The sequence below is a fragment of the Camellia sinensis genome, chromosome 10 (genome assembly GCF_055761805.1).
Source record: "Camellia sinensis isolate YWXY chromosome 10, ASM5576180v1, whole genome shotgun sequence".
Taxonomy (NCBI): domain Eukaryota; kingdom Viridiplantae; phylum Streptophyta; class Magnoliopsida; order Ericales; family Theaceae; genus Camellia; species Camellia sinensis.
Window position 1 is genome coordinate 86,781,994 of NC_138970.1, and position 72,089 is coordinate 86,854,082.

General features: G+C 43.5%; 1 protein-coding gene across 1 annotated transcript; it reads left to right on the forward strand.

Annotated features, from left to right (window-relative positions):
- The first annotated feature begins 15,736 nt into the window (after positions 1 to 15,736).
- Positions 15,737 to 16,420, forward strand: LOC145800528 (uncharacterized). Its single transcript, XM_082890216.1, has one exon. The coding sequence runs from the start codon at positions 15,737 to 15,739 to the stop codon at positions 16,418 to 16,420; it is 684 nt and encodes a 227-aa protein (XP_082746342.1).
- Positions 16,421 to 72,089: the final 55,669 nt, after the last annotated feature.

Genomic DNA, 72,089 nt, shown 5'->3' on the forward strand with positions numbered 1-72,089 from the left:
GTTTTAGGCCTTATTAGAGCTGCCTAATTCATGTATAAGACCATCTTAGCATTAGTTTGCATTGCCATATGTATGCTTGTATGCTTGCATAAGTGCCTTGCCATGCCATGTTGCATTCTTAGCTTGTATGCCTAGGTTGCATTGCATCTTGCATGCATGCCTTGTCCCTTGACTTGAGTGATAGGGATTGGGAGTTTTGTTTGATTGGTTTGCATTGCATTTGAAACCAAAGCTGCATACTTGGTTCTTTGGGCCATCATGCATGGGAATGCGTGATTGGTGGTACGAGAATCGAAGCACATGCCCCTTTGAGTCATTACAATGATAAGGGACATGGTTGATGCATACATGCCTTGAATTGTGCTGCCATGCTTTGCCTTGCCCTCTGTTGCTGTGAATTGCAGGTTCTGCAGAAATACTCTGCCGGCCGGCAGTGTAATGTGCCGACCGGCAACAACTTCTATGCCGACAGATTCAATTTTGTGCCGATGGCCATACCACACTGCCGGTGGCAATTTCAATCAGCCGGTGGTGACCCCCTCTGTCCAAGGGAGCAGCCCTGAGGTTTTGACAACCTCCAGCGGAGTGAAGGAAAGAAAACAGAGGCAACCCATGCATGGTGGCGCGCTTCCCGAGGCGTTTTCCTGTTTTAATTAATTTATTTAATTTGTTAATTAAATTAGTTAATTTGTAATATTAATTAGCTTGCGTAGTTAATTAATTTGTAATATTTATTTGGTCCCTCCGAGTGAGGGCGAATCTGTAATAAGTGTGTGTGGGTGGTGTGTATGTCTTCCAACCTCACTTCTTTCTTCCTTTTTACTTACCCGCTTTAATGGTTAGTATTAGGGCACGTTTAATTTAGCATACCTCATGCTATGCATGTGTGCATCCATGCATTTGTATTGCATGCATTAGGCTCGGTACATCACGCTAATTGCATCAATACTTCAATTCCCAAACTGAATACGTGATAATTGTGCATTTTCACATGACATGTTTAGGATAGCCGAGCCTATTCTAGCAACATTTTGTATGCGATGCATTAGGCACTTAACATGGACTTGGATCATGCATGTTTGCTAACAAGTTCTTTGTTTTGGCATGGAGTACTATGTAAGTATTTCCGCTTTAGCATATCGCATGAGTGTGAATATTGCCATGACAGCATGCTTAACATGTGGCTAGATGCTTATGTGTTAAACTGTTTGAATGCCTATGGGTGAAGGTTGGATTGTTTGAGTTGGAAAAACTCGTTGAAATCCGTATTTTAGCCTACTTGCGAGTAGCAAATTCCAAAGCATTTTCAAACCGAACGGATATGTAATGTTTATTTCCAAATTAGGCAATCTAGTCTATACTTGTTTGCTGCGCGCATAACATAGTAATTCTAGGCTAATAATAATTGGTTTAAGAACACATAAAGTTTTCAAAATCAGATATCACGGTTAGTAGAGGCCGGTCTTCGGACTGGGCGAAAGGGGGTGCTCACAGCTGACCTTCCCCGATCGTACCCAAACTCCCGAGCCGAGACAACTCCGGTGATGACGGACATGTGGCCTTCGGCACCGAGTCAAGGTTTCCTAAATTTCCCCATTTTTAAAATATTTAGGTGGCGACTCTGTATCTGGCAAAGCAGTCCATGTTTGGCACTACTTTTTCAAAAATCTGTTTCTCAAAACGATTTGCCAGATTTGGACTCTTTGGTTCAGATTAAGAACCGTGACACAAGTCGAGTCCGAACTGTAGTACCCCAAAATGAACAGAACGGGACTCATCCTCCCGGGGCGTTCGGGGACGTTTACACCATCAGAGAAGCCGCTAGCTTGAGAGCCTGCCCGGTGTACTCTATGGATGCCTGTGAATGTGTTGAGATGATCAACAGTCTACAAAGCATTACTGAAATGAATGGAATGTGCAAAACGTAAAGCATAGTACATACTGGGGTCGGGCCTCGAACTCAGACAAGCTCATGATCAGCTGGTGCAGGCTCCATGGGAATCTGGTAAGCCTCCCCTGTGGGTCGCAAATAAGTCAGCATAGTAGGCAGCTCTGGCCATCCTACTCTCTGCCTCGTCTGAGGACCTCTCCTGTCATGATCCCGGGGCACCCTGGATCCTCCCGCTCTCCCTCTTGCACCTGGAGCCCTAGCTCTCTCACCTCTACGAGCGCTAGTCAGGGGTGACATGAGGTATGTCTTGATGAAGGTAGTGTAATCGCCCTCAAGCCTGAAGAAGTCAGTATCCCAGCCTCTGGTGAAATCGATCATCTCTTATAGCCTCGGTTCTTAGAAGTCAGAAGCCGAGGCTCTGGCGCAGTAATCGCTCTTCTAAGAACCACGCCCGACAGATCGGGCCCTCGAGCAAGATCTGGAATCGAGAAGCCTCCCGAGCACCGGCAAACAGATCTCGGACCCCGTCAGGCATCACTGCCCAGGGCTGCCAGGTGATCTGCAGATAGTGAATATACAAACTGTTAGTTGTCATTGTATATGCAATATGAAGCAAAGCTAAAATAACTGAAAGGTTTAGGTTACCTTTGCTGCAGTCACGGTGTCGAAGTATCGATGGAAAAATGAGAATGACTGTCAAGGCCTTCGCTAGCATCTGCCGTCGTACTTGTGCGAGTACGACACCATAGGTGGTATCTCCACCTCGGGCTCTGGGGCGAGCCTCGAAAAATAGGCGTACACCCATAGCTGCGGAAGGTGGAAGGATAATAGTGAGTATAAATCAGATGAACACAGAGAATGTAAAGTAGAAAACGTGCAGTGTGTAGTGTACAAAGAATGTAAAGTAGAAAGAAGACAGTGCGTGCAATGTACAGATAAAGCAGAAAGCGTACAGTGTGCGTTCTACAGATAATGTAAAGCAGAAAGCAGACAGTGTGTGTAGTATACAGGAAATGAGAATTATGGCTGAGTGTCAGATAACAGAGGTGGATTGGCAACAAAACAGATTTGAAGAATTGATGTTGTTTGACGAAAGGAGGTTGAAGGCGTTGTATCACATCCAAGGCTATCAACGCAAAATTGCCAGGGCCTTCAACAAGAAAGTCAAATCCAGAAACCTCAAAGAAGGAGATATGGTGCTCAAAGACAACTGAGCTCCTATCCATGACCCTAGAGGCAAGTTCAGACCCAACTGAACTGGTCCTTACATCATCCAATCTATCGGGTCTGGTCAGGAAAAGCAATCATCCTTATGGATTTGGACGGCTTGGAGTTCTCACAACCAATCAACACGAACAAGTTGAAGAAATACTACCTTGAGAGGCTCACTTGGCTGAAAACCTAGAAGGGCGACCTAGGCAAAAGTTAGAGCATGGAAAACTATAAATAAAGAAAAATGGAGCTCACAAGGATGAAAACCTGAAAGGGTGGCTTTAGCCAAAGTTCGAGCGCAAAAGGAAAGAGTTAATACTTTAGTGAACCCTAACTGAACTACGTAAGGCCTGATTCCCATCTTTGGGATATGTAGGCAACTTCATCCCAAAGTTCGGCCATAACCATTTTCAACTTAACTATCCTGTCCATTTGTTTGATCGGTCCATCTTTTTCCGTCATCTGTTAGCTTGGTTGTGTTACCTCCATTTGGTAGAAGGGCTACTTGCAAGATAGAGCAGTGGCAAAGGTGAATGTAATTGTGGGCAATTATGATCTTCTTGATTCGGAGCTGTACATCTTAAGGATTGATTCTATGTGTGTCAAGTAATGACCGTTTGCGAAAATTATTTTGAAGGGTTTTAATGAAGTTTATTTTCTCAAAACTTCATTTTTTTTGCAACACAGACCATTCTTTGGACCAAAAAGGATAAATTTTTAGTACTCACAACTTTAATTACATGATTTCAACACAAGTACATCCTCCAAATCTCGAGTTAAATCAAAGTTGTTTTTACATCATAAAAACTTGAAAGGAAAAGTCAAAACAATAAACTAGCGGCATAGATAAGTTACGTGATAGTCCTTTGTCTTCTGCCCGTACTCTCGGAAGTCTCTACAGTCAAGGGTGACCCAACCTATGCCTCATCCTCAAGCCAAGCCAACCACTCACTAGAAAGGGCATAACTAGAATTAGCAGCAACGGCCAGAAGCTCTCTCGTCCTCCAAGCGGCGAGGTACTGAGCCAAGTACGAAGCATGAATTGGAAATAGAGCAGGATATTCAACCCCCTCATCTGGACGAGTCTGATCACCTCCAAACTGGCGTCAGAATTGGAAAATGAATTAGAAGACACAATGTGTGAGGCTAATCAATTGAATACCTAGCTGGCGAGACATGCTATAGCTCATCTCGGTCAAATTAAGCCAGGGGCAATGCCAAGCGATATCAGCCATAGATCTGCTACACATCTAGTTGCACCGTAATCCCTCTGTGGGAAAGTCCACTAGCCGTAGGCGAAAGAAGTAGGATCTGGTTAAATACTTGGGGCAAGGATCCACAACCTTCAGCTTATCCATCAAACACACCTGGGAAGAGATAAAAAAACAAGAGAGATTAAATAGTAAAGAGATGTATGTTGAGAGAAAAGTAAGGCAAGGGCTTTGAGAGAACATAGAGAGTGAGTGCCAAAGTGATGTGAGAAATCATAAATAAGAGAGGGTGGGTGTAGACACCCCATTTTTTATGGCCCTTAAGACTTGGGCGCCACTGATTGATCACTCAATGATGAATGTGTACGCTTGTCAAATGCTCAATTGCCTCAGCAGGAAACCTCAATTTACAAACCTTGTGCCTTGTTTTGGACCAAAATAGTGGTTTTTCGGGCCTGAGCATCTAGGGACCTGCAGACCCACTAGTGTGGCCTGCCGCCGACTATTTGTGGTTGACCACCCACTATTGGTGGCCTGCCGACCACTAATGCAAAACCCAAATATTTTTCTGCCAGCTGTCTCCATAGATGCATATACCATTCCAGCTGTGTTTGTATAGATATTTCCGAGGGTCTCTCATATATTTCTATATATAGATGACCCTCCTTTATGTTTTGGGGTTAGAAAAAATTTTGATCTTAGAAAATTTTGGAGAGAAAAATTTTGGAAAATTTCTCTCTCTACAGTTCTCTCTCTCTCTCTCTCTCTTTCTCTCTCGCAAATTACATAACCTTTGCCTAAACGCTCTAAACAAAACCTAGAGAGTTCCTTGTTGGGGTGATTTGTGCTTTCATTTTGGCTTATGAAGCTCTTGAGAGTATGAAATAGTGGTTTGGGAATTCAAGGGATCATTCATCTTCAAGAGGTATGCATTCTAGTTCTTTTGTACCATCTCTTTCTCATCTTTTCTTGCTATTTTTGAGTTGTTTTTTCACCTGTATTTTTGAGCTGAAACTTGCGATATATGGCCATTAAAGGTATAGGGGTTGACAAACCTTCTTTGAACCTTGCTTCTAAGGCCTTTGCCCTTGTGTTTCCCATTTTCTCATCAATTATTTTTGAGATTTTGTATCCCTGAATTTCATAGTTTTTCAGAGGCTAAAATCATGTCTTAAAGTCCCAAAAGTCGAGGGGTTAGCCTCTCCTCCTTGTGCTTGTGTGCTAGTTTTAATCCCTTAATATTTAAGCTTGTTGTTCTAGTTGTTTTTGTCTTAATGCTAGCATTTTTTTTTTTGGGACTGTTTTAGTGTTGTTTTAGGACAATTTTTATGAGTTAACTTCATTCATGCTTTGTATAGTATGCTTGCAGTGTAATAGTCCTCACAGGCTTGGTGGTTTAGGTGTTAGCTATCAACCTATTTGAATTGATAGCATTTATTTCTTACTTTCCATACTTGTGTTCACCTCTAACCATCGCTGCAATCTCCCTCATTTCTTGGCTTTTTCTCTTTGTTTTGAGAGTTTCTCTAAATAAAGTGTTGTTTAAGCTTGAAGGGGTGATATTATGCTTAATGGTTTAATCCCTTTGGGGGTTCATTACCAACAGCATGATCTCCCTTTCGTGCCAAAAACAACATTTGGTTTGGTACTTCTCTCCATTCGTGGACTTATACTCCCTGCCTAACTGCCCTCCACCTTGTAACCGAGGGTAATGAAAAGAACACTACTTGTCCGTCAATTAGATCCTCAGATCGATAAAGTCTTCGACCTCTGGTACAAAGTGCCTGGGGGATATCTGCCTGGTTGGAAGCAATGATGCTATACTACCTTGCAAAAAGATAAATAAACCATAATAAGGAAACAACAAGCAGGAAAACGGACAACATTTCAGCTTAAAAATAAAGACAACACACAGTTGTCATTGGTAAGCTGAACACACTGTTCTCAACACTGATCACTGCCCCCAAATCACTGCATCAAATCTGATACCCCCAAATACTGATGTCCTCAGACTGATACTCAAACTTGTAACTGATCCATACAACCTGTAGAGACACACTCTGACAGCACATATCAAGCAAGTAAGAGCCAAAACACCCCTATGTTGGGATAGGGTTTCCCTGTCCTATTTTGTCAGGAGCTAGGGTTTCGCTACGCACGCAGCGGTTTTCAAACAACCTACAATCGAGTAAGCAACCTGTTCTAGTTTGGAATGGTCTTTACGGCTTCCGGTATGCACTAGGTCGAATGGTCAAAAAGGGTGCCTCGGTAAAAACCAAGGTTGTGCTCCCATCGTGGTAGAGCCCGTAGCCGGTCAACCTTATGGCATGCTTTTCCAAGCAAGCCTCCGGCAAACCTTTCAGGAATAGCAGATGGCAAACACTATGACTTAGGCACACCAATGCAAATGCAATGTAAAGAAACACATAAGTATAAACAAAACAACAAATCATGACGTTCGAGTCAAGTTCTCTAAATCCCCAACAAAGTGACCAGAAACTGTAGATCGCCCGAACTCACTTCGCGCGCCTCCCTTTGGGAGAGGGCGCGAATTGTGTTCTAGCTACTACAGTTCGGACTCCTATCACGGTTCTAAATCTAATCTTACAAAGTGCAATGCAAGACTGATAAATTATCAAAGAGTCCAAATCCGACAAATTGTTTTGAAAAACCAATTTTAATCAAAAGGTGTCAAACATAGACTGCTTTGCCAGATTTCAGAGTCGCCATCTAAATATTTTAATTTGGAAAATTTAGGAAACCCTGACTCGTGCCTAAGGCCACGTGTCCGTCATCACCAAAGTTACCTCGGCTCAGGAACTTGCGTACGAGAGGGGAAGGTCCTGGAATAAGCACCCCTGCTCGCCCGATCAAAGATCGGCCTCTACTAGCATGATATGTTGTTTTTATAAACATATGTGTTCTTATTTCGGTTATTAATCTAGAATTACTATGTGATGCGCACAGCATACAAGTATAGACTAAATCACTCAATTTGGAGCAAAACATCTCATGTTTGTTTTTCAAAAATGGTTTGAAGTTGCTACGCTCAAGTAGGCTAAAATGTGGGTTTGCCAGCCTCAAGTGGGCTTAAAACATGATTTACCACAAACAAGTGTGCTTAAAATGCACATTTTGATGAATTGTTCCAATTCAAGCAATGAAGCCTTTATCCACAGGCATTCATGTAGTTAATCACTTAAGCACATAGCCTTATAGCAAGCATGCTAAACATGGCAATCACTTACACTCATGCAAGTATGGTAAAGCATAAACACTTACAGTGTACTCCGAGCTAAAACAGAAAACTAGTTAGAAATCGATACATGATCCTAGCTATGCTATATGCCGAACGCAACACATGCAAAAATGCAACTAAATAGGCTCGGCTATCTATGATGGCATATGATTGCAACACTTGATACATGTATTCAAATAGGAATTGAAATACAATGCAATTTGAATGATGCGCCGAGCCCGGTGCGTGCAACACAGATGAACGATGCACGCATGCAAGCATAAGGTATGCTAATCGAAATGTGCCCTAATCTAACCACTGAAAGCGGGTAAATAAAATGGAGAAAGACGTGGGGTTGGAAGGCATGCACACACACACGCAACCTTATTACAACATTGTGCCCTCTCGATGGAGGGTCCGAATAAAAGCTAAGCTAATCTAAGCTAAGCTAAGCACCTAATCTAATAATCTAATTATACTAATTATTACACAACCAAATTGAATAATAAGCAATCTACTTACTAATTATTACATCACTTCAACTAATTAACAAATTAGCTAATTAAATTACGAATTGAGGCTAACTAACAAGTAAGCATTAAACCAAGCTGCTCTAGCTTTGCTCGAAGAAGTAGAAGATGCATGCTTGGTTTCCGCCCCGAAAAGCTCTCCAATTTGCTCTCTTGAGGCTCTGTTTGCAGGGTGTCTTTAAGGACTTGCTGTTGAACCTTGCCAAATCAAGGCTGGGAAGTGCACCAGTGGCCTGCCAGCCATGAATGGTGGCTGCCGGCCACCTGCCGGCCAAGAGTGGGCCTCTGCCGGCCAAGGATGGAAGGGTGTCGGCCATCAATGCGCCACTGTCAGCCACTGGTGTGCTGTGACACCATTCTGCAACATAACACAAAAACAGAGGGAAGTGAGGGTCTCCCTAGGGCATGTATGTACTGTGCCACCCTATATCACCTCAAAACATCAAGGGAGAGGCATCATTGGATCCAAGACCATTAATCAAGCATGCAATGCTTGATGGCCAAAGATCCAATCTTGTACACATCCAATGAATGCAATGCGAACAAGACTCTAAGACCATGGCCTTGTCATGAGAGGTCAAAGGCAACGGAGACAAAGGGGATTGGCTCACTTTCATCACTTTGAGTATGAGGTGGACCAATCCACCTCGTGTTCAACATAACGTTCGGTTGAACACGATGCAATGCATGCAACCAACATTCTATGCAAACAACATGTTAATCTTGGCATGAAACGCAAGACTCTAACACACAAACAACGCATGCACAACATGTTAAGAGACTTAAGCGTCAAAACTAGCGAAGGATACAGCACTAGGACCATGCAATACAATGCTTAATGGACTGAACCAGCCCCAAACAGTCCTCATGCATACCAAAACAGTCGCTGAAATGTGACGAAACTTAAGCACAAGAAGCAAGAAAAGCATGCTGAAGTTATGGCTCGCAAACAAGGCACAAAACTCAACTCTCAAACACAATTAAAGAGTGATATACATGAGAGTATGGCAAGGTTATATGCTCTGAAATAACATGTTAAATGATGCCATATCACATAAACATCGCAAATAAGGCATGCTAGAGGGCTTAAAGCATAAGGCTAGCAAAGGGCACTACACAAGAGGCATGCAATACATAGCACAAATGACCAAACCAACTATGGACAGACCTCAACCATGCCAAAACAAAGACCAAAACATGCTGAAATAGTAGTCCACAAACTTAGACAATCATGGATACGTATTGGCTCACAAACAAGGCATAAGGCACATCCCTCAAACGCATTGAAAGAGTGGAACATGTGAGAGTGTGACCATGCTATAAACACTGAAATCATGTGAGAAAGGAGGTTAAGGCATGCAATCATCATATGCAAAGCATGTTAGGGACCTCAAACACAAAGCTAGTGAAGCCCAACTACACTATAGCTATACAAAGCTAAGCATATATGGCCAAGACCACTTAAAATAGACCTCAAGCATGTCAAATGAGTGGCAAAAATGTGCTAAAGCAAAGCTAACACATGCTAGAATGATGAACTAAAGCATGAAGCATGTTAGGCCAACAAACATGATTGCACTACAAGTACCAAAAGCAAACAAGAGGTGACCCAAACACCCAAAAAAAGAGTGAAAGCATGGCAAATCAGTGGCAAAAACATGCTTAAACGAGGCTTCAAAAGGGTAGAAAAGCATGCTCATTTAATAGGCCAACAACACAAGCAAGTAAGACAAGAGGAGAGGGGACCACCCCTTCCCATTTTGGACCTCAAAACCACCTTTCCACCACTGAAATTCCTCTAAGTTTCAGTGGTAGAAAGGTCATGCAAAGGGTATTACAAAAGCTTCAAAGGATGGCCTAAGAGCTTAGCCAATAAGGCATTCAAGGGGGTGAAACACTCCCAAATTCCATAAGGCCTCAAACAACCGATTTTAGCATTCAAAAATAGAGTTTTTTTGTAGTTGACAACTAAGCCAAAATAAGCATGCAAAGGTGGCCTAAACTAGTACAAAAACAAAGTTTAAAAGGGGTAGATCCTCACCCTTGAAGAGCAGCAGCAAAATAGGTCTTTCTCTGAGCCAAAACCAACTTTTGAGCTCTAAGCAATCCTCTAAGAACCTCAGCAACAAAGGTGAAGGTGTTTGACTAGTTGTCTTAGTGCAAAAGCATAAAGAAAACTCACTTTTAAACTCAATATCACACAATTTATATATATATATATATAGAGAGAGAGAATTCTAGAGAGAGAGGGAGGAAATATCTCAGCTCAAACTTTTGTAACCCTTTGCATGCATATAGAAGCCCTCTATACATAGGAGATACAAGGATAATTCAAGCAAATCCAGCAGTCCACGTGCAAGCAGATGGTTTATCCTGCAAACAGCTGGCTCAAAAATATCTAAAATATATCTGTTGAAATAATGGTGGCCGGCTGGCCATCAGTGGTGACCGGCAGTGCCTCATTGATGGCCGGCAGGCCTCAGCAATGGCCGGCAGGGCTTAGACCATAGCCGGCAGCCCTTCATCATGGTCGGCAGTGCACTAAAACAAGCAATAGGGAGGGACCAAAGCATGGTCCAAAGATGGGGGCCGAAATGAAACAGAGTTTGGAAAGCTCACACCTGTGACGTTCCACTGCGAAGTTCGAATGCTCGGCAAACAACCAAACTTGTTGCTGGATGTACCTGCAAGCACAACCAAGTCTTGAGGACGGTCAAAAATGGGGTGTCTACTGCAGCCCATCTTTGACAGAACTCGAAAGTCACAAAGTGAAGGGAGTGAATGTGAAAGCCCAGAGATGACCCATTTTTGATAAGACCGAAGATTCAGGCAAACGGACTGAAGATCACAATATAGATGCGCCTGCAGGCTGGGGAAAAATGTAAATGACATTCACGATGCAAGAGCATAACTTATGATTATGCAAAGAGGGTTGTAATGAAACATATAGATGCAAATGTTATACAAAGAAATGCTACAACGAACTCGCACACAAGCAAGTAAACATGAACCAAACCATATCTCATCCAGAAATGATGTAAGAAAATTATGAAATCTTAGTAAAGGTGTGATAGATACACAAAGCGAACGTGTGATAGGCACACAAAGTGAACGTGTGATAGATACACAAAGGGAGCATGTGTGATACATACACAAAGTGAAGAGAGTGTGATAGATACACAAAGTGAGCATGTGAGATAGATACACAAAGTGAGCATGTGTGATAGATACACAAAGTGAAGAAAGTGTGATAGACACACTAAGTGAAGAGAGTGTGATAGATACACTAAATGAACAAAGCGTGATAAATACACTAAGTGAAGAGAGTGTGATAGATATACTTAATGAACAAAGTGTGATAGATACACTAAGTGAAGAGAGTGTGATAGATACAAAAAATGAACAAAGTGTGGTAGATACACTAAGTGAGCATGTGTGATGGATACACAAAGCGAGCATGTGTGATAGATACACAAAGTGAAGAAACTGTGATAGATACACTAAATGAACAAAGTCTGATAGATACACTAAGTGAAGAGAGTGTGATGGATACACTAAATGAACAAAGTGTGATAGATACACTAAGTGAAGAGAGTGTGATAGATACACTAAATGAACAAAACTTATACTCGATTTCTCTAAATGAACCGCACATCCAATATCACCTGGTTACGCCAGATTCAAATGAACCATACATACAATATCATGCATGTATGAGAAAGAAACTAGATTGGTGCAATGAACCGTACATACAATATCATCCAAAATGTATACATGGCTGTCATCCCATGTTTTTCCAATTTTGTTGGTTGTCACCCCATTCCGTGTAATCCCCGTGTTTAGAGATGTATTCCAACACAGAATGGGGTCAATTCCCGTTGCGCTCCAATAAACTTGCGCCAATGTTTCAAAAATTATTGGGCCACATCATCGATTATGTTGTAGAAAGCATCGTCCTTGTGGTCCCTCAGGTCGATGTGGCCAGAATAATAATTATGTGGTCCCAAAGACCGGGCCCAACATGTTTTCCCAATTCTAGATGGGCCTTCAATTATAATGCCCTTGGGCCTGTGCGGTCTTTGGGCTTCGTCTCTTATATTGTCTCCAACCCATTGCTGTATGGCTGTTGGAACGATCCATACTGTGTCTGTAAATGGATGAACATACGGCAATGGTGGATTAACTGAAATCCGGTCATAATTGGATGACAACTTGTCATAATTTAACCATAAACATTTTGGATCGTCATTTCGTACCAGTGCTAGTGCTTCATCCTTGGTGCCGGCGGCAAGTGCATCGCGATATATATTTTCTTTGTTACTTTGGTTAGCGCAGCAGCACCTCTCATGGAATTCACCCCATTCCGTGTAATCCCCGTGTTTGGAGATGTATTCCAGCACATTTTGTTAGTTGTAGGCCCCTTGTACATTCAGATGGAAATGGCGACTAGCTCGATCATGAGTAACGTCGAAGAACCGTTCATTCTGCGTCTAAAAACGGTATGGAAATTGGACAAGGGCATGGAGATGTGGTTGCCCGTCCTCGTGTAATTCATGTGCAACCCTCACATAATTTGGCAGCCTGGTTGTGAACAACGCTCTAATTTTCTCTAATAATCTCTCTTCAGGTATGGAACATTGGGCATACGTGAGGAAGATGTTCTTGTTTTGGACTCTAAAATGACGTCGCATTGATGCCATAACTCACTCTCAAATGACGTCACTTATTCTCTTGGATGACGCAAATCACTCTCTGAAAAACTTTACTGGTGGAAGAGAGTTAGGGAGTGAGTTATATAGGTGCCTAGGAGCGTCCCACTAATATTACCTGGGACGTTCCCCTCCGCGCCACGTGTCATCCCTCGAGTGGTGCTCCCTTCCGCAATTCGTGGCGTGTTGTCGTCTAGGGGCTCCGCTCCGTGCTGAGATCTGCGGTTAGGATTAAAAATCTAGAAAGGCAAGCGCATGCCAGAATTTATTATATTAGCAAAAATAATGGGGGAGTTTGAATTATTTTGGAAATGGATCGCGGAGATCTAGGCCAATTTAGGCGGTTGATTTTAAAATACGAGCCGGATCTATTGTTGGTGCACTGGTCCTTGTTGGTCATCGGTGAAAACAACGGCGAAAAGTTAATCCGACTCATCAACGCCTATCAGCGGCAACAAGATGCTCTATTCGCCGGTATGAAAGCGGTTTCCGAACTAGAAACCCAAGCGACGTCAAACACATATTCCGTTGCTGATTATTATTACGTCACGGCGCCTGAACCAGATGTGCCTGTGTGGTCTAGAACTGGATTTGAGTGTAATAAAAAAAAATTGTAAATTATTATTTTTTTTCATAATTTCTGTTGCTTTGGAATATGTAATCAAAATATTTTATAAACGGTATTTCATTACTGGGCCGCGCCTCAATTAATGATGGGCCTGCGTCTAATGGGCCTCTAGTATCCACTTCTTTCGTAGTTTAATGGGCCTATTCCAACTGTTCATGTTAAACATTATATGGGCTTCTGATTGTAATTGGTCCGTTGGTCTATCTACCAATTACAGCTCATTAAACATTAAACCTGCTCAGAAATCAAATTTATGAAGACAATATAAATTCCACAAACTTGCATTTTATTTAATCATAAAAATGTACATAAATATTTTCTCATCGCCAGTCGTTTACATAATATGAAATTTCGTCGAGTACAATGGTCAGTGCGAGACAATAATTAACTACACTAATAATCCCAAAGCTGGATAATTTGTTCGTCATCCTGCGTGCAATAAGCTAGGTAAATACAGTCTCCGTGAGGCTTCTGCGACCATGGGATGTCAGCCATGTATACATTGTCGCTGTAAACGTCCGGATTCCCAATGCTTTCCGGAGGTTGTAGTTGAACAGGCATTTTATCTTGTATACCCCTTGATTGCCCAGTCTGGAGAGGTCTACTGCTTTGAACCACATCTCCATGCCCTTGGCGTGAGTTTATTGGAGCGCAACGGGAATTTTTTTCAGATTGTAAATATGCCCGCCCAAAGAAAATAAAGGGCAGGATTCCAAGTATTATATTATGCAACCCCGGAGCCGATTCTAGTTACAAAGAGTTTTTAGAAAAAAATGAACGCGCCAGGCTCAAAGCGTGGATGATCAGAAACGCAGAATTCTATACAGTCGTTCAGCCCCTGTTCGCCAGAACCAATCAAGAAGAGGCATCGTAATGCAAAGAAGAAGGCCCAACGTAGGAAGATATTCCACTTCCAATGCGGCTGTTCAATATTCCATACGAACGGCTATGTCGAACCACATACATTGGAGAGAGAGGACGATGTCAGGGGTCTTTTACGATACTTTGAAGAACCCGATGCGGTTCAAAGCAGTAGACCTCTCCAGACCGGGCAATCAGGGAGTGTACAAGATAGAATGCCTGTTCAACTACAACCTTCGGAAAGCATTGGGAATCCGGACGTTTACAGCGGCAATGTATACATGGCTGACATCCCATGGTCGCTGAAGCCTCACGGAGACTGTATTTACCCAGCTTATTGCACGCAAGATGACGAACAAATTATCCAGCTTTAGGATTATTAGTGTAGTTAATTATTGTCTCGCACTGACCATTGTACTCGACGAAATTTCATATTATGTAAACAACTGGCGATGGGAAAATATTTACGTACATTTTTATGATTAAATAAAATGCAAGTTTATGGAATTTATATTGTCTTCATAAATTCGATTTCTGAGCAGGTTTAATGTTTAATGGGCTTTAATTGGTAGATAGACCAACGGACCAATTGCAATAATAAGCCCATATAATGTTTAACATGAACGGTTGGAATAGGCCCATTAAACTATGAAAGAAGTGGATACTAGAGGCCCATTAGACATAGGCCCATCATTAATTGAGGCGCGACCCAGAGACCCATTACACATAGGCCCATCATTAATTAAGGCACGACCCAGTAATGAAATACCATTTATAAAATATTTTGATTACATATTCCAAAGTAACGCAAATTATGAAAAAAAATAATAATTTACAATTTTTTTTATTACACCCAAATCCAGTTCTAGACCACACAGGCACATCTGGTTCAGGCGCCATGACGTAATAATAATCAGCGACGGCATATGTGTCTGACGTCGCTTGGGTTTCTAGTTCGGAAACCGTTTTCATACCGGCGAATAGAGCATCTTGTTGCCGTTGACAGGCGTTGATGAGTCGGATTAACTTTTTGGCGTTGTTTTCGCCGATGACCAACAAGGACCAGTGCACCAGCAATAGATCCGGCTCGTATTTTAAATCAACCGCCTAAATTGGCCTAGATCTCCGCGATCCATTTCCAAAATAATTCATACTCCCCCATTATTTTGGCTTATATAATAAATTCCCGATTGCGCTTGCCTTTTTAGGTTTTTAATCTTGGCTGCAGATCTGGCTGCGAAGCGGTGCCCCTAGACGACAACACGCCGCGAATTGCGGAAGGGAGCACCAATCGGGGGACGACACGTGGCGCGGGGGGGAGCATCCCAGGTAATATTAGTGGGACGCTCCTGGGCACCTATATAACTCACTCCCTAACTCTCTTCCACCAGTAAAGTTTTTCAGAGAGTGACTTGCGTCATCCGAGAGTGTAAGTGACGTCATTTGAGAGTGAGTTATGGCATTAATGCGACGTCGTTTTAGAGTCCAAAACAAGAACATCTTCCTCACATATGCCCAATGTTCCATACCCAAAGAGAGATTATTAGAGAAAATTAGAGCGCTGTTCACAACCGGGCCGCCAGATTTTGTGAGGGTTGCACATGAATTACACAAGGACGGGCAACCACATCTCCATGCCCTTGTCCAATTTCCATACCGTTTTCAGACGCAGAATGAACGGTTCTTCGACGTTACTCACGATCGAACTAGTTTCCATTTCCATCCGAATGTACAAGGGGCATACAACCAACAGAATGTGCTGGAATACATCTCCAAACATGGGGATTACACGGAATGGGGTGAATTCCGTGAGAGGAGTCGCTGCACTAATGATAGTAACAAAGAAAATATATATCGCGATGCACTTGCTGCCGGCACCAAGGACGAAGCACTAGCACTGGTACGAAATGACGATCCAAAATGTTTCAGGTTAAATTATGACAAGTTGTCATCCAATTATGACTGGATTTCAGTTAATCCACCATTGCCGTGTGTTCATCCATTTACAGACACAGTATGGATTGTTCCAACAACCATACAGCAATGGGTTACAGACAATATAAGAGACGAAGCCCAAACACCGCACAGGCCCAAGAGCAGTATAATTGAAGGCCCATCTAGAATTGGGAAAACATGTTAGGCCTGGTCTTTGGGACCGCATAATTATTATTCTGGCCACATCGACCTGAGGGACCACAAGGACGACGCTTTCTACAACATAATCGATGATGTGGCCCTACAATTTTTGAAACATTAGCGCGAGTTTATTGGAGCGCAACGGGAATTTTTTTCAAATTGTAAATCTGCCCACCCAAAGAAAATAAAGGGCGGGATTCCAAGTATTATATTATGCAACCCCGGAGCCGATTCTAGTTACAAAGAGTTTTTAGAAAAAAATGAACACGCTGGGCTCAAAGCGTAGACGATCAGAAACGCAGAATTGTATATAGTCGTTCAGCCCCTGTTCGCCAGAACCAATCAAGAAGAGGCATCATAATGCCAAGAAGAAGGCCCAACGCAGGAAGATATTCCACTTCCAATGCGGTTGTTCGATATTCCATACGAACGGCTGTGTCGAACCACATACGTTGGAGAGAGAGGACGCTGTCAGGGGTCTTTTACGATACTTTGAAGAACCCGATGCGGTTCAAAGCAGTAGACCTCTCCAAACGGGGCAATCAGGGGGTGTACAAGATAGAATGCCTGTTCTACTATAACCTCCAGAAAACATTGGGAATCCGGACGTTTACAGCGACAATGTATACATGGCTGACATCCCATGGTCGTAGAAGCCTCACGAGAATAGGCAACCACATCTCCATGCCCTTGTCCAATTTCCATATCGTTTTCAGACGCAGAATGAATGGTTCTTCGACGTTACTCACGATCGAACTAGTCGCCCTTTCCATCCGAGTGTACAAGGGGCCTACAACAAACAGAATGTGCTAGAATACATCTCCAAACACGGGGATTACACGGAATGGGGTGAATTCCGTGAGAGGAGCAGCTGCGCTAACCAGAGTAACAAAGAAAATATATATTGCAATGCACTTGCCGCCGGCACCAGGGACGAAGCACTAGCACTGGTACGAAATGGCGATCCAAAATGTTTATGGTTAAATTATGACAAGTTGTCATCCAATTATGACCGGATTTCAGTTAATCCACCATTGCCGTATGTTCTTCCATTTACAGACACAGTATGGATCATTCCAACGGCCATACAGCAATGGGTTGCGGACAATATAAGAGACGAAGCCCAAAGACCGCACAGGCCCAAGAGCAGTATAATTGAAGGCCCATCTAGAATTGGGAAAACATGTTGGGCCCGGTCTTTGGGACCGCATAATTATTATTTTGGCCACATCGACCTGAGGGACCACAAAGACGATGCTTTCTACAACATAATCGATGATGTGGCCCCACAATTTTTGAAACATTGGCGCGAGTTTATTGGAGCGCAACGAGATTTTTTTTCAAACTGTAAATATGCCCGCCTAAAGAAAATAAAGGGCGGGATTCCAAGTATTATATTATGCAACCCCGGAGCCGACTCCAGTTACAACGAGTTTTTGGAAAAACATGAACACGCCGGGCTCAAAGCGTGGAGGATCTGAAACGCAGAATTCTATACAGTCAACGAGTCCCTGTTCGCCGGAACCAATCAAGAAGAGGCATCGTAATGCCAAGAAGAAGGCCCAACGCAGGAAGATATTCCATTTCCAATGCGGGTGTTCGATATTCCATACGAACGGCTCTGTCGAACCACATACATTGGAGAGAGAGGACGTTGTCAGCGGTCTTTTACGATACTTTGAAGAACCCGATGTGGTTCAAAGCAGTGGACATGTCCCGACCAGCCAATCAGGGGGTGTACAAGATAGAATGCCTCTTCAACTACAACCTCTGGAAAGCATTGAGAATCCGGACGTATACCACGACAATGTATACATGGTTGACATCCAGTGGTCGCAGAAGCCTGTCGGAGATTGTATTTACCCAGCTTATTGCACACAGGATGACGAACAAATTATCCAGCTTTGGGATTATTAGCCCTGTAAATTATTGCCTCGCACTGACCATTTTATCTTGTGGGGAAGGTCCTGAAATTCCCGTCCTCGGGAACTTGGGTACGAGAGGAGAAGGTTCTAAAATGAGCACCCTCACTCGCCCGATCAAAGATCGACCTCTACTAACATGATATGTTGTTTTTGAAAACACATGTATTCTTATTCCAGTTATTAATCTAGAATTTACTATGTGATGCGCACAACATACAAGTATAGACTAAATCACTCAAGTTGGAACAAAAGAACTCATGCTTGTTTGTTTGAAAATGGTTTGAAGTTGCTACCCTCAAGTAGGCTAAGACGCGGATTTGCCACCCTCAAGTGGGCTTAGAAAACAACATGATTTTGCTACCTCAAGTGGGCTTAAAACTCACATTTCGATGAATTGTTCCAATTCAAGCAGTTAAGCCTTCATCCACGGGTATTCATGCAGTTATAGCAATTAAACAAATAGCCTCATGGCAAGCATGCTAGCATGGCAGTCACTTACACACATGCAAGGATGCCAAAGTATAAACACTCACAGTGTACTCCGAGCCAAAATAGAAGCTAGTTAGAAATCATGCATGATCCTAGCTATGTTAAGATGCCTAATGCAGCACATGCAAAAATGGAGCTAAAATAGGCTCAGCTGGCTAAGATGGCATATGAATGCAACAATTTGATACGTGTAGTCAAATAGGAGTTGAAATACAATGTCGTTCGAATGATGCACCGAGCCCGGTGCATGCAAGACAAATGAATGATGCATGCATGCAAAGCATAAGTATGCTAATTGAGATATGCCCTAAACTAACCATCGAAAGCTGATAAGTAAAAGGGAGAAAGAAATGGGGTTAGAAGACATGCATCACACACACGCACACTTAGTACAACATTGGCCCTCTCGACGGAGGGTCCGAATAATAAGCTAATTAGCTAATCTAAGTTAATTAAACTAATTATTACAAAACGAAACTAATTAACTAACAAGTTAACCCATTAGTTATTACAACACAAATTGATAGCTAAGTGCATTAACTACATAAGTACAGAACCAAATAGCTAACTAGCTAAGCAAAGCATTTAAAAGGAGCTTCGGGGCGAGAAGTGCATGCATGCTCGATCACCTCGTTCAGAAATCCATCGCTATGCCCCAACTTGCCTCTGTTTGCATTTGATTTCAGAACACTACACAAACCTCCAGATAACTTTTACTCCATCATGGGAACCTCCAGGAGGGCTGCCGACCAGAAGATGGTGGTGTTGACCACCTGTAGACCACCTAAGTATGCTGCAGACCAGAAAAAGTGGTCGGCCAGCTACTTTTTCTGGTTTGCCGACCAGAAAATTCTGCCCAACTCCATTTTGCTGTAACAGAGAACAAGAAGGGGCACAGCAGTGTATTTGCAAGGTATGTGTGCACACCCACCCTCCCTATCATTTCTCAAGCTCAAGGGAGTGTACTTCATAACTCTCAGGCCACCAACAGACCATCGCAATGCACGATGGCTGAGAAGCCAAGTTTGCACAATTCAATGTCAATGAATTCACAAATAACACATAAGGGCCTTAACCTCTATCGTACTTTATCAAGAGGGTCGGCAACTAAGAAATAAGGCACGTTTCATCACTTCAAGCATGAAACGTCCCTCATTTCTTGTGTTTGGATTAACATCCTATCCAAACACAATGCAATGCAACATGATCAACCTATCAATGCTAATGGCATGCAAACACAATGCAATGGATGCACATGCAAACACAACGCAATACAACAACATGAAAACAAAATGAAATGCAACAACATGCAAACAACATGCTATTCTAGCAATGCGAGAATGGCATGCACAAAATTCTATCATGCAAACAATGCATGCATGGCAAGCTTAGAACCTTAAGGCATCATAACTAAAAAAGAGCATCTCACAAGAGGCATGCAAAACAATGCTCAATGGAGTTAAACTGAATATGGAAAGACCTAAATCATGCCAAAATAGTGGCCAACACACCAAGGCTTAAGCACAAAAGGGCCAAGAACACATGCTCATGTGATGGCTCATCAAGTAGGCATAAAAGCACAACTCTCAAACATGATCAAGAAGTGACAAACTGTAGACGGTGCCCACGCGTGGCCCTCACTACTACAGTTCGGACTCGCGATTTTTGTTGTCGCGGTTCTTAATCTGAACCAAAGAGTCCAAATCCGGCAAATCGTTTTGAGAAACAGATTTTTGAAAAAGTAGTGCCAAACATGGACTGCTTTGCCAGATACAGAGTCGCCACCTAAATATTTTTAAAATGGGGCAATTTAGGAAACCCTGACTCGGTGCCGAAGGCCACATGTCCGTCATCACCGAAGTTGTCTCGGCTCGGGAGCTTAGGTACGATCGGGGAAGGTCAGCTATGAGCACCCCCTTTCGCCCAGTCCGAAGACCGACCTCTACTAACCGTGATATCCGTTTTTGAAAAAACTTTATGTGTTCTTATCCCGTTCATTAGCCTAGAATTACTATGTTATGCGCGCAGCAAACAAGTATAGACTAGATTGCCTGGTTTGGAAAGAAACATTGCATATCCATTCGTTTTGAAAATGCTTTGGAATTTGCTACTCGCAAGTAGGCTAAAACACGGATTTCAATGAGTTTTTCCAACTCAAACAATCCAACCTTCACCCACAGGCATCCAAGCAGTTTATAACACATAAGCATCTAGCCACATGTTAAGCATGCTGTCATGGCAACATTCACACTCATGCGATATGCTAAAGCGGAAATACTTACATCGTACTCCGTTCCAAAACAAAGAACTCGTTAGCAAACATGCATGATCCAAGTCCATGTTAAGTGCCTAATGCATCGCATACAAAGTGTTGCTAGAATAGGCTCGGCTATCCTAAACATGGCATGTGAGAATGCACAACTATCACATATTCAGTTTAGAATTTGAAGTACAAATGCAGTTAGCGTGATGTACCGAGCCTAATGTATGTAGTACAAATGCATGAATGCACGCATGCATAGCATAAGGTATGCTAATTTAAACGTGCCCTAATCTACCATCGTAAGCAGGTAAATAAAAGGGAAGAAAGACGTGAGGTTGGAAGACATACACACACTCACGCACACTTATTACAGATTTGCCCTCGCTCGGAGGGACCAAATAAATATTACAGATTAATTAACTACGCAAGCTAATTAATATTACAAATTAATTAATTAATTAACAAATCAACTAAACTAAAGAAAAAAACAGTAAACCGCCTCGGGGCGACGGCCAGATGCAACACATGCTCGGGACTGGCTCGGAATCGCACTGCCATGCATAGTTTGCCTCTGTTTTCCCTGCTTTGCTCCTCTGAAAACTGCCAAAGTCTCAGGGATGCCTCTCAGGACACTGGGGGATATCATCGGCTGAGCAGAATTTCCACCGGCAGTAGCATTTAGTCACCGGCACAAAATAGATCCACCGGCCATCGATTGACTGCCGGTCGGCACTAAATACTGCCGGCCGGCAATAAATTCCTGCAGAACCTGCAACTCACGGCAGCAGAGGGCAAAATCTTGCATGGCAATGCAATTCAAGCAATTTATGCACCTATCACATTCCTTATCATGTTAATGACTCAAAGGAGGATGTGCCCCGATTCTCGGACCACCAATCACGCATTTCCATGCATGATGGCCCAAAGAACCAAGTATGCAACTTTGATTTCAAATGCATGCAAACCAAATCAAACCAAAGTCCTAATCCCTATCACCAAATCAAGGGACAAGGAATGCATGCAAAATGCAATGCAACCTAAGCATACAAGCTAAGGATGCAACATGGCATGGGGGCAAGCTTATGCAAGCATACAAGCATACATATGGCAATGCAAATAGATGGAAAGATGGACTTATGCATGAATTAGGCAGCTCCAAATAGGCCTAAAACAGTAGCCATTAATGCCCAAAAATGGAGACCAAAACACATGCACACATACATATGTTGGAAGGCCAACACTTAGGCACAAATTAGACAACCCTCAAGCACACTTGAAAGGGACAATCATGAACAATTAGCATGCAACATGAGCTCTAAAATCATGTTATAAAATGATGCCAAATCATATTAAACAAGACAAGCAAGTGCATGCAAGCATGGTCCAAGTACTTGAAGCAAGTCATGAAGCTTTGAAGCATGTTTATCATAACAAACATGGCATGCATTAAACTACTAAAACAGATTTTTAGCATGTCAAAACAAGGCCAAAGGACTCCTTAGATGGCATCTAAGTGACTCAAATACAAAGGCATGCATAAACACCGAAACATGGAGCATTGCTACACAAGCTTAAGAGGCATTAAAGATGCATGCAAGGCAATCAAACAAGCATGGAAATGGGACTGAAATAACATATAAAGTGACCCCAAATCACCAAATCGATGCAAAGATGTCATGCTCCACATGCACATACTCAAGGCCAACAAGCCCAAATACAAAGGAGCTATATCAAGCATGCCAAAATCAACCCAAACACTTATGGACAGACCTAAAACATGGCAAAATATGCACATAATCTTCACAAGACTAAGCCTAAAACATGCTCCAACAAAGGCTAACAACCTAAGACATGTTAAGGCATAAACAAGGCATTACATGGCAACTATGCTAAGCATGCATGGAGTACCAAAACCAACTTGAAATCATGTTATATTATGGATATATAAGCATGAAAAATAGCCTAAACATGTTCAACACACACTCAAGCATAATGCTCTCTCAAGAGGCCAAAACATGCCCTTTTCAAGGACAACAAGGAGAGGGGGTGGCCCTCTCCTTCTTGGGACTTCAAGGCATCATCTTCACCACTGAAATCCCTCAAGATTTCAGTGGTGAAGAGACCCCAACACCAAAATCCCGGAGCTAGCACAAAATGGCCCAAAATGAGGCCTTTCAAGGCCTAAGGGGGGTCAACCACCCTCAAACAACAAAACACTCTGAATAAACAATAAAGAGGGCCTAAAACCAGAACTTTTTTATTTTATACAATAAGCACAAAAATAGCTCTAAGATAGGTAGAAAATCAATGCAAAATTGGGGAAAAAAGGTGTAAGTTTCTTACCCTTGATGATCCCTTCACAAATGGTGCTCCAATGGCCTCCTTTAGCTTGGATCCAACGCCAAAACTTCAAAACCAGTCCCTTAGAAACTCAAGAGCCAAAGGAAGGTGAAACACTATGTTTTTGTGCGCAATAGTATGAACTAAACACTATTTTACACACACAAGAGGGAAAAAAAGAGAGAGATAGGATGTGTATCTAATCCTAACCCTAAAACCAGAGCTTGGTCTGTATTTTTCTCTCCCTCCAATGTGTAAACTCTAACCTAAGTCCTCTCCTTTTTGCTCCAAGAGAGAGCCTCTCTCTATATGTCTTGTAAAGCTTACAAGACAAGCTTTACAAGAGGGAGATCCCTCCATACACGTGTATGGAGGGATGCAAAAGCAAGACAGCTGTCTAAAAATATCTGCAAAAGCAGATGAACAGCAATCGGCCGGCCAAAAATGCCATCTTGGCCAAAAAGAGTGCCGGCCGGCACTAAAAAGTGCTGACCGGCAACAAAAAGTGCCGGCCGGCAATAAAAATTGCCGGTGGCAGCAAACACCAGCCGGTGGCCTCTAGCCACTGCCGGCGGTGGGTGGGGATGGTCTACAAGCCCTACCCTGCCTCTCAAGGGCAAGATGCAAGTGTTTGGTGCAAAACCAGACACTAAACGGTCAAGTTCGGGGATCCTGAGGCAAGGCGCGCGAGCCGAGACCTCCGGGAACTCCAAACGAACACAAACATGGATAATCACCGAGTGTTCAAACGGTGACGTCCAAGTCTTGAGGACGGTCAAAAATGGGGTGTCTACACAAACATGGAAGTGTGACAACACTATATGCTCTGAAATCAGGTGTGAAATAATGCCAAACCATCCAAACAACACAAGCATTGCATGCTAGGGACATGAAAACACAAGGCTAGTGACCTAGAATGCACTATGCCTATACAAAGCAAGGCATGTACGGCCCAAACAACATAAAATAGAGCTTAAGCATGGTAAAACAAGAGTAAAAGCTTGCTGGAGTTGAGCCAAACACATGCTAGAATGATGGTCCAAAGCATGATGCATTTTAAGCTAGTTTAGTGGAATTGCACTACAAGTGCAAGGAGCATGCTAGAGGCTATCAAACCAAGTCAAAACAGAGTTATACCATGGCTAAACAACACCAAAAAATTCTGAGATTGAACCAAAACATGCTAGAAAGGCATGCTACTTTGAAAAGTTTCAAGTAGGATTACACTACACCTACAAGAAGCATGCAAGGGGTGACCAAGACAACCAAAAAGAGAGTCATGGCAGGTCTAAAAGGTCACAAAAAACTGCTCAAACAAACCTTCAAGAAAATAGAGCAACATGCTTCTTTGATGAGCCATCAACACAAGCAAACAAGAGAAGAGGAGGGGGGACAACCCCCTCCTATTTGAGACCTCAAAACCCACTTTCCACCACTAAAATTCCTCCGGAATTCAGTGGTGAAGAGGCCAAATAAAGATGATCACAAAGGCCTATAGTGATGGCTCAAAAGCCTAGCAAATAAGGCATGCAAGGGAGTAGGCCACCACCAACACAAAAGAAGCCTTAAACGAACATTTCAAATACTTAAAAATGTAGCTTTTTGCAGTAGAAAGTCAAGCCAAAATAAGCATGTAGGGGTGGCCTAGTAAGCAACTACAACAAGGGTTTAAGAGGATTAGAGACTCACCCTTGAAGAATCAAAGCAAGACAGCAACTTCTGAGGCAAAAACCAAACCTTGAGCTCCAAACAAACCTCCAAGAACCTCAGTCCAAGATTGAAGGTGTTTCACTATGTGTTTGTGTGTAAAAGTGTGAAGAAAAGGCACTTTCAAGCACAAATATGAGACAAAGAGAGAAATATAGAGATAGAAGCGTATGTATAGCTCTATGCAAAAATTTTGAACCTGACACAAGAGGGAGGAGGCTTCCTTTTATAGAAAAACATGCATCAAGCTTGTTGAACAAGCTTGAAGCTTTGATCAATCCCTCCATACACGTGTATGGAGGATGCTTTCTGTGCCCAACAGCTGGCATGGAAAATATCTGCAGAAAGTGCAGGAAAGCTGCCGACCAGTTGAAGTGGTCGGCCAGCTACTTGCACTGGTCGGCCGACTAGAAAAAGTGGTCTGCAAGGAGACCAACTGGTCGGCAATGGGGAGAGGTGGTCTGCACAAACAAAGCAAGGTGGTGGCATGGCTGCCGATCACTTTAGGTGGTCCAAAGACCACCCAGACCAGCTGGCCGACCAGAAAATTGGCTGGCAGGCACAAAAAGTGGTCTACAGGGGAAGAAGCTGGTCCACACCCCTGTTTCAACCTTCAGGCAAAGGAAAGTAAGGTTTGTGCCAAAAACAAACCAAAAATGATGCAAGACAAGAGTCCGCGAGGTGAGGCACACAGCCGGAAGCCTCGAAAACTAGTCTACGAGCACAGAAAGTGGCCTACGAGAGGGAAAGGTGGTCTATGACCACAAAAAGTGGTCTACAGACCTCTGTTTCTTTCTAGACCAAGGCAACAAGGCATGGTTCAAAAACCAAGCCAAGAGGAGGAAGTAAAGAGGTTCCGAGACAAGGCGTTCGGTTGAAAGCTCCGAAAATCGGAAACTAGTCTACAAGAGGGAAAAGTGGTCTACGACCACAAAAAGTGGTCTACAGACCTCTCTTTCCCTCCAGGCAAGGTCAACAAGGCATGGTCCACAAACCGAGCCAAAACACAAAGAGTTCAGAGGTCCGGAGGCAAGACACTCAGCCAAAAACTCTGAAAACTCAAAACAAGTACAAACATGCGCGATCATCGAGTGCTCAATCGATGACGTCTGAGTCTTAAGGTCGGTCAAAAATGGGTGTCTACAAACATGAGTTCTTCAAATCTGCTCTGTTGCCAATCTGCCTCAGCAATCTCGCACTCAGTCAACACCTGTAATGACAGAACCTTAACATCGATAGGCAGAACAACCTCCATCGCATAAACCAAGGAATACGGAGTTTCCCAGTAGAAGTTCAAATTGAAGTCCGGTAGCCCCAAAGAGTAAATGGCAGCTTATCTGGCCAGTCCCTGTAGGTTTTCACCATCTTCTCCAGAATGTGCTGGATGTTCTTGTTGGAGGCCTCAACTGCTCCGTTGGTTTGCGGCCGATATGTAGATGACTTATGAAAAGCCACGTTGTACTTCTCCAACAAGTCGATCACCTCTTTCTTGAAGTGGGAACCATTATCCGAAATAATCTCATTCGGGACCCCATAGCGACAGATAATGTTGTTCCTGATGAACTTAGCAACGTGCGATGCCTTCAACACAGTATAAGATTGGGCCTCAACCCACTTCGTAAAGTAGTCTATCGCTGCCAGATGAACTTAGCAACGTGCGATGCCTTCAACACAGTGTAAGATTGGGCCTCAACCCACTTCGTAAAGTAGTCTATCGCTGCCAGAATATACTCATGCTCGTTAGACCACTTCGGAGTGAAAGCCCCAATCACATCAATCCCCCAGACTGAAAACGGCCATGGCGAAGTCATGTTGTACAGCTTCGACGGCAGAATGTTCATGCAGTTTGCATCGATATGACATTTGTGGCATTGCCAGACAAAGCCAATACAATCCTCCTCGATGGTCGACCAATAATAGCCTTGTCTAAGGATCTTCCGGGCTAGCGTCACCCCGCTCATGTGCGCTCCGCACTCTCCTCCGTGGATGGCCTCCATCAGGCGCTTTGATTCTTCAGCATCAACACACAGTTTGTGCATCCCAAGATGACCACGCTTGTACAGTTTACCCCCGCAGATAATGAACTGAGCAGTCATTCTTCGAATTGCCCTCTTATCTTTGGCATTTGCCCCTGGTGGATACACCTCCTTTTCCAAGAAGTTCCAGATGTCGTAATACCAGGGGTTTTGATCTTATACCTCATTTGTGGCAGCAATCAGCTCATAGGTTGGCACGAATTTCTCTTCAATGATGATCGGACGCATCCGGACTCCAAAAGGGATGTTTATCATAGAGGATAGAGTTACTAACGAATCAGCGAACCTGTTGTTCTCTCTTAACAGATGAGCGAAGTTCAGTTTTTCAAACCGAGGAAACAGAACGTCCAAAGTCTGGTGATAGATTCTCATCTTTTCTTCTTTAACTTTCCAATCTCCTTTAGCTTGAGATACAATAAGGTTCGAGTCCCCGATGACATCCAACCATTTTGCCCTTAGTTCCAGGGCGGCTTCCAATCCAGCAATACATGCCTCATACTCGGCCTCATTGTTCGATACTTTGAACTGGAGCTTGAAGGCCAAGGATATGCGGGAATTGTCAGGTGCTATCAGCAACACCCTTATCCCATACCCGTACTGGTTTGACGCTCCGTCAAAGTACATCATCCAAGTCTCTTCTTCGACATGCAGAATGGCCTCGTTTGGGAACATATATTCAACTGCTTCATCTCCCTTTACTAGGTGGTCTGCTAGGAACTCCGCTACAGCTCTCCCTTTCACTGACTTGCGCGTCATGTACTTCAGATCAAATTTAGAAAGCAGGAGCAACCAACGGGCTAGCCTACCCGTAAGTGTTGGTTTCTTGAAGAGATATTTGATGGGATCTAATCTCGAAACCAGTATTACAGTGTGAGCTAACAGGTAATGCCACAACTTCCTTGTAGCCCTTACCAAGGCCAGACAAGCCTTCTCCAGCGGAGTGTAGCGGGTCTCATAATCCAGCATTTTCTTGCTCAGGTAGTAAATTGCCTTCTCCACCTTATCATCAGATTCCTGCGCAAGCATGCAGCCCATCGTCGTTTCGGTCACTGACAGGTACAAAATCAACGGTTTCCCCGGCTCCGGTGGCGACAACACAGGTGGGTTCTGTAAATATTTCTTGATTTGCTCAAAAGCAACTTGGCATCGGTCATCACATTAGAACTTCTTTCCTTTCTTCAGGAGACCAAATAGTGGTTCACAAGTCAAGGTTAATTTTGTAATAAAGCGTCTTATGAATTGCACTTTACCCAGAAAGCCTCGTACCTCCTTTTCAGTCTTTGGTGGTGGCATTTCTAAGATGGCCTTAATTTTGGAAAGATCGACCTCGATATCCCTTTGTATGATCAGGAACCCCAGCATTTTCCCTGCTGTAACACTGAAAGTACATTTTTGAGGATTCAGCCGCAACCGTTAATCTCTGATCCATTGGAAGAATTTCTGCAAGGTGGTGTAGTGGCCCTCCCTTTTCTTGGACTTGACAATCATGTCATCCACATACACCCCAACCTCTTTGTGGATCATATCATGCAAAACCGTGGTCGCAGCCTGTTGATATATAGCCCCAGTATTCTTCAACCCAAGCGGCATCACCCTAGAGCAATAGGTTCCCCACGGGGTAGTGAAAGCGATCTTCTTCCTGTCTTCGGGTGCCATCAAAATCTGATTGTAGCCTAAAAACCCATCCATGAACGATCGCAGCGCTTGCCTAGCAGTGAAATCCTCTAATTCATCGATATGCTGTAGAGGAAAGTCGTCCTTCGGACTGGCTTTGTTCAAATCCCTGAAGTCCACACATATCCCAATTCTGCCATCTTTCTTCGGCACCGGAACTATATTGGCTAACCAAGTTGGATACTCAGATACTAACAGTAACCCTGCGTCGATCTGCTTGGTGACCTTTTCTTTGATTTTCAGAGCCCAGTCCGGGCGGATCCTTCGGAGCTTCTGCTTAACAAGTCGGGCCTCTAGGTCAAGAGGGATCCGGTGCTGTACAATCTCAGGATCGATTCTAGGCATGTCTTCGTAGGACCACGCGAAAACATCTTTCAAATCTTTTACTAAAGTGACTAAGCGCTCGTGTTCCTCAAAAGACAACGTGGACCCGATCTGGACCAGCCACGGGTCCTTCTCAGTACTGACATTAATTGAGGTGATTTCATCAACCAACGATTTTACAAACCTCTCTTGCTCTTGATCAAGCAAATATTTTAAAACCAGAGGAATTTCTTCCTCGTCGTTTTCGTCAAAATTTTGAAAGTCCTAATTAATGCAATAAACCAAAGGGACAAAAAAGTACTTGGAAGCCACAGCTGTACTATTCTCATTAATAACATCCAGATCGCCTGACTCCTCGGTTACAACAGACTCAAAGGAAAAAGAAAAAGCCGACCTCGACAGGACGGTGGCATCCGGGTTATCACCCTCAGGAATACCTGACTCAAACTCAGAAGAGCTGAAATCTGATTCCGACTCCACAGACTCTGTGGAATCAGATTCCGGCTCACTACCTGATCCGGAACTGCTCGATAAAAAGCCCTCCTCATACTTCCAGATGAGGGAGAGTGCGATGGATGCATCGAGAATGCCAAAAGATGGGCACATAACCGCTTCATCCCCGATCATGGAAACTGAGAAATTATCCCCCAAGCATTCCGATATGATCTGAGGATCTGAGAGGAGACCAGCCAGCGCTACCCCCATCTCAATTTTTGTGCTCTCGGAATCCTCCTCCTTGCACTACTCAGCCTCAGCTTGTGGGCCTGTCTGCTCTTCGGCAACTTTATCCCCGGACAACTGAAGATCAAAAAAGATTTTGAAGCTGGGCAAACGCCACTTCTCTAAATTCAGCCAGGGCTCCGGAAAGCCACAAAACGGGAAATCTTCCCCCTCCCGGAGAAAGCATCCATTCAGGGTTCCCTAGATAGGTCGTTGCACCAACTCATAGTTCTTCTCTGCTTGTTTGGCTCTGGCTCTTCCGGCCATTTCTCTTCCTTTCCTCGTCCAATCCTCTTTGGTAGGCAGATAACCTAGGCCAAAGGTATATGGGTTATGCGGCACTTCGGCCAATGCTGCGGCGCCTTTCCGGCCACTTCACCCTAATCCCATTCCGGGCATATGTTGAAGCTTGTTCATGAGGTAGACAGATTGTGCGCTGACGTATAGCCCCTCATCAATAGCCAGCAAGTCTTGTACAACCCGGCCCTCAGCTAGGGTGAATCCTGACAGAAATACATCCTTCGTGCCATGCTCAATCTCCAGAACTGGTGTAGAAACCTCTGGCGGCGGATGTATTGAAGAATTCCCAAAAATTATTGCCACCCCCCTTCCGTGGGGATGCTTCGGCATCTGGTGTAAGGTGGAAGAGACGACCATCACTTGGCGCAGCTACGGCCGCCCGAGGAGTAGATTGAAGGTGGCTAAGACATCTAAGACATGAAACTCAATGTCCTGGTGCCCTGGGCCAACCTGAGTCTTAATCCGTACGGTCCCCATCACCTCCCGGCTGGTATTATCATAGGTCCGTATTACCTGGGCTATAGGCACAAAATATGCGGGCTTCAACCCGATAGCATACACCGTTCTCGACGGACATACAATGATTGCAGTTCCCGTGTCGACCAGGACCACTAGTATCCATTTCTCCCTACACTCCACAGAGATATAGAGCGGCTTGTTATGATTTGAGTCTTCCGGCAGTAGTTCTTTGTCGGTGAAGGTCAAGGTCAGGGAAGCTCCTCCCAGGAAAACCAGCCCTACCAACTGTTCGGGTGTGGTATCAATTGAAAGTTTCGCCTTGTCCATGGCTGAAAGGACAGCTTGTCTATAAACCCTCGAGGCCATAAGCAGTCCCCAGATGGAGATGTCTGCTTGGATTTTCTTAAGCTACTTCAGTACAGCCTCCTCCTCCATCAATTTTTCCTTTTGTCTCTCTACTCCTCTGTCCTTCCCAGACGCCTCCGACTGGTCCAAGTGTAGGAGCTTGAAATACCGCCCACTACTAGTCATATGGTCGACCTCCTCAATATACCAGGTGTCATCTGGTTGGTTTTCCCCCAGTCCTCGTCAATGTGGGCAAGACGTAAGTCGTCGTCTTCCCACCACATCCCATCGGCAACCGACAGAAAGCAGTCCGGTTTCGTTGTAGCTCTTCTTGTGCTCACAGCACATTTTGTCCCCTTATGGGCCTTTACTTTTCTAGCCCTGTCTTCATTCTTGATTCTCTCTTGTTCAAAACGCCTCAGCGTATCTTCTTGCTTTTTGTCCGCTGCATACAAACTTCCCAAGTTCTGAGCAAAATTCTTCGCACCGGTGCTCTCCGGCGATTCCTCTTGATTCTCGACCAGTCCAGCCACTGCTGATGTTTCCATTTCTGATGGTCCCTGTTCTGGCTGAGATTCTTCAACAACATCTGGCCGGCCACTGAGCCACCACGTATTCTCTGCCAATCCATCCAAGTTGAACCAGTTGATGTTCATATCTCCTGAGTCCTACTCTTCAAAGAACTGCAGATTTACAATGTCCTCTTCCAACTCTGCAGGGTCATCTAGCCCCTGACCAGGTCCATCCTCCCGGACCACACTGATTTCTACCCCAACTGGCAACTCTACCCTCGGCTTGACCTAATCTAATGATACGATATAACCACTCGGGTTGTATGCTCCCTCGGCAAAGCCCCCAGATCCTCAGGGTCTAAATCAACAATCTTATTTACCTCCAAAGTCATTCCCGTTCTGTCTTCGATAGTCATCACCATTGGCTCGGGTTGGGTTAGGGAGGTGCTTAACATGCACAAGTTTGTTCTATCTAGGATGAACATCTCAGGCTTGGGTAGGTGGGAGGGTGTGATGTATATGCTTGGGTCATATGGAATGGCCGCGGTTTGGATCAGGTTGATGTGTTTGGGTGGTGGAGCTTGGTTATATGTTGGGAGTGGGTTAGTGGTAACATTTGGCTTGTCTGGGGGTGCAATCACCTTGTTGTCAATGAGATCATGGATCTCATGACGCAGTCTGAAGCAAAAGTCGGTGTCGTGACCTTACTATTAGTGGAAGGCACAGTATTTGGTCAGGCCATGTTTTGGAAGGAGAGAATCAGGTAAAGGCCGTTGTTCTAACGGTTTTAGATGTCCTTTCATGAGTAGGACCTCTAGGGCTTTAGACAAATGCATATAAAGTGGGGTAAAAACCCTCTTGCCTCGGGGTGGATAGTTTGTCGGTTGAGAGGTAGTTCTAGATGTACCGGTGAAAGGTGTGGCTGTTTTTGGGGGTGGTGGTGGTGATGACCATGCCCACATAAGAAGTTCTTGCGGCTGGACTACTGCTGGTAGCTGCATTCAAACCGCGGGTAAACGCCCTCTTGGGCTGCTTTCTCTCGTGGTCAATCAGACCTTGCTTCATAGCATCCTAAATTTGTACCCCAATCTCGTGTAAGTCCGCAAAGGTGGGAAGGGGTAAGACGATCATTTTCTGCATCAGCTTGGGTTGGAGGTTGCGCACAACCATCCTTATCTGATCCTCCTCGAGTGGCCGAGTTGTCATCGTAGGGGCCTTAGCCCTCCATCGAGTGACAAAGTCAGAAAAGCCTTCCTTCGACTCTTGCCTGGTCGCTACAAGATCACGGGTCATGACCTCAATCTGGGTGTTGTATGAATATTGTGCGATGAAGGCCTCGGCCATCTCCTCCTAGCTCCTTTTCATTGAGTCCTCTAGCTTGGCGTACCAAATGGCCGCAATACTCAACAGGGTCTGGCTGAAGAGTGATAGTTTCTGGAATCTTGTCAAGCCCATCGGGTGCAAAATATCAGAGAACAGACTCAGATGAACCATAGGGTCGCCCAAACCGTCAAAACGGTCTATGTGGGGCATTTTGAACCGGTCCGGTAACGTCATCGCTAAGTCGGTGTATCCATCCTCTATGTCTGGAATGGAAATAACGCCTTGAGCCCTCTTGAATAGGTTTTCAAGCTTACTGACCTTCGGAGTGGTGGGATCAACCTCAAATTTGAATGGCGTGTCGGCTGGATTAGCCGGTGCTTTAGACATCTGGGGTGGGATTGGCGGTGGGACTGGCCCTGTTGGAACGTCCGTATTGTCCTGGACGTTTGATGTTTCCCCAAGTGTTGGAACTCTAGGTAGGGGTGGGGGTGGGTGCGAAGCAAATGCTCTGGCTTATTGTGGTTGCTGCTGCTGTTGTCAGAGCCTGGCAATCAGTTCTGCCTGTTGAGCCACAACCTCTGCCTGACATGTGGCAACCTCTGCCTGGTGGGCAGCAACCCGCTGCATGGCTTGCATGGTCCTTTGGAGCTGACGCATCATGTCCTCCATACTTGCCATAAGGTGCTGATATAACTGAACAGGTGTATCTATCTCTGTGGTAGAAACGAAAACCTCTGCCCGACTACTCACTGGTGGGGTGGACAATGATCGCTGAACCAACGACTGCTGTACTGATATTCCCGGCCTAACAACCCTCCGCCTTGTAACCGGGGGTAATGAAAAGAACACTACTCGTCCGTCAATTAGATCCTCTGATCGATGAAGTCTTCGACCTCTGGTCCAGAGTGCTTGGCGGATATCTGCCTGGTTGGAAGCAATGACGCTATACTACCTTGCAAAAAGATAAATAAACCATAATAAGGAAACAACAAGCAGGAAAATGGACAGCATTTCGGCTTAAAAATAAAGACAACACACAGTTGGCTTTTGTAAGTTGAGCACACTGTTCTCAACACTAATCACTGCCCCCAAATCACTGCCTCAAATCTGATACCACCAAATACTGATGTCCTCAGACTGATACTCAAACTTGCAACTGATACATATAACCTGTAGAGACACACTCAGACAGTACATATCAAGCAAGTAAGAGCCAAAACACCCCTATGTTGGGGTAGGGTTCCCCTATCCTATTTTGTTAGGAGTTAGGGTTTCGCTACGCACGCAGCGGTTTTCAAACAACCTACAATCGGGTAAGCAACCTGTCCTAGTTTGGAATGGTCTTTACGGCTTCCGATATGCACTAGGTCGAATGGTCAAAAAGGGTGCCTCGGTAAAAACCAAGGTTTGTGTTCCCATCGTGGCAGAGCCCGTAGCAGATCAGCCTTATGGCACACTTTTCCAAGCAAGCCTTCGGCAAACCGTTCAGGAATAGCAGATGACAAACACTATGACTTAGGCGCACCGATGCAAATGCAATGCAAAGAAACACATAAGTGTAAGCCAAACAACATATCATGATGTTCGAGTCAAGTTCTCTAAATCCCCAACAGAGTCGCCAGAAACTGTAGACGGCTCGAACTTGCTCTACAGGCCCCCCTTTTCGAGAGGGCGCGAATTGTGTTCTAGCTCCTACAGTTCGGACTCCTATCACAGTTCTGAATCTAAACTCACAAAGTGCAATGTGTGACTGATAAATCACCAAAGAGTCCAAATTCGAAAAATCGTTTTGGCAAATCGATTTTAATCAAAAAGCGCCAAACATGGATTGTTTTGCCAGATTTCATAATCACCACCCAAATATTTTATTTTGGGAAATTTAGGAAACCCTGACTCGTGCCTAAGGCCACGTGTTTGCCATCACCAAAGTTGCCTCGGCTTGGGAACTTGGGTACGAGAGGGGAAGGTCCTGAAATGAGCACCCCCGCTCGCGCGATCAAAGATCGGCCTCTACTAACATGATATGTTGTTTTTATAAACACATGTGTTCTTATTCTGGTTATTAATCAAGAATTACTATGTGATGCGCACAGTATACAAGTATAGACTAAATCACTCAATTTGGAACAAAACATCTCATGTTTGTTTTTCGAAAGTGGTTTGAAGTTGCTAGGCTCAAGTAGACTAAAATGTGGGTTTGCCACCCTCAAGTGGGCTTAAAACATGATTTACCACAAACAAGTGGGCTTAAAATGCACATTTTGATGAATTGTTCCAATTCAAGCAATGAAGCCTTTATCCACAGGCATTCATGCAGTTAATCACTTAAGCACATAGCCTTATAGCAAGCATACTAAACATGGCAATCACTTACACTCATACAAGTATGCTAAACCATAAACACTTACAGTGTACTCCGAGCTAAAACAGAAAAGTAGTTAGAAATCGATACATGATCCTAGCTATGTTATATGCCTAATGCAACACATGCAAAAATGCAACTAAATAGGCTCGGCTATCTATGATGGCATTTGATTGCAACACTTGATACATGTATTCAAATAGGAATTGAAATACAATGCAATTTGAATGATGCGCCGAGCCCGGTGCATGCAACACAAATGAATGATGCACGCATGCAAGCATAAGGTATGCTAATCAAAATATGCCCTAATCTAACCACTGAAAGCAGGTAAATAAAATGGTGAAAGACATTGGGTTGGAAGACATGCACACACACACACACACACACACACACACACACACACACACACACACACACACGCACACGCACCCTTATTACAGCATTGTGCCCTCTCGATAGAGGGTCTGAATAAAAGCTAAGCTAATCTAAGCTAAGCCAAGCAACTAATCTAATAATCTAATTAGACTAATTATTACACAACCAAATTGAATAATAAGCAATCTACATACTAATTATTACATCACTTCAACTAATTAGCAAATTAGCTAATTAAATTACAAATTGAGGCTAACTAATAAGTAAGCATTAAACCAAGCTGCTACAGCTTTGCTTGAAGAAGTAGAAGATGCATGCTCGGTTTTCGCCCCGAAAAGCTCTCTACTTTGCTCTTTTGAGACTTTGTTTAGAGGGTGTTGTAGACATCCCATTTTTGACCGTCCTCAAGACTTTGACGTCATCGTTTGAACACTCGATGATCATCCATGCTCGTGTTCATTTTGAGTTCTCGGGGGGTCTCGGTCGTGCGGCTTTCCTCAAGACCTCTCAACTTGTCTATTTTCTGCTTGGTTGTGGACCAAGTACTTGTGTTTTCGCTTCTAAGGGAAGAGGGTGGTTTGTTGGCCATCCCCTCAACCCATCGGCCAAGGCATGAAGCCATCGGCCTTGTTTTCTTGCCATCGGCTAAAAGTGTTGGCCGATCGACACTTTTTTGGTCGGTCGGCCCTTATATTGGTCGATCGGGCATATTTTCTGGCTGAACCCTGTTCATATTCTTTTTGTAGATATTTTATGCTAGTTGTCACAACTGTCATGCACAATTCACCCCCTTCATACACTTGTATGGAGGGATTTGCCACTTGGCTTAGCTTCTCCAAGAAGCTTTGGAATTGGAATTCTATAAAAAGGGAGCTCCTCCTCCCTTCTTAGAGGTTCATAAAATTTAGGGTTGAGTGATATATATAGCTTTGTATCTATATTCTCTTGTTTGTTCTTATTTTGTGTTCAAAAGTGTCATTTTGTCTTACTATTGTACACAAACACACACTAGAACACCATCCTCTTGGAGCTGAGGTCCCTTGAGGTTGATTTTAGTGTTCTTGGAGTGGTTTTGATCAGAGAAAGCAGATGGAGTTGTGTTCTTGAAGGTGGTCTTCAAGGGCGAGCTTTTTGCTTTTAAGCCCCCATTCTTGCTTAAGCTTTTAGACATACTTGCTTATTGTTTTAAGCTTGACTCTTAACTGATAAAAGTTCTAGTTTTGACGCTTTAGATCTTTGTTTAAGATCAATTTTTGGTTTGGGGTTGTTTACCCCCTCTTAGGCCTTGTTAGGCCTTGTTTGGAGCCATCTCGTTTGGCCTTTGTTCTTGTCATTGCATGACCTTTCTACCACTGAAATCCAGAGGATTTTTGGTGGTGGAAAGGTGGTCTTGGAGTCCTAAATAGGAAAGGGTCATCCCCTCTCCTTGTTGTCTCTCATGCTAGTATAAATGACTTCTATTGGTAGCATGTTTGCTTAGCTTGTTTTAGCTCCATTTTAGCAAGTATTTGGTGTTATTTTTCCATGTTTTACCTCTGTCTAAGGTTGGTTTAATGGCTTCTTGCATGCACCATGTACTTGTCTTGTAATCCTCTCTATTGCCTTAACATGCATCTTGTGTTTAGACCATCATGCTTGCATATTTTGGTTCAACTCAAAGGAGCTTTTAGTCATGTTTTACCATGCTTTAGCTCTATTTCATGTTGTTTTGATCATATATGCCATGCTTTGTATAGCCATAAGGCATCCTAGCTTGTTAGCTTCAAGTGTCCAAGTCACTAGCATGTATTACTTGGCTTATTTCAATGATTTGGCATCATTTGTTATGATATTTCGGTCCATGTTTCATGCTCATACACTTGCACCTATCACTGCTTTAACGCTTTAAAGAATTGATGTCTTATGCCTCATGAATGGACCATTTTGTATGCCTTCATGCTTAGGTCTTTAGGATGTCATCTAAGTGGGTTTTTAGGCCTATTTTGATGTGCCATAACTTTGTTTTTCATTGGATAATTCATGCCATGTTTGGTTTTGATAGGTTTAGTGTAACACCCCTTTTGTAGCCTTACATGCCTCATGCTTTTGGACTTCTGTTCTAGCTTGTGTTGACTAGGTTTAAGCTTGTTTTTGGCTCTATCTTGACCTGCCTTGGGAATATTTTGATAGCCCTTGGCCCTTTGGGGCTTGCCTTGCATAGCCATGGTTTGAGTCTCTTGGCTAGCCTTAAGCTTTAGGCTTTCTTGCATGCCATACTTGCTTTGTTTTGTTGATTTGGCATCATTCCTCACATATTTTCAGAGCTTATTACATTGCCACATTCTCATGTTTATAACACCTTGCTCATGTTTGAGAGTTGTGTCTCGTTGCCTAGCTTATGGGCCAATTGGCATGCATGTTTGTTTTGCATTGTGGTACTATCATTTTAGCACTTTTGGCCACTGATTTGGGCATGTTTAAGAGCTGTCCACTTTAGTTTAAGTCCATCTTTGCATGTTGTTGCATGCTTGCTTCGTTTTGCATGTTGTTGCATGCCATCCATGTTTACATGTTTAGGTTGTATGCCTATTGCATATTAGATGCATTGCACAATATTGTTGCATACTTGTTGCATGCTTGTGTTGTTTGCATGCTTAGTTTGCATAGCATTGTTTGTGCATTCCCTTGCCTCTTGATCAAGCATGATAGAGGTTGGGGCCCCTTATGTGTTTCGTGCATTTCATTTGATATTGAATTGCTAACTTGGCTCTTTTGACCATCATGCATTGAAATGCGTGATTGGTGGCCCAAGGGTCGAGAACTACACTCCTTTGAGTCTCAAACATGATAAGGGGTGTAGCTGCGAACATTGTCTTGTAAATGTATTGTCATGCTCTATTTGTCCTTTGCTGCAGCAAAAGGAGTATTTTATAGGAAGGAATAGCTGATCGACTATATTCAGTGCCGATCGACTAACAGTGTTTGGCTGATAGCCTTATTTTTGGGTCGATGACCTTCATCTCTTGGCCGATGGCCTTTCCATTTGGCCGATGGCCTCTCAGCATGACCATGAAGCGGTTCTGGAGCATCACAGAGACTTGTGCAGTTTTCAGAAGTGCAAAACAGTGCAAACAGAGGCACCATGAGGCATGGCAATGGATTTCCGAGCGAAGCCGCCCAAGCATGCATTTGTTCCTCTTCCCGAGGCTGATTTACTATTTTCATAGCTTAATTAATTTGTTTAATTAGTTAAGAGTTGTGTAATAATTAATTAGCTTGTAAGTTAGTTAATTAGTTGATTTGTATTATTATTTCGGACCCTCCGTCGAGAGGGCCAATTTTGTAATAAGCGTGCATGTGTGTGATGCATGTCTTCCAACCCCACATCTTCCTTCTTTTCACTTAACCACTTACGATGGTTAGCTTTAGGGCATATTTAATTTAGCTTCTTTCTGCTATGCATGTTTGCATCATTCGTCTGTATTGCATGCACCAGGCTCGGCGTATCATACTAACTGCATTGTATTTCAATTCCAATTTGAATACATGTATCGAATTGTCGCATCTCATATGCCATTTTAGAATAGTCGAGCCTATTTCTAGTTTCATTTTGCATGTGTTGCATTAGCCATCTTAACATGGACTAGGATCATGCATTGATTACTAACTAGTTCTCTATTTTGGCTCGGCGTACACTGTGAGTGTTTATGCTTTAGCATCATGCATGCGTGTGAGTGAAAACATAACAGCATGCTTGCCATGAGGCTAATTGCTTATATGGTATAACTGCCTGAATGCCTGTGGGTGAAGGTTGGATTACTTGAATTGGAACGATTCATTGAAATCCATGTTTTAGCCTACTTGCAAGTAGAAAACTTCAAACCATTTCTAAACAAACGGATATGCTATGCTTTGTTCCAAATTAGGCGATCTAGTCTATACTTGTGTGTTGTGCGCATCACATAGTAATTCTAGCTAATGAACCAGAATAAGAACGCATGTGTTTTCAAAAACAAGATATCATGCTTAGTACAAGCCGATCTTTGATCGGGCGAGCGGCGGTGCTCATAGATAACCTTCCCCTTTCGTACCCAAGTTTCCGAGCTGAGGCAACTTTGGTGATGACGGACACGTGGCCTTAGGCAACGAGTCAGGGTTTCTTAAATTCCCCTAAAATAAAATATTTAGGTGGCAACTCTGTATCTGGCAAAGCAGTCCATGTTTGGCACTTCTTTCTTAAAAATCACTTTTCCAAAATGATTTGCCAGATTTGGACTCTTTGGTCATTTATCGGTCTTGCATCGCACTTTACGAGATTAGATTTAGAACCGTGACATTGAGTTTGAACTGTAGTAGCTAGAGAACAAAATGAGATTTTCTCGGGAGCTCTCATGGGCGCGTCTACAGTTTCTGGCGACTCTGCTCGGGACTTAGAGAGCTTGACTCGAACTCAAGATATCTTGTCTTGACTACACTTATGTGTTTCTTTGTATTGCATTTGCATTGGTGCACCTAGGACACCGTGTTTACTGTATGCTATTCCTGAACAGTTTGCCGAAGGTATTACTTTGAGTAGCGTGCTATAAGGCTGACCGGTTGAGGGCTCTGCTACGACGGGAACACAAACCTTGGTTTTCACCAAGGCACCCTTTTTGACCATTGGACCTAGTGCATATTCAGAATCCATAGTGACTATTCCAAACTAGGACAGGTTGCAACCCGATTATAGGTTGTTTGAAACCGCTGTGTGCGTAGTGAAACCTTAGCTCCTGACAAAATAGGACAGGGAAACCCTACCCCAACATAGGGGTGTTTTGGCTCTCATTTGCTTGCTATGTGCTCTTAGTGTGTGCCTCTACAGGGGGAATGCACGTATCAGTTTGCAAGTCTGGGTATCAGGCCTGAGGGCATCAATATTTGGAAATCAGTTTTGCTTAAGGGTATTAGATTCAATTTTTCAGCAGTAATTTGGGGAACAGTGATCAGTGGTAGAATACAGTTATTCAACTTTGCTTGTATATGTCCAGTGAAATTAGGCTGAAATACTGCATGTTTTCTCTTTTGCCAGGGGGTAGTCGTGGAACTATAGCTTTAGAAGGCTCCAAATATCCTCTAGGTACATTGGACTTTTACTGATAGACTTTGTCAGGTTAGAGATTCAGTTCAGCGCAACCAATGTTTTCCTTCGCTGAGGCAAGGCAAAGAAAGGCCAGTCAAGGCTCACTGGTTCATTTGATCCGTTAGTTACTAGTCACATCACCTTTGTTCAGTTCAGTAGATTCGTGATGATGCAGAATTCAGAAGAAATTGTGGTCATGGCAGCAGCATTAAACCAGGGAATCGCCATACACGGTGAGGCCGATGTTGAAATGCAACGCCCGCCCAGGTCACCTGCCGCACATCCAATCTAGGAACCTCAGGTATTTCAAACCTGTGAACCCACTACTTTTGAGCTGATGGAAATGATCGGCGAGCTTCAGAGATCTGTGGCTGATCTAGCCTTCGGAATGTCGGTTCCGCCATCGACCGCATTATATGTCAAAAATTTCATGCCAGAAGAGCCCCCGCTGTTGGGGCGAATTGTAATTGAACTCAGCTAGCCTGAAGCCATCCCAAGTTCCGGCAATAACATGTCGACAGCAACAGGGCTTCGTACTGATGTAGCAACTCAAACCTTCGACCAAGCTGAAGCGAGTGGTAAGAACAAGGTGGAGGCGGACACTGATCACTATGAACAACTTTTGCAGGCTGTTGAGACTTTGAAAGCCGGGAGACTAAACAAAAAGCAAGTGCTCGCAGTTGCTGCAAAAACTGTGGATGACACTTTCGTCACTCAGAACGAGGGCAGTTCAAGCCAAGGCAAAAATCGGGAGAAAAACCGTCGTGCCAGAGCCGTTCCTTTCAACCCTAATTCTGTATCCGGGAAAGATTAGAAAACCAAATCAGCGCCTGCCGACCCCTTTGCCAGTGCGTCCAGCAAAAGTCCACAAACCTCGAAGTATCTCCCCCGAGGTCGCAGGGTCTTCTATGCCCTTTGTATGCCTTTGTCCAAGGCTCTTCAAATCCTAGCTAAAAAAGGGCATCTCAAACCCCTCGAGCCTCGGCCTCTCCCTAGTCATCTTCCATCAAGTCATGACGCTACTCAGTACTGTGCGTACCATCAACAAACTGGTCATAACATCGACAATTGCTTCCGTCTTCGCCACGAGGTACAAGATTTGTTTGACAACTGGGTCGTCCTCCCACCAAGCTCAGCAAGGTCTATTGTCACTGGATCAGTGAACCTGGGGGATAATGTGATTATGTGATCGGGGGATGAACCACCAGCAGGCGGCGATCAGTTTATTCCAGATGTGGCGTTTGGCACACACTGTTTTGAGCATTTGCGAATGCTGTTTGTTTTGCGTTCCAACTTGGGTATTGAGTCAGTTTTGTTTTGTTGCTTAGAGTCTGTCTCGTTGTTTTGAGTCAGTCTTTTCTTACTAAGTCAGTTGGGTCTGTCTTGTTGTATCGAGTCAGTCCTATTGTACAGAAGTTGGGTGATTCTAGGGGTGTTACTCCCGATATCACTATTTTGTTTTGTGTTTGTTTTTTTGGGTCTATTTCTGTTATGGAGCCAGTTACACCAGAAGATCTGAATGAAACAGCTATGGTTTTCATGCTTTTGTACTTATTTCTGCCTTACGCCAGTTGTGCCAGAAGTTTGAATGAAACGGTAGTACTTTTCACCTACTTCTTCTGTGCCTATAAGTCATTGCATTGACCTAAGTTTTTCAAAACTTTTTGAACATTGTGACGAAAATGAAAATGGAGGAATTCCTCAGGTTTTGCAAAATTTGATCAACTGAGAGAAAGAGAGGCATACTAAGCCCTTAATGAAAGAAATCGTGTTTCTTAATGTGAGCACTAAGAAGGATCCTGGCTTGATCTAGATTGGTTCTACGTCGTCTTCAGCGCGAGCGACTAGTCGCTTTCTTAAAAGATTTCAAAAAATATTTTGCGCAATCCTGCGAAGACCTGTGTGGAATCGCTCTTGAGATTGTGTAGCTTAGGATCGCTCCCAACCTCGAGACTCGACCCTTTTTGCTTTCAAACCTTGAACTTGGATTCAGAATGTTCAAAGGTCAATCATGATGTGAAGCCTGCGTGGCCAGATTTGAAGCAGCCCACGAACTAGGGGCAAGAAAAGTCAGACCAAGAAAATCAGGTGTTATCAAAAGAAGCTTGCAAAGCTAAATCAGAAGTAATCCTTGAACTAGGGGCCAAAAATTTCAGATTCGCTCGAAGAGTCAAAATTGGGACATTTCTCAAGCCAATGAAGATCGGCAAGAATGCCAAATCCCAAAAGAGAGGAAAAAAGAAAGTATTGCTGAAGGACTTTTGAGTTCCTATCCACAACACTGGGGGCAATTCAACCCCTATCGAATGGACTTTTACATCATCAGCGAACAACGGCCACTCTCCTGGATTTAGATGGCTTTGAGATCCCAAAACCATTTGACATGGACAAAGCTACACTTTTATCCTTGAGAGGCTCGCTAGGCCGAAAACTCAGAAGGGCGACCCAAGCAAAAGTTAGAGCAAGAAAAAGAAAAAGGAAAGAACAAAAAGAAAAAACGCAAAGAATGAAAATAAAAGAACAAAAAAAAAAGAAAAAATGAAAAGAATGAAAAGAAAAGATGGAAAAAGAAGAAAAGAAATGAAAAGAAAAGAAAAACATAGCTCACAAGGTTGAAAACCCGCAAAGGGCGGCCTTGGCAAAAGTTAGAGCGTAAAAGGTGAGGTTAAATACCCGAGTGTACCTTACCCCGATATACGTAAGGCATGATTCCCAAGTTTGGGATATGTAGGCAACTTCATTCCGAACTCCAGCCGTAAAACACTTCAAATTCAACTATCCTGTCCATGAGATTGAACGGGTCATCTTTGTCATCGCTATATCTGAGTGTTCGTTGGTGATCGTCACTTTGAGGACTCATTACGGTGTGTTGCGGTGCAATTCAAACAAGGGGCAACTTTCTGTTGCCATACAGTGCGCTGTGGTGCCATTCAAACAAGGGGCAACTTCCCGTTGCCACATAGTTCCATCCAGACAAGGGGTAATTTTCCATTCTTTTTTGATCTGAGGTTGTGCATCTCAAAAGTCAATTCCACGTTGGTCAAGTAGTGGCCATTTGCAAAAATAGTTTTTGAGAATTTTTAATGAAGTGGACTAATTTTCTCGAAAATTATTCCATTTTTCCAAAACTGGACCATTTCTTGGACCCAAAAAAGGAAAATTTTTAGTGCTCATAGCCTAACTTGCATGATTTTGAATCAGAAAATCAAACAAGCATGCTAATCTAACTCTCATTTTGGTCAAAATTGTCTTAGTAAAAAGTCAAAAACAAAAATGGTCAAAATGATGAACTAGTGGCACAGTTGAGTTAGGTGTTCTGTCTTTTCCCCATTGTCAACATATTTGCCAGAAAGGGCACCGTATTCGTCAGAAAAGGCATAGCGGAAGCTAACAAACAAAGGGCTGAAAGCTCTCTCATCCTCCGAACATCGAAGTATCAAGTCAGGTGCGGAGCACAAATCGGAATGGAACAAGATATTCCACTCCCTCATGTAGGACAAGTTTGATCACATCCAAACTAGCTGTGAACAAAAGCAGAAGAATTTAGCGGAATTCTAGGGGCAAGAGCCCACAACTTCCTGTTTCTCCATCAACCACCTAGGGGAGGGACAAAAAATAAGAGAGATTGAAGAATAGAGAGATGTGCGCTGAAAGAAAAAGTGAGAAAAGGACTTTTTCAAAAAAATAGAGATTGAGCGCCAGAGGGATATGAGAATCACAAATGAGAAAGGGTGGGAAACAATACCCGGAGAAACTGGCTCCTCGTGATCTGAGAGGTCCCTCGTCTTTGAAACACGTCTGAGCGTCGTGTTTGTTGTTTTGTTTGTCTCGATTCTCGTTTTGAGTCGTTTCGAGTGTTTCTCGATGTGTTTAGGTTATTTTACCTTTGTTTTCCTTTGTTGAGTCATTTTTGGCTGTGGTCAGTCTTAGGCTCAATACCCAGTTAAAAACTCATTTCTCAATTTCAAAATGAATCGTTTTGTGCTCGGTGTGCTGTGTCATTCTCCACATTTGTGCAAAACAGGATTTGCTCTTTCATAAAACTTCAGGGTTCAACCCGGGTCATGCGAGAACACTAGAACTAGGAGCTATCTGAAGCTATATGGGTTCCAGACTGCAAAGCAAAAGAAATAAGGAAAAATGTCGGGCATCTGAGTGTGTCTCAACATCTGCAAGTTCCGCCATTGCATCTCGTATGTTCAGAATGAGCCGTGTGTTCAGTGTGAACAGCGTGCTGTATGAGCTGTGTGCCAAAGAAACCGAGTACTGCGTTATGAGCTGTGTGTTCAGAGTGAACAGTATGTTGTATGAGCTGTGTGCCAAATAAACCGAGTACTGTGTTATGAGTTGTGTGTTTAGAGTGACCAGCATGCTGCATGAGCTGTGTGCCGAATAAACCGAGTACTGTGTTATGAGATGAACAGTATGTTGTATGAGCTGTGTGCTAAATAAACCAAGTACTGTGTTATGAGCTGTGTGTTCAGAGTGAGCAATATGTTGTATGAGTAGTGTGCTGAATAAACCGAGTACTGTGTTATGAGCTGAGCAGTATGCTGTATGAGCTGTGTGCCAAATAAACTGAGTACTCTGTTATGAGCTATGTGTTCAGAGTGAGCAGTATGTTGTATGAGCTATGTGCCGAATAAACCGAGTATTGTGTTATGAGCTGTGTGTTAAGAGTAAGCCATGTCTTCAAAGTGAATAGAATACTGTGTTATGAGCTGTGCGTTCAGAATGAGTAGTGCGCGGTACGAGCTGTGTGTTCGAAGTAAACAGAATATTGTGTCAACTATTTCAATGCCAGAACGACGATCAGAAGTGCTCTCCCTGAGCATCGTCTCTATCAAAGGTACCTTGGCTATGTTTGCAATGAGTTCCTCGAAGATCAATTGCGTTGGTGGAAACTAGAGCTCGAATGGCTGTTGCCTAGAACACAAAGGTTTGGAATTTCCGAGACTAAAGTCTGCTTTAAATACCCAGGGGTGTATCCCCGGCTTGAAATCTGTATGGAAGCCCCAAAGGTTGAGGTAGCGGGTATGCATCTCAATTCTGGATATTGAACCAACCTAGTCTGTCACCCCGTTGAAGAATAGAGAAAGTTGTGAATTTGATCAGGAAGAAAAGCGGCATCCGTGGCTTCCCCAGCAGATGTTGCTCCTTGTCAGCATTTCAGCACCTTTGTACCATGTGAGTTGAAGGTAAGTGTTTAAGGAACATGAGGAGGGGGGGATCCCCGTCAGAGTAGAGCGGTTTATCGCCACTCACTCCATGAGGTGCTTTCTAAAGCGCTGTTGTGTTTGTTTATTGCATTCCTTTTGCATCTTGCATTGTATTGCATTCTACCTATCTAGTCTCTTTCTCAATTATGCATGGTATTGTATGTAATGTTCATTCAAAAATTCCGGTTTAGTTTGACCGATACCTTTCTCCTTTCACGTTTGGTGCGTGTTTGGATGAGAGGCTTCCATTTCCTCTCTCGCGTGTGATACGCTGAGAGGTTTTCCCTTTCCTCTCTCGCTTGTGATACGCTGAGAGGTTTTACCTTTTCTCTCTCGCGTGTGATACGCTGAGAGGTTTTCCCCTTTCCTCTCTCACGTGTGCTACGCTGAGAGATTTTTCCCTTTCCTTTCTCGCGTGTGCTACGCTAAGAGGTCTTCTCTTTCCCCTCTCGCGTGTGACGCGCTGAAAGGTGTGCCTTTCCTCTTCTTGCATTGTCACGCACACTTTCCTTCTTTGGAAACATGGGGATACGTCCCTATGTTTCTCCTTCTTTGGTTTAGAGCATTTGGAATACGTTCCAATGCTCGTACCATTTTGAAACGCCGGGATACGTCCCTATGTTTCTCCTTCTTTGGTTTAGACCATTCGGAATACGTTCCAATGCTCGTACCATTCCGAAACAACGGGATATGTCCCTCTGTTTCTCCATTTTTGGTTTAGAGCATTTGGAATACGTTCCAATGCTCGTACCATTTCGAAACACAGGGATATGTCCCTATGTTTCTCCTTCACTCCCAGGCACGGGGATATGTCCCTATGTTTCTCCCTCTTTACCTCTTCTCACGATTTCAGCGTGGTTAGAGTTTGGTTCTTCCTCACACGATTTCAGCGTGTTTGGAATTTGTTGACCTCTTCTTACGATTTCAGCATGGTTAGAGTCTGGTTCTTCCACACACGATTTCAGCGTGTTTGGAATTTATCTTAGGTTGCGTTGTATACGTGCCTGGGTGGGTTGTTTTGGACCTCCTCTCACGATTTCAGCGTGGTTTGAGTGTCCCTTTCCTTACACGATTTCAACATGTTTGGAATTTATCTCAGGTCGCGTTGTATAGGCGCCTGGATGGGTTGCTTTGGACCTCCTCTCACGATTTCAGCATGGTTTGAGTGTCCCTTTCCATACACGATTTCAGCGTGTTTAGAATTTATCTCAGGTTTTGTTTTGAACACACCTGGGCGGGTTGTTTTGGACCTCCTCTCACGATTTCAGCGTGGTTTGAGCGTCCCTTTCCTTACACGATTTCAGCGTGTTTGGAATTTATCTCAGGTTGCGTTGTATACGCGCCTGGGCAGGTTATTTTGGACCTCCTCTCACGATTTCAGCGTGGTTTGAGTGTCCTTTTCCTTACACGATTTCAGCGTGTTTGGAATTTATCTCAGGTTGTGTTTTGAAAACACCTGGGCGGGTTGTTCTGGACCTCTTCTCACGATTTCAGTGTGGTTTGAGTGTCCCTTTCCTTACACGATTTCAGCGTGTTTGGAATTTATCTCAGGTTACGTTGTATACGCGCCTGATTGTTGGTTTTTCCTCCTCTCATGATTCTAGCATAGTTGGAGTATGTCACCCGTTTTGTATCTACTATATTATCATTGCATCGCGCTATTTTGCGCACATCATATGCACCTGTTAGTGCATTGCATTGCATTTACGCTATTTTACGCATATCATATGCACCTGTTAGTGCATTGCATTTCATTCGCACTATGCATTGCATTCGCGCTATTTTGCGCACATCATATGCACCTGTTAGTGCATTCGCGCTATTTTACGCACATCATATGCACCTGTTAGTGTATTGCATTGCATTCGCGCTACTTTGCGCATCGCGCTATTTTACGCACATCATATGCACCTGTTAGTGCATTGCATTTCATTCGCGCTATTTTGCGCATCGCGCTACTTTGTTCACATCATATGCACATGTTAGTACATTGCATTGCATTCGCGCTATTTTGCGCACATCATATGCACCTGTTAGTGCATTGCATTTCATTCACACTATTTTGCGCACTTCACCTGCACCTATTAGTACATCGCTCGCGCTATTTTGCGTACCTTACCTGCACTTGTTAGTGCATTGCATTGTTGTGTATACTCCACTTGCATTGTTATGCTTGTTTTCACCGCATTGTATGTGTTACACTTAGGTTGCATTGTTTTGCATCCCTTTCCGCATTGTTATGCGTTACACTTAGGTTGCATTGTTTTGCATCCCTTTTCGCATTGTTATGCGTTACACTTAGGTTGCATTGTTTTGCATCCCTTTCCGCATTGTTATGCATTACACTTAGGTTGCATTGTCTTGCATCCCTTTCCGCGTTGTTATGCGTCACACTTAGGTTGCATTGTCTTGCATTCCTACCGCATTATTACGCATCACACTTAACTTGCGTTGTTTTGTACCCATCTAACTTGCATTGTTTTGCACTTCTCTTACTTACATTGTTATGTACATCTTTGACTTGCGTTGTCTCGCGCGCTACTTGCATTGTTATGCACACTTCACTCGTGTTGTCACACACTTCTCACTTGCATTACTATGCATGTTTCTAACGATATTGTACCTGCTACGTTTCTTTCTTTTGCAGACACGATATTGTACGTATGGTTCATTTGAAGGTGGCACGATCAGACGAACCAGACGGTATTGTATATTCTCCGCGTGAGACGTAGCGAGAATTGTATAATTCTCTTACATCCTTTCTGCATCTAATGTAGTTTGGTTTTTATTTGTTTGCTTAAAACTGTTGCATGTTATGCTTCGTTATAGCTCCCTTTGTATGATCATAAGTTCTGTTCAGCACCGTGCACGTCCTTTGCATTTTGCCCCCGCCCCCGGGCACATGTCTTGTTATCTTGTATGCTTGTCTAAGTTTTCGGCCTTGTCAAAAATGGGTCATCTCTGGGCTTTGACATTTACTCCCGTCATTTTTATGACTTTCGAGATCTGTCAAAGAGGGGCAACTGTAGACACCACATTTTTTTCCGTTCTCAAGACTTCAACGTCATCGTTTGAACACTCGATGATCATCCATGCTCGTGTTCGTTTTGAGTTCTCGGGGGGTCTCGGTCGCGCGCCTTGCCTCAAGATCTCTCAACTTGTCTGTCTTATGCTTGGTTGTGGACCAAGCACTTGTGTTTATGCTTCTAAGGGAAGAGGGTTGCTTGTTGGCCATCCCCTCAACCCATCGGCCAAGGCATGAAGCCATCAGCCTTGTTTTCTTGCCATCGGCCAAAAGTGTTGGCCGATCAGCACTTTTTTTGGTCAGTCGGCCCTTATGTTGGTCGAGCAGCCATATTTTCAGGTCGAACCCTGTTCATCTGCTTTTTGCAGATATGCTATGCCAGTTGTCACAGCTGGCATGCACAATTCGTCCCCTCCATACACGTGTATAGAGGGATTTGCCCTTGGATTAGCTTCTCCAAGAAGCTTTGAAATTGGAATTCTATAAGAAGGGAGCATCTCCTCCCTTCTCAGAGGTTCATAAAATTTAGGGTTGAGTGATACATATAGTTTTGTATCTATATTCTCTTGTTTGTTCTTATTTTGTGTTCAAAAGTGTCATTTTGTCTTACTATTGTACACAAACACACACTAGAACACCATCCTCTTGGAGCTGAGGTCCCTTGAGGTTGATTTTAGTGTTCTTGGAGTGGTTTTGATCAGAGAAAGCAGATGGAGTTGTGTTCTTGAAGGTGGTCTTCAAGGGCGAGCTTTTTGCTTTTAAGCCCCCATTCTTGCTTAAGCTTTTAGACATACTTGCTTATTGTTTTAAGCTTGACTCTTAACTGATAAAAGTTCTAGTTTTGACGCTTTAGATCTTTGTTTAAGATCAATTTTTGGTTTGGGGTTGTTTACCCCCTCTTAGGCCTTGTTAGGCCTTGTTTGGAGCCATCCCTTTTGGCCTTTGTTCTTGTCTTTGCATGACCTTTCTACCACTGAAATCCAGAGGATTTTCAGTGGTGGAAAGGTGCTCTTGGAGTCCAAAATAGGAGAGGGTCATCCCCTCTCCTTGTTGTCTTGTATGCTAGTATAAATGGCTTATATTGCTAGCATGTTTGCTTAGCTTGTTTTAGCTCCATTTCAGCAAGTATTTGGTGTTATTTTTCCATGTTTTACCTCTGTCTAAGGTTGGTTTAATGGCTTCTTGCATGCACCATGTACTTGTCTTGTAATCCTCTCTATTGCCTTAACATGCATCTTGTGTTTAGACCATCATGCTTGCATATTTTGGTTCAACTCAAAGGAGATTTTAGTCATGTTTTACCATGCTTCAACTCTATTTGATGTTGTTTTGATCATATATGCCATGCTTTGTACAACCATATGGCATCCTAGCTTGTTAGCTTCAAGTGTCCAAGTCCCTAGCATATATTACTTGGCTTATTTCAATGATTTGGCATCATTTGGTATATTATTTCAGTCCATGTTTCATGCTCATACACTTGCACCTATCACTGCTTTTATGCTTTAAAGAGTTGATGTCTTATGCCTCATGAATGGACCATTGTGTATGCCTCCATGCTTAGGTCTTTGGGATGCCTTCTAAGTGGGTTTTTGGGCTTATTTTGATGTACCATAACTCTTCTTTTCATTGGATAATTCATGCCATGTTTGGTTTTGATAGGTGTAGTGTAACACCCCATTTGTAGCCTTGCATGCCTCATGCTTTTGGACTTTTGTTCTAGCTTGTGTTGACTAGGTTTAAGCTTGTTTTTGGCTCTATCTTGACCTGCCTTGGGACTGTTTCGATAGCCCTTGGCCCTTTGGGGCATGCCTTGGATAGCCATGGTTTGAGTCCCTTGGCTAGCCTTAAGCTTTAGGCTTTCTTGCATGCCATACTTGCTTAATTTGGTTGATTTGGCATCATTCCTCACATATTTTCAGAGCTTGTTACATTGCCACATTCTCATGTTTGTCGCACCTTGCTCATGTTTGAGAGTTGTGTCTTGTTGCCTAGCTTATAGGCCAATTGGCATGCATGTTTGTTTTGAATTGTGGTACCATCATTTTAGCACTTTTGGCCACTGATTTGGACATGTTTAAGAGTTGTCCACTTTAGTTTAAGTCCATATTTACATGTTGTTGCATGCTTGCTTCATTTTGCATGTTGTTGCATGCCATGCATGTTTACATGTTTAGGTTGTATGCCTATTGCATATTAGATGCATTGCACAATATTGTTGCATACTTGTTGCATGCATGAGTTGTTTGCATGTTTGCTTGCATGCTTAGTTTGCATAGCATTGTTTGTGCATTCCCTTGCCTCTTGATCAAGCATGATAGAGGTTGGGGCCCCTTATGTTTTTTGTGCATTTCATTTGATATTGAATTGGACACTTGGCTCTTTTCGTCATCATGCATTGAAATGCGTGATTGGTGGCCCGAGGGTCGAGAACTACACTCCTTTGAGTCTCAAACATGATAAGGGGTGTAGCTGCAAACATTGTCTTGTAAATGTATTGCCATGCTCTGTTAGTCCTCTACTGCAGGAAAAGGAGTATTTTACAGGAAGGAATAGCCGATCGACTTTATTTAGTGCCGATGGACTAACAGTGTTTGGCCGATAGCCTTATTTTTGGGTCGATGACCTTCATCTCTTGGCCGATGGCCTTTCCATTTGGCCGATGGCCTCTCTGCATGACCATGAAGTGGTTATAGAGCATCACAAAGACTTGTGCAGTTTTCAGAAGTGCAAAACAGTGCAAACAGAGGCAACATGAGGCATGGCAACGGATTTTCGAGCGAAGCCGACCAAGCATGCATTTGTTCCTCCTCCCGAGGCTGCTTTACTATTTTCATAGATTAATTAATTTGTTTAATTAGTTAAGAGTTGTGTAATAATTAATTAGCTTGTAAGTTAGTTAATTAGTTGATTTGTATTATTCTTTCGGACCCTCCGTCGAGTGGGCCAATTTTGTAATAAGCGTGCGTGTGTGTGATGCATGTCTTCCAACCCCACGTCTTCCTCCATTTTACTTAACCGCTTACGATGGTTAGTTTTAGGGCATATTTAATTTAGCATCCATATTCTATGCATGTTTGCATCATTCATTTGTATTGCTTGCACCGGGCTCAGCGCATCATACTAACTGCATTGTATTTCAATTCCAATTGGAATACATGTATCGAATTGTCGCATCTCATATGTCATTTTAGAATAGCCGAGCCTTTTTCTAGTTTCATTTTGCATGTGTTGCATTAGTCATCTTAACATGGACTAGGATCATGCATTGATTACTAACTAGTTCTCTATTTTGGCTCGGAGTACACTATGAGTGTTTATGCTTTAGCATCTTGCATGCGTGCGAGTGTTAACATGACTGTGTGCTTGCCATGAGGCTAATTGCTTGTATGATATAATTGCCTGAATGCCTGTGGGTGAAGGTTGATTACTTGAATTGGAACGATTCATTGAAATCCGTGTTTTAGCCTACCTGCGAATAGCAAACTTCAAACCATTTCTAAACAAACGGATATGCGATACTTTATTCCAAATTAGGCGATCTAGTCTATACTTGTGTGTTGTGCGCATCTGTAGACACCCCATTTTTGACCATCCTTAAGACTTGGACGTCATCGTTTGAACACTCGATGATTACCCTTGTTTGTGTTCGTCTTGAGTTCTCAGAGGTTTCGGCTACACGCCTTACCTCGAGACCTCTCGACTTGTTTGTTTTGTGTCTGGTTTTGCACCAAACACTTGTTGTTTTGCTTCTAAGGGTGGGAAGTAGCTTGTAGGCCATCCCCACACCTCACCGACCATGGCTTGAGGCCACTGGCCTTGTTTCCTTGCCACCAGCCATTGGTGATGGCCGGTCGGCACTATTGATGGTTGGTCGGCATTGTGTTTGGTCGGCCGGCCACTGTTTCTGATCAATCGGCCACTTTTCCTGGCCGAGACCTTTTCTTGAGGGAGCTTGACCCTTTTGAACTTTTTTTTAGCTTCTCCAAGAAGCTTGAACCTTTTGACCCTTTTTTTAGCTTCTCCAAGAAGCTTGACCTTTTTTTAGCTTCTCCAAGAAGCTTGACCTTTTTTAGCTTCTCCAAGAAGCTTGACCCTTTTTTTTTTAAAAGCTTCTTGAAGAAGCTTGAACCTCTTGACCCCTTTGCCTAGCTTCTCTAAGAAGCTTGGCCTTTTTTATCCAAGCTTCCAAGAGAAGCTTGGCCTTTTTGCTCAAAGCTTCCAAGAGAAGCTTTGCCCCCTTGGTTTCTCTATATAAGGAGAGCCTCTTCTTCCATTTTAGGGGTTAGAAAAATCTGATATATATCACATATATATCACTCCCTCTCTATATCTCCCTCTCTCTCTACATTTTGGTGGGTTAGAGGGTCCAAAAGGGCCTTGTTCTTGGCCTATTGCACACCACTTCATAGCCACACACTTCCATCATCACTTGGAGGTTCTTGGAGCTTGTTTTCAGAGGTTGAGGACTGGTTTTTGAGACCTAAAGGCTGCTGGTTCTTGCTGGTCTTCAAAGGTAACTTCTTACCCTCTTTATTCCCCGTTTTTACATATCCTTTTAGCCTGTCTTGCTTTCGGATTTGGGCTTTGTGTATAACATAAAAAAGTTCTATTTTTGCGTGTTTAAGATACTTCATTCAGACCACTTTTGTGTTTGGGGTCGTTTACCCCCTCTTAGGCCTTGTTTGGCCCCCATTTTGTGCTATTTTTGGTAAGTTTCGGGACCACCTTGTTTGGGCCTCCTCACCACTGAAATCTTGAGGGATTTCAGTGGTGAGGATGGTGGTTTATGGTCCTAAGAAGGAGAGGGCCATCCCCTCTCCTTGTTGTCTTGTTTGATGCCCTTTTTGGCCTTACAAAGGGGCCAATATTTGCACACTTCTTGAGCTCGGTTCAGGCATTTTTCAGTGGGTTTTAGGACCCCTATAAGCCATTTCCAGAGTTGTTTTGGTCATATTGAATGTCTATCTTGCATGTGCTTAATAACTCCTTGCATGGCCCTCTAAAGTAACTCATCATTTTTGCATGCCATGGTTGCGTATTTGGGCCTATTTTCACATGTTTTAATCACTAATTTTTGATGGTTTGGTGAGATTCCATGTGAATCATACACTTGCTTTGTATTCCTCTATTTTTCCTAGAAATGCATCTTGCCTTTGGACCACCATGCTTGCATATTTTGGCTTAGCTTTGTGAAGTTTTTGGTCATGTTTTAACATGCTTAAGGTCTGTCTTGGGTCTTTAGATTCACATTTTCCATGTTTAGTATAGCCCCGTTGCATTTTAGCTTGTTGGCCTTAAGTGTGTGAGTATGTAGCATGCTTTATTTGCTTTGTTTTATTGGTTTGGCACCATTTGTAGCATCATTTCAGTCCCTTTGACATGCTTGTATGCTTGCCTTGGACACCTCTTTAATGCTTTGAAAGTTTGTGTAGCATGCTCCATGTTTTGGCATTTGTGCATGCCTTTAAATTTAGGTCATTTGGATGCCATCTAAGTGATCTTTAGGCCTTGTTTTAATATGCTAAAATTCTGTTTTTAGTCATTTAATTCATGCCATGTGTGGTTGCACTAAGTGTAGTTCAATACTTCTTTGGTGGGCCTTAGGAATTGGACCATATTTGCATGTATGTTTGCATGTCATTTAGCCCTTATTTCATAGCACTATGGCCACTGTTTTAGGCCTAATTAGAGCTGTCCAAATCATGTTTAAGTCCATCTCTTTGTTTGTTGCATGCTCTCCTTGTATATTGTAGCATATTGGTGAGTTGTTACATGTTTGAAATCACATGATTGAATGAAGTCACATGTTGGCTTACATGCTTGAATGCCTACATTAGCCTTGCACACTTGTTAGTCGCATTGCTCTATGCCTTGCATTTCTTGCATGCTCATTTGCATTGCCGTATTGCATGCCTAGTTAACATGCTTAGGTTGCATTGCATTGGCATGCATGCTTGGCCTCTTGACTATCCATGATAGAGGTTAAGTCCCCATTGGTTTGATTGTTTGCATTGCATTTGACATGGAAATGCATAACTTGGTCTCTTGGGCCATCCCGCATTGAAATGCGCGATTGATGGTCCGAGAACCAAGGAGCATGTCCCTTTGAGTCGCTAACATGATAAGGGACATGATTGGTGCATATATGCCTTGAATTGTATTGCCATGCTCTGCCTTGCCCTCTGTTGCTGTCAATTGCAGATTCTGCAGGAGCTTTCTGCTGATCGGCAGTTCTAAGTGCCGACCGGCAATCCTCCCTCTGCCGATAGCTTCACCAGTGGCCGGTGATTACATTCCACTGCCGGTGGGCATTCTACCCAGCCGATGGCATTCCCCAGTATCTAGAGAAGCAATCCTGAGGTTTTGGCAGCCTCCAGAGGAGTAAAGAAAGGAAAATAGAGGCAGCCTATGCATGGCAGTGCACTTCCGAGCAAGACCCGAGAACGCATTGCATCGAGCTCTCCTCCCGAGGCGGTTTATTGTTTTTTCTAGCTTAGTTAGTTTGTCAGCTAATTAGGCAATTTGTAATAATTAATTAGCTTGTAGGTTAATTATCTGTATTATTCTTTTGGTCCCTCCGAGTGAGGGTAAATTTGTAATAAGTGTGGGTGCGTGTGTGCATGTCTTCCAACCCCCACTTCTTTCCCCCTTTTACTTACCTGCTTTTGATGGTTAGTATTAGGACATGTTTACTTCAGCATACCTTATGCTATGCATGCGTGCATCATTCATCAGTATTGCATGCACCAGGCTCGGCGCATCATACTAACTGCATAAGTATTTCAAATCTAACTTGAATACATGCTACTTGTGCATTTTCACATGTCATTTATAGACTAGCCAAGCCTACTCTAATTGCATTCTGTATGTGATGCATTAGGCACTTAACATGAACTAGGATCACGCATGTTTGCTAACTAGTTTATTGTTTTGGCACGGAGTACGATGTAAGTATTTATGCTTTAGCATCTCGCATGTGTGTGAATGTTAACATGATAGCATGCTTACCATGTGGCTAGATGCTTATGTGTTAAACTATTTAAATGCTTGTGGATGAAGGTTGGATTGTTTGAGTTGGAAAAACTCGTTGAAATCCGTATTTTAGCCTACTTGCGAGTAGCAAATTCCAAAGTATTTTTCCAAAACAAACGGATATGCAATGCTTCTTTCCAAATTAGGCAATCTAGTCTATACTTGTTTGCTGTGCGCATTACATAGTGATTCTAGGTTAATAATTGGAATAAGAACACATAATATTTTCAAAAACGGATATCACGGTTAGTAGAGGCCGATCTTCGGATCGGGCGAGAGGGGGTGCTCATAGCTGACCTTCCCCAATCGTACCCAAGTTCCCGAGCCGAGGCAACTTTGGTGATGACGGACACGTGGCCTTTGGCACCGAGTCAGGGTTTCCTAAATCCCCCCCATTTTAAAATATTTAGGTGGCGACTCTGTATCTGGCAAAGCAGTCCATGTTTGGCACTTCTTTTCTAAAAATTTGTTTTCTCAAAACGATTTGCCAGATTTGGACTCTTTGGTTCAGATTAAGAACCGTGACACAAATCGAGTCCGAACTGTAGCGGGGTCCCTCACGGACGTGCTACCGCATAACATAGTAATTCTAGCTAATTAACCGGAATAAGAACGCATGTGTTTTCAAAAACAAGATCTCATGCTTAGTACAGGCTGATCTTTGATCAGGCGAACGGGGTCATACCCAAGTTCCCGAGCCGAGGCAACTTTGGTGATGACGGACACGTGGCCTTAGGCAACGAGTCAGGGTTTCCTAATTTCCCCCAAAATAAAATATTTAGGTGGCGACTCTGTATCTGGCAAAGCAGTCCATGTTTGACACTTCTTTCTTAAAAATAAGTTTTCCGTCCACTTGCTGGCCAAGAGTAGGCCTCTGCCAGCAAAGGATGGAAGGGTGCCGGCCATCAATGTGGCACTGCCAGCCACTGGTGTGTTGTGACACCATTCTGCAACAGAGCACAAAAACAGAGGAAATAGAGAGTCTCCCTAGGGCATGTATGTACTGTGCCACCCCATATCACCTCAAAACATCAAGGGAGAGGCATCATTGGATCCAAGACCATCAATCAAGCATGCAATTCTTGATAGCCAAAGATCCAATCTTGTACACATTCAATAAATGCAATGCGAACAAGGCTCTAAGACCATGGCCTTATCATGAGAGGTCAAAGGCAATGGAGGCAAAGGGGATTGGCTCACTTTCATCACTTTGCGTATGAAGTGGACCAATCCACCTCGTGTTCAACATAACGTCTGGTTGAACACGATGCAATGCATACAACCAACATGCTATGCAAACAACATGCTAATCTTGGCATGAAACGCAAGACTCTAACACACAAACAATGCATGCACAACATGTTAAGAGACTTAAGCGTCAAAACTAGCGAAGGATACAACACTCGGACCATGCAATACAATGCTCAATGGACTGAACCAGCCCCAAACAGTCCTCATGCATGCCAAAACAGTCGCTGAAATGTGATGAAACTTAAGCACAAGAAGCAAGAAAAGCATGCGCAAGTTATGGCTCGCAAACAAGGCACAAAACTCAACTCTAAAACACAATTAAAGAGTGATATACATGAGAGTATGGCAAGGCTATATGCTCTGAAATAACAAGTTAAATGATGCCATATCACATAAACATCGAAAATAAGGCATGCTAGAGGGCTTAAAGCATAAGGCTAGCAAAGGGCTCTACACAAGAGGCATGCAATACATAGTACAAATGACCAAACCAACTATGGACAGACCTCAACCATGCCAAAACAAAGACCAAAACATACTGAAATGGTAGTCCACAAACTTACACAATCATGCATACATATTGGCTCACAAACAAGGCATAAGGCACATCTCTCAAAAGCATTGAAAGAGTGGAACATGTGAGAGTGTGACCATACTATAAACACTGAAATCATGTGAGAAATGAGGTTAAGGCATGCAATCATCATATTCAAAGCATGTTAGGGACCTCAAACACAAAGCTCGTGAAGCCCAACTACACTATAGCTATACAAAGCTAAGCATATATGGCCAAGACCACTTAAAACAGACCTCAGGGATGTTAAATTAGGGGCAAAAATGTGCTGAAGCAAAGCTAACACATGCTAGAATGATGAACTAAAGCATGAAGCATGTTAGGCCAACAAACATGCTTGCACTACAAGTACCAAAAGCAAGCAAGAGGTGACCCAAAAACCCAAAAATAGATTTACACCATGGCAAATCAGTGGCAAAAACATGCTTAAACCAAGATTCAAAAGGGTTGAAAATCATGCTCATTTAACAGCCAACAACACAAGCAAGCATGACAAGAGGAGAGGAGACCACCCCCTCTCGTTTTGGACCTCAAAACCACCTATCCACCACTGAAATTCCTTTGAGTTTCAGTGGTAGAAAGGCCATGCAAAGGGCATTACAAAAGCTTCAACGGATGGCCGAAGAGCTTAGGAAATAAGGCATTCAAGGGGGTGAAACACTCCCAACTCCCATAAGGCCTCAAACAACCATTTTTAGCATTCAAAAACAGAGTTTTTTGTAGTTCAAAACTAAACCAAAATAAGCTTGCAAAGGTGGCCTAAACTAGTACAAAAACAAAGTTTAAAAGGGGTAGATCCTCACCCTTGAAGGCCAGCAGTAAAACAGGTCTTTCTCTAAGCCAAAACCAACTTTTGAGCTCTAAGCAATCCTCTAAGAACCTCAGCAACAAAGGTGAAGGTGTTTGACTAGCTGTCTTAGTGCAAAAGCATGAAGAGAACTCATTTTTAAACTCAATATCACACAATATAGAGAGATAGAGAGAGAGAGAGAGAGAGAATTCAAGAGAGAGAGGGAATAAATATCTCAGCTCAAACTTTTGTAACCTTTTTCATGCATATCGAAGCCCTCTATATATAAGAGATACAAGGATCCTTCAAACAAATCCAGCCCTCCACGTGAAAGTAGATGGTTTATCCTGCAAACAGCTGGCTCAAAAATACCTAAAATATATCTGTTGAAATAATGGTCGCCGGCTGGCCATCAGTGGTGGCCGGCAGTGCCTCATTAATGGCCGACAGGCCTCATCAATGGCCTGCAGGGCTTAGACCATGGCCGGCAGCCCTTCATCATGGCCAGCAGTGCACTAAAACAAGCAATAGGGAGGGACCAAAGCATGGTCCAAAGATGGGGCAGAAATGAAACAGGGTTTCGAAAGCTCAAACCTGTGACGTTTCGCTGCGAAGTTCGAATGCTCGGCAAACAACCAAACTTGTTGCTGGATGTACCTGCAAGCACAACCAAGTCTTGAGGACGGTCAAAAATGGGGTGTCTACACCCCGCCTTTCGGAATGGTTTGAAAGAAAGGCCTCATAGTTCGGACTCCTGTGGTTCTAAATCTAGTCTCACAAGTGCAATGTGAAACTGATAAACACCAAAGAGTCCAATCCGAAAAATCTTTTTGGAAAATCAATTTTAAATCAAATAATGCCAAAATTGGACTCCTTTTCCAGATATAAAGTCGCCACCTAAATATTAAATTTTGGGGAAATTTAGGAAACCCTGATTCATGTCGAAGGCAACGTGTCCGTCATCACAGAAGTTGCCTCGGCTCAAGAACTTGGGTATGAGGGGGGAAGGTCATGAATTGAGCACCCCCCGCTCGCCCGATCAAAAGATCGGCTTCTACTAAGCTTGATATGAAATTTTATAAACATTATGTGCTCTTATTCCGGTTATTAGACTAACTTGCTAGGTGACGCACAGAAGTAGGTATAGACTACGTCGCATGAATTGGAACATTTCAAGTCATGTTTGTTCGCGAAAATGGTTTGAATTTGCCATCCTCAAGTGTGCTTAAAGATGCGGATTTGCCACCAAACATAGTGGGCTTAAAACATACATTTGTTGAATTGTTCCAATTCAAACAACAAGCCTTCATCCACAAGCATTCATGCAGTTTAACATTTAAGCACATAGCCTCATGGCAAGCATGCTAATCATGGTATCATGGCAATCACACTCATGCAAGTATGCTAAAGCCTAAAAGCTTACCGACTACTCCAAGCCAAAACAAAAACTAGTTAGAAAGATGCATTATCCTAACTATGTCAAGTGTCTAATGCAACACATGCAATATGTAATTAATAGGCTCGACTACTAATATGGCACATGAACAGATTTGAACAACGTGCGATTAAACACGTATTCAAAGAATTATATTGAACGTGCAATGCAATTTGTATGATGCGCCGAGCCTCGGTGCATGCAATACGAATGAATGGATGCAAGCATGCGATATGCTAAACGAAATGTGTCCCTAATCTAACCATCCAAAGCGATTAAATAAAAAGGAGAAAGATGCGGGGTTGGAAAACATACACACATGCATGCACACTTATTACAACATTATGCCCTCGCAAAGGAGAGTCTAAACGAATAAGCTAACCAACTAGCTATGCTAATTAAGCTAACTAATTACAACACAATTGAAACGAATTAACTAACTTATTCTGAGCTAACTAAATATTACAAATCAAATTAATTAACTAAAAACTTTAACTAACTAATTACAAAGAAATGAAGCTGATTAATTACAACATAAATTAATCAACTAATCTACTTAAATAATTACAACATTTGCAAGCATTAGCTACAACTAATTAACTAGGCAAGTTAACTAAACGGCCTCTAGAAACAAGGGATACATGCATGCTCGGCTTCTCCACCCGAAAAGCCACTGTTTTACTGCTGTGAGCCACTGTTTGCACATTTAAAAACCAAAATTTCTGCCAACTTCCAGAATACCTCTGCTCCACCTCAGAAACACACTGTGCAAATTTCATTGGTGGCCGACAGGGGGCCTGTCGGTTACCAATTGTGGTCGGTCGGCCATTGGTGGTGGCCGGTTGGCCACTAATGACATGAACTCCTCCTTTTGCTGCAACAGAGAGCAGACAGAGCAAAACAGTGTATTCTCACAAGTTTGTGTGTATTGTTTACACTCCTTATCATCAAACAAGCTCAAAGGAGTGAAACTGTTGGCTCTCAAACCACCAATCAAGCAATTTCCATGCATGATGGCCAAAGAACCAAGTTTGTACAAGTTTAATAAGTGCAAAACAAGACTCAAAAAGACCACCACCCTATCATGCATGATCAAGGGTGCTGGTAACCAAGGAAAGTGGCACATTTCATCGTTTTTGAGTATGAAATGTCCCATTTTCCTTATGTTCGAATTAACGTCTGATTCGAACACATGCAATGCAACATAAAAGATACTTATCTTGCTTCTTTTACTTGTCCAATTTTGTTTACTCATTTTACATTACCGATTTCTTCTTTAATCGATTAAGTCCAAAAGTGAGTGTCTTCTAATGGAAAGATGGCTCAAACTACAAGTTGCTTGGGGCATGAAAGAGGCATTACATCATTGGTAATGAACCCCCTAAGGGATTAAATCATTAGGTACAACACCTCCATTTCATACTTAGGCAAACAACGGGTTTAAGACCGCTTTCAAAGCAAACAAAAGAACGAAGAATGGAGGGAGATTATAGAGATTTCAAGTGCTAAAATGAAGTGTAAAACAACACTAAAACATGCTATTAACTCAAAACAATGATGATTAAAGCATTAAAACATCAAGCTAGTGAAGGAAATTCCACTACAACTATGCAATACAAGCCTCAACTGAAATAACCAGCCCAAAACAGAGCCAAAACAGGTCAAAACAAAGGCAAAAACATATTGGACTAGAGCTAAGAAAAGCTAGAAAAACATGTTAACATACGAAGCTAACTAGGCATGCAAACAAGACACAAGGACGGGAGACTAGCCCCTCCAATTTCGGACTTCAAAAGTTGATTTTTACCACTAAAAAACCTCTGAAATTTAGTGGTTAAAAGGCCCAAAAAAGTTGGTTTTAAAGTGATGAATAATAGCACAAAAGCTTAACAAGCAAAGGAGCAAAAAGGGTGGACAACCCCTTAACTCAAAATAGCCTCAAACCACCATTTTTAGAGCATAAAAACAGAGGTTTGTACACTTCCAAATTAGTCCAAAAATAGTTTGGAAAGATGACAAAACAAGTATTGAAAACAAGCTTAAATAACAAGTGTTATACCTCTTGAAGCTAAGGCAAAAAATAGGCAACAAACCAAGCTCAAACCTCCTTCTAGAGCTCAAACAAAGCTCCAAGTAATCTCAGCCCAAAGGTGAGATTATTTGGTTAAGGGTTGATGTGCAAAAGCTAAGGGCTTTTGTGCCAATGTGTACAAAATATCAAGAGAGAGAGAAAAATTCTAGAGAGAGAGATTTTTGTTCGAAAAAAGATAACCCTCAAAAATGGGGGAGGAACCCCCCTATTTATAGAAAAACAAGTCTTCAGCTTAGATACATCTCACCATACATGTGTATGAAGATGCAGCTCAGTGAGCAACAAGTGGCACAACTGTCAAAAAATATCTGGAAAAAGAGACCATCACTAATAGCCAACCGGCCACCACTGGTGGCCAACAAGAGCAAGCCGTGGCCGACAGCCTCTGGGGCTAGTCGACAGGTCACCCACTCTTCCAAACTAGAGGCAACAAGCTCTTGGTCCAAAAACATGTACAAAACAAATAAGGTTTAGAGCCTTAAAGACAAGCCGTTTTGCCGAGGACTTCAGGCGCTCAAAACGAACATAAACAAACACAATCATCAAGTGCACAGACGATGACATCCAAATCTTGAGGATGGTCAAAAGTGAGGTGTCTACAGTTGCCCCTCTTTGACAAAACTCTGGTGTCATGAAGTGACTGAGTAAATGTCAAAGCCTAGAGACGACCTATTTTTGTCAAGGCCGAAGCCTTGGACAAACAGACAAGCAAGACAAAGACGGTTGCGCCCGTAGGCTGCCTACGTATCCCTTTGCAAGGAATCAAACCAATGTAGTTCTGGGGCAAGATGCAAGTGATATGCACGATGCAAAAACATAACTTATGATCTTGCAATGAGGTTGTAATGAAACATCGAGATGCAAATGTTATGCAAAGAAATGTTACATTTAAACAAACCAAAGTAAGGTATAATAACCTCTAACATGAGAAGAAATGATCAAACATGCCACGCGTGAGAATCGCAAGCCAACCCACATTTCGTGCAGAAAGGATGTGAGAAAATTATGCAAACTTAACTACGCATCACACAGGAAAGGCAAAGAGTAACACAACCGTCAGGTGCACCTAAAGTGTCAAACGAGATTGTACGGCGTTGCACCCGGAAGGAGAGAAAGGATGGTGAACACCGGGATGTACCTGACTATTCTAACCAAAGCATCCTAACGCATCGCACGCGAGAGGGGAAAAAGGGTAGCAAGAACACCGGCGCACCCAAACGTGTCTAACGAAAGCATCCTAACTCGTCGCCCGCGAGAGGAGAAAGGGATAGCGAGAGCACAGGGGCACACCCGCGCGCTCGGAACCGAAACATCCTAACATGCCGCACACGAGAGGAGAAAAGGGTGGTGAGAACACCAGGATGCACCCGAATGTTTCTAACCGAAGGGAGTGGTGTAAACACCGGGGCACACCTGAATGCTTTTAACCAAAATGAGTGGTGATAAACATCGGAACACATCCGTATGTTTTTTAACCAAAATAGGCAGTGGTGATAAACAGCAGAACATGTCTGAATGTTTTCAACCAAAACAGGGAATGGTGATAAACATCGGAACACGTCCGCATGTTTTTAGCCAAAACAGGGAGTGGTGATAAACATCGGAACACGTCCGCATGTTTTTAGCCAAAACAGGGAGTGGTGATAAACATCGGAACATGTCCGCATGTTTTAAACCAAAACAGGGTAAATCGAAGAACATGAATGAGCTCACATAGAACTCCCCTGAATGAACCGTACATACAATATCGTTCCTGCATAAGAAAGAAACTCAACAAGCATAACATAGTAAGAGTGCATGTTCTATGCATAACACAAAGCATGTTCTATGCAAATGCAGTGATAGCATGTTCTATGCCAATGTGAGAAGTGCATGTTCTATGCAAGTGTAAGGAATGCATGTTCTATGCCTGATATTTGGAAACATGTTCTATGTAGCAAATGGTGAAAGATATATTTTATGCACATTCTATGCAACAATGGGAAAATGCATATTCTATGCAACAATGGATAAAATAGTAACTTCCGATTTACCTCTTGGAAGAGTCGTAACAAGTTAAAAAAAGGATACACATCATTCGTGTTGGCTAGTGATGAATCATGCACAAAAGACACGATTTGGAGCTTCCGCAGAGACAATTTGAGCCTAAAATTGAACTTTTCTTACACCTTTTCGAGAACTAAGGACACAAAATAGCAGAAAGACCCAATGTAGGAGCACTGGAACCTATCGGCCACAAAGGGAGGTCGTCGGCCAACCGTCAGCCACACCTGAAGGTTGTCGGCCACCAATGGTGGTTATCGACCACCAGTGGTGGCCGGGCGGCCACCGATGACAGTTTCGGGCCATTTCGGTCTTTTTGCGTCGGGTCTTTAAATATATACTCTCAAACTTCTTTTCCACACACCCCCATTGCCGAAAATCCCCCCTTTCTCTCTCTAGACTTTTTTCTCCTCTAGATCCGCGCTTTATACGCGTTTTCCAATGCCCCACAAACGTTTGATTCGCTAAAACCTCTTGATTTCCTTCGTTTTGAACCGATTGGAATTTGTTTTCGGTGCTTTTTTCTTCATTTTAACCACTTGAGGCTTGTTTCCGTCGAGTTTCTCTTGGGTTTGGTTCTGTTTCCCGGGCTTTGATGTTTCCTTCCCTTTTTCTCTCTCCTAGGGTTGACTTTTGTTGACTTTTGGCATTCTCCACCCATTTTCCTCATTTTCGTCCACTTTTTCACCTCTTTTCTAGATGGTGGACGATCTGCCCCACGACGGAGCTTCTCCGGGGATGGGGGCGAATCCCGAGCATGTAGCACTACCACCCAGGGTTCAACCATTTGACCCTGAGACATATCATCCTGAGACACATGTACTACTGCCCGACACCATCCGTCATTTCAGAGGGTTTGCACGAGGTGTGCCCGAGGAGCTCTTACTACGAGAGTCGGAGTCCCATTGATCCTACGGCGCCACCGAGCTATACACTATATTCTTACATTTTCCTCAATGTACCCTGCATTTCTTGCATAAATCACACTCTTGCACTGTATTTTGACACTGCCTTTCATCTGTTCATTTTGATTACAGGAGGACTCACACTCTATCAGAGGATACGGAGCCACATCCGCGAGGGAGTGATATATGGAGCTCCCCGTAGGCGTCTGCCAGATTGTCGATGAGGTCGACTTCGCCTTATTCTGCATGGGGCTATCGCGTCTCATAACGAGCAGGCCCTTACTTGGCGCACTGGTAGAGAGGTGCTGGGATACCACCAACTCTTTCCACTTCTCTACCACGGGGGAGATGACAATGACTCTCCATGACTTCACTATGCTCACTGGCATAGAGGTAGGGGGTCGTCTAATACCTTACGATGCGAACATAGGCGAGTGGGAGGCCACCTGGATCTACCTGTTGGGGGTTCGTCAACATATCTTTCGATCAGGGATAGTGCGATACACGTGGTTCTTAGAGCATTTCAGAGGGACAGACCCAGAGACCCTAGAGGAGATCAAGCAATACGCCGAAGCTTCTTGATGTTCCTTTTCAGCACCACTTTGTTTGCCGACCGGGCGAACATTGTCGGGCTATATCTCTTGATTGCCTTGGTGGACTTTTCTCAAGTTCGGATTTACAACTGGGGTGGCGCCGACCTAGCCACCTTATATGGATACATGAGCTCGACATCCCGCAGGAGCTGGAACAGAGTCGACAGCTACTGGAGAACCTGGGAGGTATGCTTTTCTTTTCTGCTTAACATTTCCTGTCATGCTTTCTGCTTTGCACTTCCTGTACACTGCACACACATAGTCTGATCTCTGCTTTGCATTTGTACTTTCTATACGCTGCACAATACACTCTACTTTCTACATTCTCTTTGTATTCTGCACTTCCTACGCATTGCACACACATTTTGCTTTCCGCATTGCCTGTGTTTATCTATTATATACTCACTGTTGCTCTTTTGCTTTTTTGCAGCTGTGTGTATATGCATATTTTCCCACCTTTTCCCCAAAGCCGGAGGTGGAGATGCCTCCTGTTGTACCTTGCTCTCATCGGTACAATGGCAGGTCCATGAGGAGGACCAGGGAGACCTTTCTATTCTTCCGCCGGTATTTTGACACCGTGACCGCGACAAAGGTAACTCAAAACTCATGGTTATTGCTACTTTACTTCAGCTTTGCTTCATATAGCATATCTAATGGCAACGAACAATCTGTGCATTCTCTGTTTGTAGATCTTGTGGCAGCCCTAGGCGACGATGCGTGAGGGAGTCAGGGACCAGTTTGCTGGTGCTCGGGGGGCTTCTCGTTATCGGCCTGTACTTAAGGGCCTGGTCTACCGAGCCTGGTTCTTAGGCGAGCTCTTCATATGACGAATGTTGGGTTTACCACAGCACGTAGTTCCCATGCCGCCCCCACCATCCATGCAAGCCACAGAGAGCCTTTCTTCCCAAGAGGTGATTGATTTTACACAAGGCGTGGATGCCGACTACTTTCTCGGAGAGGGGGACTATGCGACATATATCCAAACGCATCTCATGCCTCCGTTGACGGGTTCTCGTGCTCGTGCAGGGAGAGCAGCAGATGCCCCTTTAACGAGCAGGGCTCGAGCATCGAGGGATGGGGCCAGAGGGGTGCCCTCCACTAGACAAAGCTTCAGTTGGCTAAAGCTTCCGACCGAGTTGACAAGTTGATGATACACCAGAGAGGCTTACCAGATTCCAGTTGAGCCTCCAGTGGTTGGTCATAGATATGTCAGAGCTCTTAACTCACCTCCAGCATGTACCACAGTTTTCATTTTTCATTGTCTCTCAAATATTCATTCCTTCCGGACATTGATCATTCCCAATACATTTGTAGGCACCTGCAGGGTACACCAAGGGATTACTCGAGATGTTGGCCTCATTTGAGGGCATGATCTTTAGGAGAGAGGCACTGCTCAGTCTTCACGGTATTCAGATATTTTCTTCAATTTTCTTGCATCCCAGTCATCACATTTACACTGACATACTGAAACTGACATGAGAACTTCCCCATACTGCACTAATATACTACATTGGCACACTGCATTTCACACATTCTACTGATGCACTATATCTGATTTCTGCATACTGTCATTCTGTATATTGTACTTACATCTGATACACATACTGTAGCTGACATATAACAACTCCCTTTTCAGGTTCCACTCTTATTGACAGCACCGACAGCAACTGCACTAGTACCATCAGTACCCCCTCCGACAGTAGAGAGAGAGAGAGAGAGACAGGCTCTAGCACGTAGCCAAGGCCGAGCTAGGAACGCCCTTGCTGAGAGTGGCCCTTCAGAGCCTATTCTGAGCGAGGATAATACCGAGACCAGCAAGGCTGAGGAGGCAGCGAGTCAACATACTGAGTCGTCCGAGGGCGAAGACGATGACGCTAGCTCAGATTCTACTAGTGGTGATGTTGATGCTGAGGAGGGCTCCAAGGCAGAGGGCGACGACGACACTGGTTCTGATTCTGATTTAGTATCTGGTTCAGATAGCGGTGCAGATGGAGATAGCTCTGCAGAGTTCGCTCCACCGAGGAAGAGGAGGAAGAGGGCCTCTAGAGCTTGAGATAGCTGGCGCTGATTTACCTGTATTTTTGCGTAGTTTCTTCTTCTTTTTTGTTTTTTTATTTTTTCATTTTTTTTTTTGCTAGTAGTGTTAGCACTTTGTACAGCTTTAGGCAGGCTTTATTTTGCTTCAAAATTTGTACTCTTTGTAAGAAGTAACCATGATTAGAATGAAAATAGCTTTTTGATAATAAAATAAAAAGTGTTGTATTTTGCATTCTGAGCACCGCATAACACCACATAGCATAAAGGAACGAGATTGATCTTGATTTGAAAATTCCACATCGCATTGGCACTTTCTTAATCAGGTAATGAACCGACCAACACTTAACAAACAAAGTAAGGCAACTCGATAAACAACTAACAACAACAACTCGACAAGAAAAAACAAAACAAATACAACTCGATAAGCAACACAAATACAACTCGATAAGCAAAACAAGACAAATACAACTCAAATGAACATGCTCAAGCCCAAAGGGGCTAAAAACAAGACCTTGGAATGCGCAAAAAGCATAACAAAGCAAAGGTTCTCAGCACTCTCAACACACAAGAAGGCCACAGGACAAAAGAGGATGTTGTCGGCCACCAGTGGTGGTTGTCGACCACCAATAGTGGCCGGTCAGCTACAAAAGGTGGCTGTCGGCCATCACCATTAGCCGGTCGGCCATCATTGTGAGGGACCTCTAGATTGTTGCTGCATGTCTTCCACTCAGTGCCTTATCCTCTACAAAAGATGGGACTTCATAGTTTCTTCATTCCAGCCCTGTTTTTGCCATAAATGGAGCCATTCTTTACCAAAAAACTCTCAACTTGGATTGCAACTTTGGATGGCTTAGAAAAAGTGAATTTCCGAGGTTTCAGGATAAATGCACTATTCCTGCTAAGTCGTTCTCCATTGTGTTTTCCGTTCCTTCATGCCGCGGCTAGGTGTTGGAACCCGGTTATGTGCGCGTTTAGCTTCAAGGGGCAAGAGATGTGCCCGACAATTGAGGAATTCCAAGTTTTGATAGGATCCTGGCATAACGAGGAAATTTTGCCTTAGTCGCGTTTTAGCCCCATCCAAGCTCTAGGAAGGATGTGTGGGTTCACTTCACACGAGGCTCAATCCTTGGTTCACCATGGAGAACTGGATATTCCCAGTCTCATTCATCAATTTTCTAACACTGGTAACCGCGGTGATCGTCTTTGGCAGAGTATTCAGCAACATGCCCTTTGTTTGTGTATGTTGACTCATTTTCTTCTTGCCCCAAGTTTTGAAGGGTCTAGCATCCGACTCGTCGAAGTAGCCTAAGGCTTGAAAGATGGAAAAAGTTGCATTGGCTTAGCATTGACCGAGACTTTGATAGGCTTAGACGCCTTCCATAGGCGGGAGACGACCAAATTCGCAAGAAGTCCACTACTTCTTCAGGTAATGTTTCCCACCCTGTCTCATATGTGTTTCTCACATCACTCGGCATTTAGGCTTTGTTTTTCTCTCAAAACCCTTTCTCACTTTTTCTCTCCACATACACCTCTCTATTCTTTAATCTCTCTTATTTTTTCATGCCCCCCAAATATAGCTCATGGACAGGTTGAAGGTAGTGGACTTTTGCCCTGCATATTCAGCACGAGGCGATTTCTTTTGCCAACGCCTAGTTGATTTGCCGAACGAAAGGTGGTGGTGCCACTGGATGTACAATAGGTCTGTTGTTCACATTGCTTCGCATTGCCCCTGGTTTGATTTGCCCGAAATGAGTTACAGCATGGCTCGACAACCGGGCATTCGGCTGATTGGCTTGACACACTGTGTTTTTACTTTTCGTTCTGGTTTAGGCGTCAGTTTGCACATGACCAGACTTGCCCGAAAAAGGGGGTAGAGTACCCGACTTCGTTCCCAATTTGAGGTTCACAGTTGGCTCGATACCCCAATGCTTGGAGGACATGGGAACTTCTCGCTTCTGCTCCCAATTTCAATTGCACCCATTCTGGTGAATGACTGGCTTGGCTTGAAGATGAGGCACAAGTTGGGCCTACTTTAGCATCTGAAGCTTCTACGAGCTCAAGGAGAGGACACAGGAACCCCTGACTCATCTGTGCCCCAAGTTTATTGCGTTGATCAAATTTTTCAAGTCTTTTTTTGAATGTAATAAAAAGTAACTTTGATGTGTATCGAGAGTTGGAGAACTCTGTATTGAAATCAATGAAATTAAAGTTGTGGGTACTGAAAATTTTCTTTTTGGTCCAAAAATGGTTGTGGGGAAGTGGCCTTTGAAAATACTCTTCTGATCTTGGGGGACGATCGTGATCCACCGATAGTCACCTGAAAGGAAGTAAACACTCCGGTCGGGGTGCCGGAATTAGCACTCCGACGGACAAGATTACTTGTATTCTAAGTTAAACACCACAATTATCACCTGCCTCTTTCTGGCTGATGTCTCTTCTATTTATAGCTTTTCTTCTTGGGGCCTTGGGATTAGTTCCAAATCCGACCTCCTATTCGACATATTTTGTAATAAACCGATCTTTACTCGGCCCCTTGCTTAATCGACTATCTAGCCGAATAAGGTTGGGTCTGAGTTTCCATGGCAATGGCCGAATGTTTCGAATCTTGATTCTTCAATGTTCAACTCTTCGGAATCTCTACGACTCCCAATATTCGGCCTCCACAATTGCCCCCCAAGCACTCCACTAGCGGCAGTTAGCTGAAGTGTTTGGCTTTGAACTCGAAGAGTTAGAGCTGAAATTCGGCGGCTGATCGTATTCCAACGGGAATGTCTATCCACACGCTTCTTGGTTATCATTTCAACTTCCCGCCTCTTCGTACACCCTCATTTACTGTGCTTTAAAATTTCGACATCTTTTCAAATAGATACACGCTTTAGACGCCCGTCGCTGGATTGCCTTCCGAACTACCTCTGTGACCTCCTACTCTTCTCTACCTCCTTCGCCACTTGTAAGTTCTCTCCTTCTTTGCTTTGTTTTTTGGCTTAGCATAATCATATTGGCTGGGGAGAATGGCAAAACATTTAAAAGATCTCCTCTCACCGGATCAAATTTCTGGCTTCCGACACCATTTTTCCATCCCTGATGACATCCGTCTGTCTTTTCTGGCAGACAACACCCTTGATATGGAGAGGGTTGATGAAACCAAAATCGTCTTCCCTCTTCTATCAATCGCAGAGGGCGGGGTACGTTTCCCCCTTCACCCACTCTTTAGGGCCGTGTTTTGCCATTGGGAGTTAATCCCATCGCAGCCCAACGTCAATTTCTTTAGGATTGTGATGGGGATTGTCGCACTAAACCACCGCCTTGGGCTTAACCTTGGCATCCCCGCTATTCGGCATTGCTACGCCTTGGCCAAGTCTTCTGGTCGGCACGGGCGTTATTTCCTTAGAGCCAAAGACACCGACCATCAACCAGTGACTATGCTTTCCAGCTCTGGGAAGCGAGTCGATGATGTTATGGTCGTCGTCCAACGAAACTGTGAATTCCGCGAGGGCGAGGATCGCCTTGATCGTATCCATAGACAGAGGGGCGAACCAGGTGGCTGAGTATCATCTTTTATTCATTTGTTAAATTTATAAAGCTCCATTTTTGGGACCTTATGGTTTTGCTTTTGCAGGGAACGATTTGAAGAAAATCTTGACCTCAACTGACGACGCCGTCCTTTCAAAAATCAAGACTACGCTCAAGTACTTCGGCCGACGGAGTCTTCAGAAGTAGGGGAGGGCGGCCCACGTTCTGCTCTGCTACGAGCCAACTTATACGACCTTTTCGGCGGCAAAAAATATCCCAATTCTGATCGGTGAGGAGTTTCTTGTCACCCGTATCTTGACTGACTTCAAAAATTTGAGGCAAGTTGGCTGCGAGGAATCGGATTCGGAGCGACTGGAAGTAGCTGAGGCCGTCGAATCAGACGAAGCCAAAACAGAGGTTGACGAGGCTTTGAAATTAGCATTTGAGGAAGCCGGCCTCAATTCGGCTGATAATCCGTCCACTTCGGGTCGAGAGGACCATCCACTTGACGATATTTTTTAGGGTCTAGAGGATCTTCCCAGCGCCTACCCAGAAGATATGGCTGGGCTAAGCCTCACTAAGCTTGCCAAGAAAGCGAACGCGGAAAGAATAGCTGCGGCGAATAGCGGAGGAGATTCGGGCTGCCGAATCTCAGTCTCAGTCTCAATCTTCCCCACCCGTTATTGAGGAAGTGATGGCAAAAGGAGGAAGCACCGAAACGAAACCCTTGGTGCAGCCCAGTGTAGAAGCTGAGCAAAGGGTGGATAAGCACCCTACCAATGTCGAGGCCGGCTCAGAAGAAGATCGCGCGGACAAACGACCTCGTTTGGAGGACTCAGATGAGATTGTACCTTTTCTTATTCAACTGAAGATGAAAAATACGCCGATCTTCTCCGATGCTTCGGT

Excerpts from the sequence above, each read along its gene's own strand:
- LOC145800528 (XM_082890216.1), top strand. The coding sequence starts at position 15,737 with ATGGCATTAATGCGACGTCGTTTTAGAGTCCAAAACAAGAACATCTTC.